The 72,089-nt window shown below is 36.9% G+C and overlaps 2 protein-coding genes across 12 annotated transcripts; one reads left to right on the forward strand and one right to left on the reverse strand.

The window, feature by feature from the left end:
• The first annotated feature begins 2,104 nt into the window (after positions 1–2,104).
• Positions 2,105–6,154, forward strand: LOC107814949 (E3 ubiquitin-protein ligase RZFP34-like). 11 transcript variants are annotated; one of them, XR_012706520.1, is made up of 13 exons: positions 2,106–2,274; positions 2,424–2,521; positions 2,608–2,695; positions 2,817–2,876; positions 4,063–4,095; positions 4,194–4,271; positions 4,355–4,398; positions 4,813–4,817; positions 4,952–5,034; positions 5,125–5,247; positions 5,325–5,398; positions 5,480–5,521; positions 5,608–6,154. XR_012706520.1 is itself a non-coding variant. In XM_075247254.1 (11 exons), exons 1-11 carry the CDS (start codon positions 2,197–2,199, stop codon positions 5,612–5,614), a joined length of 654 nt encoding a protein of 217 aa, XP_075103355.1. In that variant the 5' UTR covers positions 2,105–2,196; the 3' UTR covers positions 5,615–6,154. The 11 variants fall into 11 exon arrangements, 6 of the variants coding, with proteins under 6 accessions (XP_075103355.1, XP_075103352.1, XP_075103357.1 ...); XR_012706522.1 differs by having other exon boundaries at positions 5,625–5,720; XR_012706518.1 differs by having other exon boundaries at positions 5,325–5,521.
• A 217-nt stretch (positions 6,155–6,371) lies between these two features.
• On the reverse strand, positions 6,372–26,366 carry LOC107814994 (alpha carbonic anhydrase 7-like). Its single transcript, XM_016640503.2, has 7 exons — positions 26,167–26,366; positions 25,553–25,764; positions 9,243–9,349; positions 9,008–9,116; positions 7,940–8,107; positions 7,788–7,841; positions 6,372–6,654 (listed from the first exon to the last, which is right to left on the reverse strand). The coding sequence occupies exons 1-7, from the start codon at positions 26,252–26,254 to the stop codon at positions 6,574–6,576; spliced, it is 819 nt and encodes a 272-aa protein (XP_016495989.1). The 5' UTR covers positions 26,255–26,366; the 3' UTR covers positions 6,372–6,573.
• Between the last annotated feature and the right edge of the window lie 45,723 nt (positions 26,367–72,089).

The following is a 72,089-nucleotide window of genomic DNA, read 5'->3' on the forward strand; positions in this document are numbered from 1 at the left end:
ACTTGGGCCCGGGGCCGCAGTTTGTGCACATATATATATTGGGCCTGTGGCCACAGTTTATTTATTTAGATAAACATGTTGTCCATCATTCAGAAGAGGCAGTATTCATATCCTTACTTCCTTTGTTCAGTTATGAGTTATCAATTATCAATTCCGTTATGAGTTATCTATGCAGTTTCAATTTCAGCAATTATCATTCCAGTTAGTTATTTGTTCTTTATTATCAGCTCAATTTCAGTTTCAACATTTACAGTTCTTTCTTTCACTTGATTTACATACCAGTGCAATTCAAATGTACTGGTGTCCTTTTTTTGCCCGGGCTTGCATCTCACGATGCAGGTAATGATTTACAGGTTGACAATTCAGAGCGCTAGGATTCTCGTACCAGCTATTTGGTGATCCCAGTTCTTTCGGGGCATTATCATTACCTTACACACAGTCTTCAGTATTTTTAGACATTTAGTGTTTTCAGTACTTCATTAGAGGCTTCATAGACAGAGTCGCAGGCTTTTCATGTTAAGCTATGTTGGCTATAAATATGTTTTAGAATTGTATTAGTATTTCCGTACTTTGATATATATCATCTAGACTTTCAGTATATCAGCATGTGTTAGTTTATCTTCTGCATTCAGTATGTTATGATATCACATGTTGATTCAGTCATCCAGTTGATTCGCTCGGTCGCATGTAGTCAAGCACCGAGTGCCGTGTTATGTCCAGGCCCAAGTTTGGGGCGTGATATTATTAGGATAAAATATTATGTTTAAAGTTATATTGCTTTCAAATTTAGAAAGAAGTTATTCTTTTTTAAACGGACTAAAAAGAAAATAAATCTATTCTTTTTGAAATGGAGGGAATATAATTTATGATTACTAATACTCATTCCATCTTAGTTTATGTGAAATTTCATATCTAGTTGGTTCCAAATAAGAATGATCATTTTTATAGTTAAAAATAATTTATGTTACTGCTCATTTAAACCGTAATGACAGGTTTTCAAGCCATACAATTATTATAGCGTTCAAAAATTTTATTACTACACAACTATTATGGTATATTTAGTTAAGATCATAAATTTTTAAAAAAATCATTTTTATTTTTAAACTTCATATCCAAGTCAAATAGGATCACAGATGGATAAGAGAGTATTAAATTAATTGATTCTGTATGAACATCTAATGACTATTAATATTTTCCCTGAAAGTATTCTAGTGCCAACAAGAGATAGAGATGTTTAAGATCATAAGTGTTAAATATTTTTATTTCTTTTTAAACTTTGTATTCAACCAAATAAAATTTATTCAAAAGTCTGGCAACAATGATCATGAGAGAAAAAAGAGAAGTCTAATCAAAATTTGGCTTATTTGAAGAGTCAAATTATTTTTAACATAATTTTTTGTATTTCAAAACATATTAACGGTTTAAATTGTTATTTATATTATTCATTGTAGTTCTAATTAGGTAAATATCTACATTTATATCAAATTGGACGAATTATACTGGTGGTGAGTGCCAAATCAGAATTTATATTTTATGGGTTCATATTTTAAGGTTTTTATTTTTTTAGTATTGAACCTATTACATTTTTAATGTTATGAGTTCATATCTACTATCTTTATAATTTTAATAATTTGTTATATATTATTTTATATTCCGTATCAAAAATTATGAGTTTAATTAAACCTTTTATTAAATCACTAGATGCACCCTGCTAGTAATAGTAGTTTTTACTTTTGAAGGAATTTAGAGGAGATACTTTAACTAGAACTCTCGAGTTCAAATAAGGGCTAAACCGAAGAAATGCAAAAGTTTTTTTCCATTCTTGTTGTGTATTTACTACTCCATGTGTCTCATATTAACAGTTGTGATTATTAAAAATAGTTGTCTCAAATTATTTGTTATTTTAAAAGTTTAAGACAAAATTGATTGTTTATTTTCTTTTTTACTCTTAGTAATAATTGTTCTTGAAGATGGAGATAACATATAAATATAATAAATATTCAATAAAGAGAGAATATATCTTAAGATATAAATAAGGAAAGAATAATCTAATCTCTTTCCTAATTAATAGTAATTTTTACTAGTAAAAGAGAAATAAGACAGAGGGATTATTTTATTAGCATAGAGAAAAAGGAAAGATGGTTTGAGTAACTTTAGATCCGCCAAACTCTGGCGTGTCGCCTCGTCATCAGTACTATGGGGTTGGCCTTTGGGATTATCAAGGTTCTTGCAAGAAACCTTCATGTTATCAACCAAAAGCCACTCAATTTTAGCGTAATCTTTTACCCTTAATCGTTTAATCTGTTAAAGGTCTGATTTTGATCCATTTTCAAACTTTTCTTTTATGCCTATATTTGTATTTCTAACAAAGAGCTTATTTATATATATCTTTTCTTTTTAAATTATTTTGATTTTAATATTAGTTGGTGAAGAAAATGGAAACTGGTTCTCACGAACAAGGAATTTCACATTCATTGGCTGTTGATGAATCTATGACAGAAATGGCTTCTGGGAATTTCGGGTATTTTTTCATGCTTGATTATTTTAATATCTAAAATAAATTCGAGTTTATGTTTTATTATTTTTTAACTTCTCTTTTCTCTTTAGATGCTCGCATTATAGAAGGAGATGCAAAATTAGAGCACCTTGTTGTGATGAGATATTCGATTGCAGGCACTGCCACAATGATTCAAAGGTCTAAACTTTTTTCCTTTTCACCAAAAAAAGAAAAAGAAAAAAAGAGAGTTGGTTTTTATATCTTCTGTTGTAAATTGTAATCAGCTATAAGCTTTTTTTATCCTTTCAAATTTGAGCAGAATTCGTTGGAAGTTGATCCACTCAAACGGCACGATGTTCCTCGCCATGATATAAAAAGGGTTAGTAGTTTTTATGCCACCTTTTTCCTGCTCTATAAAGATTCAATTTGTATGAAGGTGAAGGTTCTGATCTTTGTAGTTACGTACTTAATGTGCAGCCCGGTGCACGAAGCATCTCGCGTTTATGGGTTGTGATCAACCTACCCTAATGCAAACATCGGTGGCTAATTTTACGGCACGAACTCATGACCTACATGGCATACGGAGACAACTTTACCGTTGCTCCCAGGCTCTCCTTCTAGTTTCATACTTGTGGAACTACTAATATTAGCCTGCTGAGTTTCTCGTATTTGTTATCTTTAGTTATATATGGATAATTGCTACTTTTTGACGTGGATACACTATTTAATTCGTCACCAGATGATTATTTTATGTAAATAGGGATGTTACTAACTATTTTCTTTATGTTTGTTTCATCTCTTTATTACATTTCCTATGAAAGCTATAGTGGCTGAACCTAATAAGATAGAAATTACAACCCAAGAAGTAATAAGTATTTGGTCATGTACTTGGAAACCCCCTATTGGCAAGTCGAAATTTCGCCAAATTGAGAATGCAGTAGGTGAAATAAGGAGTATGCGATCAATGCCTTGGATTTATTGAGCGATGGTTTTTCAGAACCATATTTAACTAATACCACCAGAGTAGTTGCGTTCTACTTCTAGTCAGCCATGAACTAGATCAGAATTATTGGTGTACGTACAAAGTTCTGCATTGGTAGCCAAAAAATTGGGAACCTACATGTACAGTGTAGGGATCTATTAATGGTGTGAGGCCTTTTGGGAAAACCGTGCGAGCTTGGCCCAAAGCGGACAATATCACACCATATTAAGAGTATCTTTGCGTTGGTTGAGCCCAACATGAATCTTTCTCAGCAAGTCCGCAAGAAGTGATCCCATTTTTTATCGGGTCTGAATAAAGACCAAAAGTCTTGAGTGACCGATCCTGCGAAACAACTAAAAAGATAAAAAAACATCATTAATTCATCATACTCGTTTCTAATAAACTAGAAAGAGTTGAATGAGGAACCATTCTGTTTCATCTGTGTCAGTTTAAGTTTCCTCTGCCATGTTAGTTAAATTTCTTTTGATGTGAGAATGAATGTGTGTTTGTTATATTTTCTTGTTTTTCATTCCTACTTTGTCGACTATTTCAACAATTAAGCTCCATATGATTTTTTTTCCAGGTCATTTGCTCATTATGTAACACAGAACAAGATGTGAGTTTTCTGGAAGTTAATAACTTATTCAGGTCATTATATATTTATGTTTGTTGCAGCATGGTTAAAACTGGTTTTTAACCCTGATTGCGCTTTAGGTTCAACAAATATGTGTTAATTGTGGGGTTTGTATGGGGAAGTACTATTGCTCAAAATGCAACTTCTTTGATGATGATGTAAGTTTCTGAAGATCATTCTACTCAAACGTTCTTGGTTCACTGTATGTCGTATTCTTAATCTTGCTAATTTCTATTTTTAGGTTTCCAAGGATCAATACCACTGTGATAAATGTGGAATCTGCAGGTTCATGTCTTACTAATATTGCTCTAAACTTTCAGTTCTTTGATACATTTTCCTAAACATTTCCGTTCATTTGAACACAAAGTCAACGATATCTGAGACATTGACCTAGTCATAAAACATTTTATCTGAAATCTCTCCTGCCGACCATTTTTAGTATGAAATGGAAAAACACTTGTTGGTTAATTCTCCATAAATGCTTCATCTCGTTCATTAGAATTTACTTGTGGGCTGTGGTTGATCATGGATAGTATTGGAGTGAAAATTAGGACATATTACTTAACATGCTCATCATCCATTTTACGTTTGAAGTGTGTTATATCGTGTCTAATATTTTCCTTTTTTTTTTTTTCATTTCCTGCTCAAAATGCTTAAATGCATAACTGGTGGCAACAATAATTTCTTTCACTGCAACAGATGCGGTGAGTGAGATGCTTTACTCTTATGGATGAAATACTATTCTGCAACAAAAGCTCCTACGACCATCAGTTTTTTGTTTAGTTGATTAGTTACAGAAACAGAAAATCTGTTAACCTTTCCTTTTTCCTGCTTTTAGAGTGCTGTTATTCAAATCTGATGAAGGAATCACATATTTGTGTAGAAAGAGCAATGCACCATAATTGCCCTGTTCGCTTTGAGGCAAGCGCTAAATTTGAGGAAAAACGAAATTTTAGAAGGTGTAATTGAAATGGCAATTTATTTATTTATTGCTGGTATCACTTTGTGCAGTATATTTTTGACACTACAAAGAACATTACTGTCTTGCCTTGTGGACACACAATGCATCTGGAATGTGTGATGCAAATGGAACAGCATTTCCAATAAGCTTTCAGTTATTGTTGTTCTTATGTTGTAAGTCTACTGAAAGATACTGATTCCTAAACCTGCCCCCCTTCAAATCCCGTCGTTTTAACAATGTGGGGACGCAGGTATATATTCTTGTTCTGTTTGCTTATGATCATATTATGATATGTCTCGTGTTTGGGAAAAACTAGACCAGGAGGTACGCATATGACAACTTGATTAAAATTATTTTCAAATATCTTCTTCACACTGATTAACTTCATCTATATTCTACTTCTAGGTTGCATCAACACCTATGCCTGAAATGTATCAAAATAAGATGGTGAGAGAAAGTCATATCTACCTTTGTGATTTTATTCAAGTATGATACTCTTATTTTACATTTGAATTTCTGTTTCAATTGTTCAGGTTTTGATTCTTTGCAGTGATTGTGGGAAAACATCAGAGGTTAACTTCCATATTGTCGCACGTAAGTGCCCTAACTGTAAGTCCAATAACACAAGGCAGACGAGAGGAGGCCCCGGTTCATGCTCATCTAGCATTGAAGAAATGGTTAGCTGAGGTTTAAGGTTCTTAAATTAAATGGAGACCTAAGAGTTGCATTCTGTTTCCTGTTGCTGTTGTCAAATGTCAACCACCGATCGTTGTATCAATGTTCAAGGCAAGTTTAAGGCAACATCATTTGGAGGTTGTTGATTTAGCTGTGGACTGTGGATCTTTTGGCTTTATCCTGTACAACAACAATAACTACGCTTAAATCCCAAATAAATTGGGAAACCGAAGTGTATTGAAAATTGGGATGGTTTGGTTCATTGGCCCAACAATACCCTGGGATTAGGTTCAATTCTAGTCTAGAATTAGAAAGAAGACCAAATAGTCTAAGGCTTGTTAGTGAGCTAGTCTAACCAAAAATCCTTCAGCCATTTTTAAATAATTAGATCTTTTCTTATTTTCATCCTAAATTGCAAATTTTATTGCTTTTGTGTTCCTTATGCTTTAGGGACACCACGTTTTTTTCCTTTTCTGATTGCCATTATCAGTAGATAGGGTTCACCAAAGATGTGCTTATTTAACTTTATCAAGCTTATTATTATTAAAATATCCGTCTGTTATAGCTTAGTGATGTATAAAGTGGAAGTAGAACCATGTAGTCTTAGATTCCAATCTCAATGTTGCCAAAAAGAAAAAGGAAAAGAATTTCTATTATGCATTTCTCTTGGGTTTCTTTCCAGCAAGCACTTTGCCTTGACAAAAGATTCAGAACAAATCATATGTAGCAAGTTTTTTGCTTTAGCCAAAATAAGAACAATAAAGAGAATTTAACGTTAACAGCCATCTTTGTTACTTCAAATACGAAATTAAAGAATAATGATCTCAAACAGTAGCTCCCGGTGCCATAAGATAGACCGGTCTCTTGTTTAGCGGTTGCATTGGCCTTGCGTTACTTGCAGCATACTGCAATCAAAAGTAGATTATAGTATCAAAAATCCAAGCGTACAAGCGAAAGACTCTACCTATCCAATATTAACAATGAAAGAAACTCAGTGCAGATAGGAAAATATAGAGGGTGAAATTAAAAAATAGCAAGATTTACAAATGGTAATTGAAAAATAGCCACAATTTAAAAATTAATCGAAATTTAGCTACTTTTCATGTAAAGATAAATTTGAACGAAAACACTGTTCAAAATCCGAAAAATATTCCAGTATAATATACTGGAGTTCCAACATAAAATGCTGGAGTACTAGTATAATATACTGGTCCAGCATAATATGCTGGAAGTTTATACACAAGTGTTCAAATATCTAGTATATTATATTGGAACTTTCCGTGTATTGGAGTTTCAGCATAATATGCTGGAAGTTCATACACAGGTTCACCAATATCCAGTATATTATGCTGTAACTTTCCATGTTGCAGCAAAATAGTGGTTACTTTTCAATGACTTTGCAAATGTTGGCTATTTTTCAATTACCAGTCCGAAAATTGGCTAGCCCGTGTTATTTCCACGAATATAGACACTTAGTGGCCCGCAAGGGTTGGCTGAGTTGGTTTGGGTGAGTAATTTCCCACATGGGAGACCTGAAATCAATCACCGACCGCCTCCTCAGTTAGAACCCGTCGCATCAGGTTTGCCTAGTGCGGTTTACATCTCATGTATGATTTGCAAGCCATTGCACAGTGATTATGTTACTCAGTACACACCCGAAAGGTAGGGGTTGGGGGTTTCCTGAGAATTTTTCAAAAACATATAAAATATAGACACTTGCGATGGTTGACGAAAGTCATTCTCTCGAAAAATATTTTCTACGAGGAAGTCGTTGGCATTTGGTTACCAGAGAAAGGGGAAATGGACTTCTAATCTCATGAATGGACGGACGTCATTTTCATTACAATTACCATAATGTTTAATTTCATGTGGCTTACTCAATCCATCAACCTTTAATACTCAAATATTTTATTGAAACACTATCTCATTTATTAATAGTCTTTAATTAATATATACTAGTAGAAAATTAATATTATTCATAGTAAATGACTTCCGTCATATACCTAACACAACTCTTTGTGGAGATAAGGAAACTTACATCATGAACGGCTTCTCTAAGCAATTTAACTTGATCTCTTGAAATAGTCCGTACCTAATTTTGATTCAAGTTGCAGTATATATCAAATAATTTATCTTGATCTGAATAATACGTTAGTAAATGAGGACTTAATTAGTGTGTCAAGTTGCTACCTTCTTTTTGATAGACCAAATGACTCCTTCAGTGCAAGGAGGAACTGTGAGTGAACCCACATATCTATAATATTTTCTGCTACCAATCTTGATTTCTCTGGGATTAATCATGCCCGCATTTTTCACTTCGTCCTTTTTGTCAATCATAGATGATATATTTCTTATCAACTGCCAACAAAATTAATGGTACCACTTGCGTTAGAAAATAGCACACTTTCAGCTTTCAAAAAGTGAGAAGTTAAATTGGGGTTAGGTTAAAAATTTTGATAACTGCATGCAAGAAAGAGTAGGTACGTTTATGTTAAATAATTTGATTAGTAGTTACGTGAAAGATTTGGTATGTTTAATCTACTCTTCCACTTGAGTAAAAATATCCAATGTTAACATTGACTAGTTTAGATATATTAACTATGCAAGAATCCAAGAACTGATTTCCTCTCTTAACTTCCTGAATAATTTGATTAGTGGTTACAAGAAAGAGTTAGTAAGTATAATTTATTCTTCCACTTGAAGTAAAACATATATCCAATGTCAACCATCGACAAGTATAGATATGTTAACCCTGCGAAAACTGCTTTCCTCCCTCCGTTTCTGCTTTCATTCAATAAGTTGTTTAAATATCATTTTCAACTAGTACTGATCAGTAATAGAGGGGCTCAATCAGAGGAGAAAATCTGTCTTTTACCAAAATCTAAAGAATTTCCTGTGATGAGTAAGCACAACAAGGAGAATCGGAATTTAAAACTGATAATGTTGAATATCTATGCATTCACTACATCTTTGTCACTTAAGAGTATGGACTTATACAAATTTATATCTTAAGACATACTCTGTGTTGCAATTTATTTGTCTTACCTTCTTTATTTTCAATCTGTTTCAAAAAAATATCATTTTTCTTCTAACATACTAGATGACAAGTTTAAGACCGTAAGATTCAAAACATTTTGGTTCACTATATATATCTTTAGTTTAAGACCATAGGGTAAACTTAGTGTTTTCAGTCAAACTAAAATATATGAAAACTAAAATGTGGAGTATTATAATATTATATATACAGAGGAGCTTTACCTTAGAGAGAAATTTGTCGGGTTTGCCAAACTTGTAGAGGACTCCAATCACAGCTATCTTATTTGTCGCATTTTCGTTTAAGTGAACCATATGCATTTCCATGGCATACCTGTCCCAAAATATATAACATTATATTAATAAAATAGGAATTAAACTTATCCAATTTTTATAAGGATGCTTAGCGTAAAGCTGACAAAGTAGAGGGACAGAAAAATAAAGGAATATATTCTCCTACTTTCTGCCATTAACAGTATGCTCTGAAGGAGAGTGCCAGTGAGCTTGCTGTAGAGGATACTCTGTTCCATTTATCAAAACAGATCCAGCGTCCCCATGCCATTGTAACTGCAACAATACCATTTATCATTGATTACATCTTTAGTTGAACTTAATTAATGCTTTGTTTTCTAAAATATTCTACATATATATGTCTTGTATCAACTCCGCCAAACTCACATTAACAGTCCTAAGCACAGATAAAGGAGGAGGGTTACCATACCCCATGTGATTATTAAAATAAAATTGAATTGGTAAGAGAGGAAAAATCAGTTTTTTTTTTCTTTTTCTTTTGTGAAACATTGTAACGTGAAGAAAGGCAGATTTTTCTATAACACCGAAAAAATACAATAAAGTAATCATTAATAAAGGAAAGAGAGATGTTAAAGTCGGTAAGCATCTTTAAGATTACAGAAGTGCGTGTAACATTCTCAAAATACAAAGAATAAAACATTAGACTCGTCTTGTAATTAGCAATTTTTTATTTGGGTCACCGACCAGCTGTCTCTAAACTTAGCTGTCAACAGCTTTTATAAGAAAACTATTTTTAAAAAAAACGAAAAAGGCATTTCTACCACACTAATTTCATACTTAGGAAAATCTAGGTATATCTTATAAATATGACTATTAACTAAATTTTTATTATATAAAAATATAATACATTTATACATCTTTTTTACACATTTTTACTAAATATTTGCATAAATCAGATTGGCCGCAGTTGATGAAATACTAAAAACTATATGAATATTTATTATGCGGAAATAGAAAATAGGTATACATGTTTTCCTTAGCTATTTTACTAGAATCTGCATTTCTTAATCGGAGGTATCTTTTCGTAACTGAATTTTTTATTAAAATCTTGAAAAGTCATCAAGCTATTCTTTTCATTTTTTTGTTGTATGCTAATATGAACATACTCGTTGGTTTTTCTTACAAAATAAAGGAATAACAAAAAACGCGACTGTAAATAAAAATCCTCTAGCTATAATATGACATGAAATATATAATAAACTATATGATTGTATTCTAATATTATGTGTTTAATAGTGAGAAAGTTTATTTCATTTCTAATAATTATCATGTCATACATGAGTATATTTGAAATTATTTTATCATAATTATATTTGTAAATTTTAACTAGAACTAATGTGAAAAAAATTGTCCATGATCTTCTAGCAAAAACAATAAGTTAAAGCAAAGGACGTAGTGGACAAAAGAAATAATACAATAAACGTAATTTTCTTTGATTCATCTCAAAATTTAACTTATTCCAAATAATATTTGAATTAACCACCTAACATAAATAACAACAACAACAACCCAGTAGAATCCCACTAATGGGGTCTGGGGAGGAGTAGTGTGTACGCAGACCTTACCCCTACCCCAAAGGAGTAGAGAGGCTGTTTCCGAAAGACCCTCGGCTCAAGAAGACACAAAGACAAAATGACAAGAGGAGACAACATTAGTATCACCACAACAATTATAGAAAAAATAGGAACACCATGAAATGCAAAAGAAAGATGCAAAGCAAAGATGATAGCTAGTAAATATGATATGCACTAAAAAGCGAAGTAGTAAAATACAACATTGTCACTAGCTACCCTAGACAAAAACCCTACGTGGCTAGTCCCACAATGGTACGAAGTAAGTCAAGACTCAACTACATCCTAACCTACAACTCTAATACTCGACCTCCACATCTTCCTATCAAGTGTCATGTCCTCAGAAATTTGGAGTCTCGCCATATCCTATCTCATAACCTCTCCCCAATACTTCTCAGGCCGCCCTCTACCTTTTCTCGTGCCCTCCACAACCAGCCGCTCACACCTCCGTACCGGAGCATCTGGGCTTCTCCTTTGAACATGTCTGAACCATCTAAGACTCGCTTCCCGCATCTTGTCATCAATGGGAGCCACGTGCACCTTCTCCCGAATAACATCATTCTTAATCTTATCTATCCTAGTGTGCTCGCACATCCACCTCAACATCCTTATTTCTGCTACTTTCATCTTCTGGATATGTGAGTTCTTAACGGGCCAACACTCAGCCCCACCGCTTTATAGAACTTACCTTTGAGTATTGGTGGCACTCTCTTGTCACACAGGACTCCAGATGCTAACCTCCACTTCATCCATCCTACCCCAATACCGTGTGTGACATCCTCGTCGATCTCCCCTACCCCCTGGATAACCGAACCAAGGTACTTGAAGCTGCCTCTACTCGAGATGACCTGTGATTCAAGCCTCACATCCACGCCCACTTCCCTTGGCTCAGCGCTAAATTTACACTTCAGGTATTCCGTCTTCGTCCTGCTCAACTTGAAACCCTTAGACTCAAGAGCCTGTCTCTAAACCTCTAGCCTCTCGTTAACACCGGCTCGCGACTCATCAATCAGAACTATGTCATCGGCAAATAGCATGCACCATGGCACTTCCCCTTGAATATGGTGTGTTAATGCGTCGATCACGAGGGCGAATAAGAACGGATTGAGCGCAGAACCTTGGTGTAACCCCATTACAACCGGAAACTGCTCAGAGTAGCCTCCTACTGTCCTAACCCGAGTCTTAGCCCCATCATACATGTCCTTAATTGCCATAATGTAGGGAACCGATACACCTTTTGCCTCCAGGCATCTCCAGAGAACTTCTCTAGGAATCTTGTCATACGCTTTCTCTAGATCAATAAAGACCATGTGCAGATCCTTCTTCCTCTCTCTGTATAGTTCCACCAACCTCCTAACAAGGTGTATAGCTTCTGTAGTAGAACGACCCGGCATGAACTCGAACTGGTTGTCGGATACAGACATTGTCATCCTTACCCTCACTTCAACCACCCTCTCCCACACTTTCATGGTATGACTCAGTAATTTGATACCTCTATAATTGTTATAACTCTGGATATCACTTTTGTTCTTATACAATGGGACCACCGTACTCCACCTCCACTCATCCGGCATCCTTTTCGCCTTAAAAATAACATTAAACAACCTACTCAACCACTCCAAACCTGCTCTCCCCACACACTTCCAAAATTCCACCGGAATCTCGTCTAGCCCGGTCGCTCTGCCCCTACTCATCTTACGCATAGCTCCCGCGACCTCATCAACCTCGATACGCCTGCAGTACCCAAAGTCACGGTGACTCTCGGAATGCTCCAATTCGCCTAGCACAATATCCTGATCCCCTTCTTCATTCAGAAGTTTATGAAAGTAAGTCTGCCATCTCCTCTTAATCTGGGCATCTTCCATTAATACTCTACCATCTTCGTCCTTGATACATCTCACTTGGTCCAAATCCCAAGCCTTCCTCTCTCTCCACTTGGCCAGCCGGAATAACTTCTTCTCCCCGCCTTTTTCCCCAGTTCCTCGTACATACGACCATATGCAGCAGTCTTAGCCTCTGTGACCGCCAGCTTAGCCTCATTCCTAGCTGTCTTATACCTCTCCATGCATGCTCGCCTCTCCTCCTCATCTATGTTCCCCACTAACTTCAGGTACGCCAACTTCTTAGCTTCCACTTTACCTTGAACCACTTTATTCCACCACCAGTCTCCTTTGTGCCTACCAGAGACGCCCGTCGAGACTCTTAACACCTCTCTCGCAACCTCCCTAATACAATCTGCTGTCGCTGACCACATAGTGCTCACGTCACCGCTGCTCCTCCAAGCTCCTATAGCCGACAACCGCCCTTCCAACTCTTGGGCTTTATCCTTAGTTAAGGTTCCCCACCTGATTCTTGGACTTCCTCGAGTAGACTTTTTCCTCCTCTTTAACATAATACCAATGTCCATCACCAAGAGCCTATGTTGCGTCGCGAGTATCTCACCCGGAATCACCTTGCAATCCTTGCACATTCCTCTGTCACCTCTCCTAAGGAGAAGATAGTCAATCTGAGTCTTCGTCACCGCATTTTGAAAAGTAACCAAATGCCTCTCCCTATTTGGAAAGCTAGAGTTCACAATCACCAACCCAAAAGCCTTAGCGAAGTCCAACAACGATGTACCTCTTCCGTTCCTCTCCCCAAAACTGAAGCCTCCATGCACCTCGCCATAACCACCTGCAGTCGACTCAATATGCCCATTGAAATCCCCTCCTATGAATAGCTTCTCAGTAGGCAGAACCTGACGCACAATCTTATCTAACCCCTCCCAGAAGCGTCGTTTAACCTCCTCATCTAGGCCCATATGCGGTGCATAGGCGCTAACGACATTTAGGGTGCACTCTCCAACCACCAACTTAATAATCATCAATCTATCATTCTCTCGTCTAACCTCGACCACAGACTCTCTAAGTTCCTTATCCACCAAGATGCCCACTCAATTCTTACCTTTCTGGACTCCTGGGTACCAAAGTTTATACCCGTCCGCGTCCTTCGCCCTCGACCCTACCCACCTAGTCTCTTGGACACACGCTATATTGACCCTCCTTTTCTGGAGGATCTTCACCAACTCAATAGACTTACCCGTCAATGTACCTACGTTCCATGACCCAATTCTCAACCTATAGACACCATTGTTCCCTTTACCTCCCTTGCCTTCTGCCCTACCTTCTAACCCCTGCCCTACCTCCCGCCCCACCCCCCGAGGACATGACCTCACTCGACCATCCCAGACCACATCCACTATAGTTACGGCAGAGTAAGGGGAATCACTATCACGCACAATATAACAGACCAAACCAGAAAAAGATAAGTTACAACTACATGCACACTAATACGATGAATAAACTAATACGAACTAAGTGGAAAACAATTTAACTAACACAACAAAGGTAAATTAGAAAACGGGAGGTACCAACTCACACGAGTCCAATATTAACAAATAGCAAATTTTAAGTAAGAACAATAGAACCTGAAGTCACAACGAGTGCTGAGAAAGGTGTTGTCCACAATAGCTATATTTTGAAAGTTTCTGCCTGCTTCGCCTGAGGCTCGCTGGAAAATAGTGTCTGCCACCGCCGCTAGGCTAGGTTAGTGCGCTAGAAAATAGGGGAACGAGGTGGAAGAGACGAGGTATAAGGGAGAGAAAGAAGGGAGAAAAAGGAAAGGGAAGAGGGAGGGGAGATCTGGGGAGCAAAAAGGGGGACAAGAAAACAAGAAAGAAAGGGAGGGGGAAAAGGGAAGTAACGGGAAGAAGGAGAAAGCATGAGAGAGAAAGAGAGGAAAAGAAGATAAGGGGTGGGGTGGGGCGGGGTGGGTCTTACCTGGTCCGCCGGAGGTCCGGTGATTTAGAGAGAAAGAGATGTGTGAATATATAATACATATTTTTATATGTATTACTCAGGCAATGGACCTTCATATGGTTGAAGGTACCGCAGGATAAAGAAAAATTACAATAAAATATATATTTTTATTTATATTATATTAAAATGATCGAGCTTGATATTTACACACACACACACACACACACACACACACACACACACACACACACACACACACACACACACACACACACACACACACACACACACACACACACACACACACACACACACACACACACACACACACACACACACACACACACACACACACACACACACACACACACACACACACACACACACACACACACACACACACACACACACACACACACACACACACACACACACACACACACACACACACACACACACACACACACACACACACACACACATTAATTAAAAAGTTATAATAGAAAAAAATAAAAAAATATAGAAAGACGTAGATTGAAATAACCTATGACTATTTTTACTTTGGGGTAAGTTAAAAAATAAAATAAAGTAAAAAATTACTTATGATATTAACAATTTGATGACTTTAAAAAATTAAAAATATACCAAACAACAAAATAAGATCTCTCATAAAATACACAATTTATTTATAAAGTAAGAAAATAATTATATTATAATAAAATCGTATTAATTTTGACAATCTATATTTACTCTTTTAGTTGAAAGTTGAAAATATTTAAAATTTAAATTTAAGTTTAAACTGAGAGATAAATTCAAGAGAGGCTGCAAGGCTTAGAGAGAAAATCAAGTTGATTGAACTAACGAACATAATATTATCGGTCTCTTCTCTATTTACCAAGAAAAAAAGTAAATGAATATACTTACAATATTAGTCTGATGAGTTTTAAAAAATTAATAAAATTTTGAGCTTGAGAAGAATAAGATCTTAAATAAAATACAAAAATATATATTTATAAAGTAAGACAAAAGTAAATCTATATATTATTAAAAGAATGACAATATGCAATATGGATAAGCTAAGTGGAAACTAAAACACATAGCAAGTTAAGATAATATCAACCAGTGAGAATAATATCCATATATTGCTCGATCATACCATGTTTTTAAGATGATTTTCATCTTACCAAACACCAAAGCATGGCTTGATCATGAAAAATATTAACTTGAAAATCATTTTTCCTCATATCAAACACACCTTAAAAAGAAAGCAATTTGCCACTAGTAATTAGCAAGAATATTAAGCCTAATGGTAAGCTAATAAAAGATATGATAATTTAATATATAAATAAATAATGTATAATTCAATAATAATAAACAAAAAACAACAAGAGGAAAACATATAAAATAAAAAAATTCAGGTGTAGGTAACATAGCAAAATAATGTTGATTTAAATTTAAAATGAGAAAATTATTTGAATTCTAAAAATAAAAGTCATAGTATTGTATATGGATACATCACATAAATAAAGCCAAAAAAATATTTAAAATATAAGAATTTCAAGCAGCAGATTAAAACTCTAAAAATATAATTAAACTTCATATATGTAATCTCAATAATTAAATTAAAACTTGATATATGTTGGGGGGAAATAAGGAAAACGTAATTGCTTATTACATATGGCAAATATATTAATTTTGAAATATATTAGTTTTAGAATAAAATATACATATTCATTTAAGTATAATATATTCTTATTTATTTATCTAGAAGGTTATTCAACAACCGATTACAAAAATGTATCCCTTCATCACTAATCAAGGCGCGTGGAGTCCCAAACTTCGAGAATATATTCCTCTTCACAAAAGTAGCTATCGCTTTGGAATCATTGGTTCGCAATGCAATCGCCTCTACCCATTTTGACACGTAGTTAACTGCTAGCAAAATATATTTGTTCCTCTGGACAATGGGAACTGTCCCATAAAGTCTATCCCCCACATATTAAAAATCTCTAACTCCGGGATGTTATTCAAAGGCATCTCATGCTTCTTAGTGATTGTCCCTGTTTCTTGACACTGGTCACACTTCTTCACAAATGCATGGGTATCCTTGAATAATATTGCCAAAAGAACCCAGATTGTAACACCTTTGTAGCTGTCCCATCGCCTTCATAAGGCGAGGCATGGCAATCATACAACACTAATGTTTAAATTCTCAGTCATTTCAAAAATATTATTATATCATCTGCTTTACTTTTCTTTTAAACCAGTAAGGCTCTAACCTGACCCTGTCACTACTCTACCGATTTTAGGCTTGACACTTATTGGGTACCGTTGTGGCGTACTCATACTACACTCTGCGCATCCTTTTATGCAGATCCAGGTTCTTTCCACCAGACTAGATGCCAGTGAGCCGGACCGTACGTGGAGACTTCTAGGTATGCAGACCTCGGAGTCCCTCTCTATCCTTACTATGTTGTATTACTTATCTTTCTTTAGACTCTGATGTATAGAGACACTTAGTATTTGCTCTTAGAAGCTTGTGACTTGTTTCCAACGGGTTTGGGAGTTGTAATTATTGAATGACATTTTTATATCTATATATCATGTGTTGAGATGGGAGTTCAGTTTATTACTCATTGATTCCGTAAATTGTTAGGATTACCTAGTGTTAGAAACTAGGTGCCATCACGACACCATACAGAGGGGAAAATGGGGTCGTGACACAGTCTCTCCAAAGGCGGAACCATAATTTGTATATTTGAGTTTTATCCAAAAATATTCGTAACTAGGATTTAATTCTTTTAACTTCATAGCGTTTTTCCAATTGAGTACCTTTCAATAAAAAATAAGATGATACATGTAAAAGTCGGATCATAATTTGACATGATTTTTATTCTTTCATATTCTTCGTGCATCGCGTGTGTTCTAATACTTGTTATATTAAAAGGAGGATAATGAAGTATAATATCCAGCCAAGTGATATATTGAGAAAAGTCACTTGATACTTTAAAGTCAAAATCTAATAAAATATAGGATAAAATCTAATAAGGACTATCAATACAAATTTTGAACTGATAATATATATATAAAGAAGAAAGTAGTTTTCAATGCAAATAATATCTCCAACATAATCTACTATTATGACCTGGCAGGTAGTTTTGAGTATTACAACTTCGTTTTCTCATTTACTGCTCAACTTATGCTTTACAGTTATTTTATGACTTACCGGGTTAATTGGTTCGGGTCTGGTGAGGTTTTGGAATGAATTGAAACACTTAGTTCCAAGGTTTAAAGTTTAAGTTAAAATAGTGATCGGATATTGACTTATGTGTAAACGACCCCGGAATGGAGTTTTGATGATTCCAATAGCTACATATGGTGATTTTGGACTTAGGAGCATGTCCGAAAAATTATTTGGAAGTCCGTAGTGGAATTTGGTTTGAAATGGCGAAAATTGATTTTTTCAAAAAGTTTGACGGGGGAATTGACTTTTTGGTATCGGGGTCGGAATCTAATTCTGAAATTTTTTATAACTCTGTTATGTCATTTATGACTTGTGTGCAAAATTTGAAATCATTCTGGATTGATTTGATGTGTTTCGGCACAAGATATAGAATTTGAAAGTTCAAAATTCATAGATTTTAATTTGAGGTGCGATTGGACGTTTTGATGTTGTTTGATGTGATTTGAGGCCTCGGGTAGGTTCGTGGTTATGTTATGGAACTTGTTGGTATATTTGAACGAGATCCCGAGTGGCTCGGTGAGTTTCGGGGTGAGTTTTGAGCGCTGTCCGGGCATTTCGGCACTCAAATGTTGTTATCAAACTTTTGAAAAAGTGTGAACCACATAATTTTAAGTGCTGACGCACTTCAGAGGAAAAGTGCGAACCACAGAGAACAAGTGCGGACCGCACAATTTTGTGTGCGGCCGCACTTCAGGGGTTCGGCAGGTTCGATGGTCCGACTTCGGAGGCTTATTTCGTTTAATCTACAACGAATTTGGAGATGATTCAAAAACGAAAGTTGAAGCCATTATGTGCATTTTAGTAAAGTCTGGTACTATAGAGTGTTGAAGTGCGGCCGCATAATTTGGTGTGCGACCGTAGGACCTGGAATGTGCGGACCGCACAAAACAATGAGGAATCAGATTTTTGTACTTAATAAACGAGAGTTAGAGTATTATTTCATATTTGGACTTTGGGAGCTCGGTTTGTGGCGATATTTCGTGGGATTTTCAAGAAATTCATCGGGGTAAGTGATTCTAACTCGGATTTGGTTAACATACATGAATATATCATTGTTTTCATCATTCAATTATTAGTTTGAGATGGAAATTTGGGAAAAATTATAGAAATTTCATAAAACAATTTTTTGAGATTTGAATACGGATTCGGAGTCGGATTTGAGTGAAACTAGTATGGTTGAACTCGTAATTGAATGAGTTATCGAATTTTGTGAGTTTCGTCGTATTCCGAGATGTGGGCTCCACTGGGCAATTTTTGGAGTGTAATTTCGGATTTTGTGAAAAATATTAGTATTTTGATATGGAATTAATTTCTATAATTATATGGACTAAACTAAATTAATTGTGGCTAGATTCGAGCCATTCAAAAGATGATACACGCTGAATGGAATCTCTGGAGCATTGTTTAGCTTGCTCGACATTGGATTCGTCTTGTTCGAGATAAGTAACTTTTCTAATCTTGGAGCTGAGGGTATAAACCCTGAATTACATGTGTTATGTGTTTGATGTTGAGGTGATGTACATGCTAGGTGATAGGCCTGTGGGCGTACACTGTGTGAACTGTGTAGTTACCTGAACTTATCTGAAATCATGGAAATCTCTACGTACTAGAGCTATTGAGATTCGCACATCAATGGGGGAAACTGCCTACCTACTGGTTTATGGTACTAAAGTTGTTATTCCCGCTAAAGTGGAAATTCCTTCTTTAAGAATCACTCATTCATGTTCATTCATTTCATATCATCTCTGAGTCTTTATTGCTATTTATTGATTCATCATATCATCATTTTTGGGCTGATTTTCATGACATTGTGAGCCCGAAAGACTGGAGAGATTGATGACTGAGTGAGGCCAAGGGCCTGATTGTGAGGATGATTACGGGATCAGGTTGCACGTCGTAGCATGCCATATTGGCTTTATATATATATATTATTATTATTTATGGGATCGGGTTGCACGCCGCAGCATGAGTGACTGATTTTTGCCATGATTGGCTTGTTATAGCACTTTGGCTGAAGGAACTTCTCCGGAGTCTACACATAACCCAAGTGAGCGCTAGTACCTACCGAGTGTGAGTGCCGAGTGACTTGGGATGATTGAGTGACTGTGAGGCATGAGTGACTGGGAGGACTAAATGACTGAGAGGATTGAGTGACTGGGAGGACTGAGTGAAATGATACTCTGAGAGTATGCATATGGTTTTATCACTGAGGTGCATCGCATTGACATGCACACTTGACATACATGCATAGAGATGCATTTTTCTCATATTATATGGTATCACGTTATTCATGACTTCTCACACATATTGGCATATGGGCATAGTGATGCATTTTTCATTGGCTATGTGAAAAGAAAATAAAATTTTTTATTTATTGTTGAAAGGAATTTTTGAAAAATCATAGTTTTCATACTTACTCATATTTTTGGTGATTTTCGGCAAAGGATTTGAGTTTTACTGTTATACTTGAAAAGAAAATGTTTATTTTTCGGAATTGTATACGAGTTGAGCATTCTATTATTGAGTTATTACTTGTGCTGCTTTAAATTGTATTGTTATGAGATGTTATTGGTTATTGGAGTGAACTCTGACCTTCGTGTAAGCTCGTCACTATATTCAACCTAAGATTAGGTTTGTTACTTATTGAGTACATGGGGTCGGTTGTACTCATATTACACTTCTACACCTTGCGTGCAGATGTTGGTTGTTGATGATGCTATGTTCGTTGGGAGCTGGATCTGAAGATGTACCTGCGTTCCGGTTGTAGCTGCCTTTTGTTCATGGTAGCCTTAGATTTATAAAGTAAATCTGTTTATGTACATTACAAACAGATGGTGTATTTATTTCATACCATCTTTGTAAATTCTAATCTTAGAAGCTCATGATTTGTACTATCAGTCCTTGGGGAGTTAATAGAGTTAGTTAAATATTATTTGAATCAGATATATGTAAATTGGCTTACCTAACGGGTTGGGTTAGGTGACATCACGACTAGTTGGATTTTGGGTCGTGATATGTACACATTTTTTAAAAGGAATTGAAACTGTGTGGTTTGGGTTGATGCTTTATTCGTTTAAATAAATCGATGTGAGAAGTATTTTAAGCTTAAGAGTTTATGTAATAAGTTACCTACTACTAAGCTGAGGCAATTGACCTTCTTTTCAATGATTGAAAGTACCGCATGCCAAAGAAAAAATACAGTAAAAATATTTATATTTATGTTATATTAAAATTAGGATAGTTAAGCTTGATATTAAGCTAAGTGGCGTATTGAGAAAAATCACTTGATACTTTTAGGATAAAGCCTATTTTTTTTTTTTGAAAAATCTAATAAGGATTAAGAAAATATGATCCAATTTATTAAGGATTAAGAAAAATTTAGACAAATTAATTATGATTGATTCCTATTTATATAGTAAATAGCTTCTGAAAGCTTCTACATAAAAGATTAGATTCTTATTTTAAAAGTTACCACTAACTACATGACCCGTTTTCTTTCATTTCATAACTTTATTTTCATTTTTGGAAACACTATATAGAAAAACAAAAAAATAGTAGGAGTTTTGTTGCAACATTATATATAATGTATTCAGAAAAATAAGAAAATAGTTTTTTATGATTAATATCTTAATTGGGAGTCGCTAGTTTAATTTTTTTTTTAGAAAAATCTAATAAGGATTAAGAAAATATGATCCAATTTATTAAGGATTAAGAAAAATTTAGACAAATTAATTATGATTGATTCCTATTTGTATAGTAAATAGCGTCTGAAAGCTTCTACGTAAAAGATTAGACTCTTATTTTAAAAGTTATCACTAACTACATGACCCGTTTTCTTTCATTTCATAATTTTATTTTCATTTTTGGAAACACTATATAGAAAAACAAAAAAAATAGTAGGAGTTTTGTTGCAACATTATATATAATGTGTTCAGAAAAATAAGAAAATAGTTTTTTATGATTAATATCTTAATTGGGAATCGCTAGTTTAAGTTTAAAAGTATAAAATAGTTTTTTTGAAAATGGGGTCCAATTTAAGAATAGAAGGATAAGACTGAATTTGAGATGATATTTTTCTCTTTTGAAATATAATAAGAAAAATCATATTTTGGATATGAGTAATAGAGTAAAAGTTATTATTAAAATAATTTTTAATTTTATTTGTAATATTAAAACGAGTATGGTAGAATAAATATTAAATTCAAACAAGTTAATGTTTCTTGCACCGCCAAAGTTTCTTAGTTTGAATTCATATTTAGCTTAAGGAGAAAAAAATGAAAGGTTTGTTTCGTTGTTGATGTGTTGGTTTGAATTCATATTGAATATAACGTATATTATATTTTTTTATTAAATAAAGCATATAATTTTTTAAAATTAAATAAACTGTATAATTTGTTATACACATAAAATACACAAAATATGTAGAGATTTTTCATCTTCATCCGTATGAAAATATGGATCAATTTTAGTTGCTTAATCTGTTTTGGGAATAGGAATAGGTTACTGCATTTATTAGAATGTTTTGGAGGGAAAAGTGTTGGGAAAATATCGCAAAATTCGAATAAGGTTATGATAGTCTTTTCATAGGTGGTCGTTTAGCAGCTCTAAAGAAGTTGCTTAATTTCTATATGTATTGGCCACCAACTGTGTAAAAAGTATGTACATACAGTTGGGTTGCTTATTAGGTTAATTACAACAACAACTAATCCAGTTTGATCCCAACAGGTGGGGTCTGGGGAGGGTTGTCTGTATGCAGACCTTACCCCTACCTAATGCAGGTAGAGATGCTGTTTCCAATAGACTCTCGACTTAGGAAGGGCAAGAAGAAGAAAAGGAAAGCAAGGAAGGAAGAAAGATGGAAGAGAAAAGAAAAAGGGAGAGATAAGGATAAGTAATACCCAATAATAGCAACAGGAAAATACAATACTTGAAGCGAACAAAACCACATAACGTAATAAAAATCTAAGAATATGAAGAGACATACATGCTACTAAGACTATCAGTGAACAACTATAAACTATCCATTAACCTTCTACCTTAATCCTTGACCTCCACACCCTCCTATCAAATGTTATGTCCTCAGTGAGCTGAAGCAGCGCCATATCCTGCCTAATCACCTCTCCCCAGTACTTCTTAGGCCTACCTCGATCTCTTCTCAAAGTCTCCATGGCCAACTTCTCACACCTCCTGACAGGGGCATCAATGCTTCTTCTCTTAACATGTCCGAACCATCTCAGCCTCGACTCTCGCATCTTGACTTCCACGGAGGCTACTCCCACTATGTCCCGGATAGCTTCATTCTTAATCCTATCTCTTCTGGTACACCCACACATCCATCTCAACATCCTCATCTCTGCTACTCTTATCTTCTGCACGTGAGAGTTCTTGACTGGCCAACACTAAGCCCCATACAACATAGCTGGTCGAACCATCACTCGATAAAACTTACCCTTAAGTTTTAGCGGCACATTCCTATCACACAAAATAGCAGAAGCGAGCCTCCATTTCATCCATCCCGCTCCGATGCGATGCGCGACATCTTCATCAATGTCCCCGTTATCCTGAATAATAGACCCGAGATACTTAAAACTTGCTCTCTTGGGGATAACTTGAGCATCAAGCTTAACCTCTACGTCTGCATCATGGGTCTCGTCACTGAATTTGCACTCCAAGTATTTTGTCTAGGTTCTACTCAGTTTGAAACCTTTAGACTCCAAGGTCTGTCTCCAAACCTCCAACCTCGCGTTAACTTCGTTACGCGTCTCGTCAATCAACACTATATCATCGACAAATAGCATGCACCAAGGCACCTCCCCTTGGATGTGACGCGACAGTACATCCATCACCAAGGCAAACAAAAATAGGCTAAGAGTCGATCCCTGATGCAACCCTATCACCATAGGGAAATGCTCCGAGTCACCACCCACAGTCCTCACCCGAGTCTTAGCATCACCATATATATCCTTAATCACCCTAATGTACGATACCCGAATACCGCTAACCTCTAAACACCTCCACACGACCTCCCTCATAACTTTATCGTATGCTTTCTCAAGGTCAATAAACACCATATGCAAATCCTTCTTCCTTTCCCTGTACTGCTCCACTAATCTCTTTACTAGATGAATCGCTTCCGTAGTCGAACTCCCCGCCATGAATCCAAACTGATTCTCGGAAATAGACACACACCTCCTCTCCTTGGCCTCTACCACCCTCTCACAAACCTTCATAGTGTGACTCAACAACTTGATACCCCTATAATTGTTGTAATTTTGGATATCACCCTTGTTCTTATAAAGCGGAACCATCGTACTCCACCTCCATTCTTCGGGCATCTTCTTTGTCTTAAAAATAACATTAAACAGCTCAGTGAGCGACTCCAAACCTACCCGCCCCGCGCTTTTCCAGAATTCCACCGGGATTTCGTCTGGCCCCGCCGCTCTGCCCCTGCACATCTTACGCAGAATTCCCTTCCACCTCCTCTATCGTAATCCGCCTACAATACCCAAAATCCCGCCGACTCTCGGAGTGCTCCAACTCACTCAGCACAATGCGTCTATCCCCCTCCTCATTTAACAGTTTATGGAAGTATGTCTGCCATCTTCTCCTAATGAGTGCCTCGTCCATCAACACTTTGTCATCCTCGTCCTTGATGCCCTTGACTTGGTCTAAGTCGCGGGCTTTCCTCTCCTTCACCTTGGCCAACCGGTACAACCTCTTGTTCCCGCCTTTGCCCTCGAGCTCCTCATACAAACGAGCAAACACCGCGTTCTTAGCTGTCGTAACTGCTAACTTCGCCTCTTTCTTTGCCTTTCTGTAACACTCCCGATAAATCCTTTTTTTCTCCTCGTTTGTACTCTCCACTAGCTTCAAATAAGCAGCTTTCTTAGCTTTCACTTTATCTTGAACCTCTCTATTCCACCACCAGTCCCCTATATGACCCCCAGGAGAGCCCTTCGTGACCCCTAAGATCTCTCTAGCAGCTACCTTTATGCAATCCGTAGTCGTGAACCACATACTAGATGCGTCCCCCCACTCATGCAGGCCCTCATAGCCAACAACTTCTCCCCTAACTCCTGAGCTTTATTGTCGATAAATATTTATTGTAAGTATTAAATGCTAATATACTTAAGTAAAATTAACTAATTTTAATAAATTAAATTGTATCAATCGCGTACAATTTTTTTAAAAAAATTATCAATGTACATGATAACTTAAGTTCTAGTGTATAAAATGGTCGCCACAAAGTATCCAATTATCAAGTTGTTTGTAGGGTTGGCTAGTTTGCAGCCTGTCCTGGATAGAAGGAAAGGGGTTGTTGCCTTGTTGGACAAAGAAACTATAAAGTCACGTATTGATTAATATAATAAATAATTGTACAAATAATAATAATAGATTATGATGGGATTGGAATAATTAGTCCAAGAAGTATCGACAAATATGTGACGAAAAAACATGTTTGTCGTCAATATTCTTGGAAAATTTTGGATTATTTTTGTTGTTGTTGAAAAATTTATACTCATTAATATAGATGGGTATCCAAAGACTTTTTTCAATCTATTTTTAAATATAAAACGTTTACTGTGACAGATTGAATTTTTCGTGATATGCGCCTAAGCTACAAGTGATGTCTGGAGCTCTTACCATTAAAGCAAAAGTTTGGGACAAGATAATCTTCATGATTGGACAGGTTTAAAATTTCTTGTCCCACAACACAAATTTCTGAACAAATATTTCATGAAATCCTTTCAATGGACAGGTTTAAAATGTTTTCTGATTAGTTTACAATGGTATTCATTTTCAAAAAACAAAAAGAAAGTTCACGAATTAACTTTGAAAAACTTACCGAAATGTCATGGCCTCTGTTCTTAACAGTAGCATTGCAGAGCTTGTAATTCCTTTTTTCTGGCTTTCGAATAATTCTAACTCTTTCATTCGACAAATCTATAGGAGACTGCATCTCCCCCTTATTGCAAGCATCCCATTCTTTCTTCAGTTTTCCCCACATTCTTGGACCTTTCTCACTTTTTACAGCATAATCAAACTCCCTCTCATCCTCTATATATCACAAACACCATAAACCAAATATCAATAAATCAAACAATTAAAAAAAAAAAAAGTAATACATGACAATTCAATAAGCTCCAGCTATATATACGATCAGAAAAGGACAAAGATCACTTTAAACTCGCGGTCGAAACTATTTACATTTAATAGCCGCAAAAATATATAATTTTTTTTACATTTTTTGTATATAACATACAAATATATATATATATATATACATAAAAAAAATTAAATTATTTTCGCTATTATTTTGAGAGCAACTATAGAATATCGTTATTTTCACAATCAGAAAATTAGGGCCAAACAACATTATTGTCTCATTTTTTCGATCCAATAACAAAAGATTAGTGCACTAGGCTATCAAACCCACAAAATAAATATGGTAGCACTTACCAACTTCTTGCGCTCTAATGGATGTTGCAAAGAAGAAGAGAACCAAATAAAACAAGACCAAGACTGACAAATATCTTTGTTGCCTCATTGCTAGGAGCTAGTGTTTTACTTATTGGAGAAGAAAAATGTTAGAATAAATTGTGATATTCAGAGGGTTTCACTTAGTGGCTTTATATAGATGAGATCTATGGAAATAAAAGTTCGTAATCTGTGTATTTTCCCTATGTGGCTGCCACATGAGACTTTCCTATCAGTTTCTTCTTTCAAATTTTATTGGACACTATTATAAAAGACCATATGGCGACAAATTAAAAAAGAAAAACAACATGTGGAAAAAGAAATGGAAATCAGTAGATTTACTGGTCGTCTTTGTTTTTTACTACCTAATTAATGAACTCCTTTGCAATTAATATGTCTTTCTTAAGCCAAGCTAGTAAGACCATATTTGAACAATCTAGAAGGCCTATCATTCAAGACTAGTCAACGTGCATTGAATGCTAATCAAAATCCAGTCTTTTGTATTGGGTTCTCCTTCTTTGGAGTCCATGGCTTCTTCTTCGGAATCTATGGTTGCTTCTCCTTCTTTGTTCGTCCGTTGACCTAGATTCCGTTCTCAAAACAAAGCCTTTTTCCATATAGTTTTGCTGCTCAAAATTCGGATATATTCGTTCCATACAAATGGATCCATGGCGCAATGAAAGATTTGATAAAATGTATTAAATTTACTCAAAACTAAACATATCTATGTAACATTTGAAAAGTCGGAGGCGCGACAGAAGATTTGAGGGCAGTTTTTTTGTTCGTCTTCATATTTAGTTTTAATACAATGTATATAATATTTTGCTTGGCCGGAAGACGCCATCTCCGACGAACTTTCTTCTCTTCTTTGCTATTGAGTCACATACAATGCTACAAATATATTGTATTGTGTACAAATACACTCAAATATATTATATTTCTGTACAAATACATTGTATTTTACTTGTATTTATGTATTCCGAAGGTTATTATTTGTGGCAGATCCCTATAGTTTTTGAAGTTTTATTGTTTGAATACAATCGAATTAAATACAATAAATTTAATAGAGTGTAAAAGCAGCTACGAATGAATATAGCGAATTGAATACAATCGAATATCACTGTTTTTGTGATTTTTTTGTTTGAATACAACTTTCTATTGAATACAACGAATTGAATACAATGTAAAAAAGTTAAGAATGAATATAGGTGAATTGAATACAATGTATACAACCGAATTGAATAGAGTGGTATACACCATATTTCTTGATTTTTTGTTGTTTGAATACAACTGAATTCAATATAGTGAAATTAAATATAATATAAAATATATAAGAACGAATACATCCGAATTAAATACAGTGTATACAATCGAATTGTTACATGATGATTTATTGCGCTTTCCATTATTAAAGAGTTGTAAACCCTAATTTAGGCGAATTATCTCACTGTATTTATAAATAGTGAATACATGGAATACAACACAGTAGCAACGAAATTGTAGCTACGGCCAGTAAATATAAATATTGTAGCTATAGTACTGTGATGACCCAAAATGTCATCTTTAAATTTAATAAGTAATTCTGTATTCTAAGACCTCGAAAAAGTACCATTTATCATTCCTCGACTTACGTGCGCAGTTCGTAAAATTTTCCAAAAAGTTTTTCATGTGAAAAATAGATTAAAATGGGAAATAGAGCTTTAAAACTCAACTAAGTTGACTTTGGTCAACATTTTTAGCAAACGGATCCGGATCAGTATTTTAAAAATTTTGGTGGGTCCGTATTGTGATTTGGGACTTGGACGTATGCCCGAAATTTAATTTGGAGGTCCCTAGTTCAAGTTATGACCATTTAACGGAATTAGTAATTTAAAGGTTAAATATTCCAAACTTGACCACGGGGTTGACTTTTTGATATCGGAGCCAGAATCCGATTTTGAAAATTTGAACAGCTCCGTTATATCATTTATGACTTGTGTGCCAAATTTGAAGTCATTCGGGATTCATTTAATATGTTTTGGCACGAGATTTACAAATTAAAAGTTTAAAACTCAAAGTTTGAATCGGGGTGTGAATTGTAATTTCAGTGTTGTTTGACGTGATTTTAGACCCCAAGTCAGTTCGTATTATGTTACGGGACTTTCTGGTATATTCGAGCGGGGTCCCGAGTACCCCGAGAGTGAAACGGATCGAAATCGGAACAAGAATTGGACTTTAGCAAAATCTGAAATTTTGAGTTCTAGTGTTATCGCACCTGCGGAATTTTGACCGAAGGTGCGAGCTTCGCAGGTGCGGCCCTTTTGCGCAGAAGCGGACGTCGCAGGTGCGACATTTTGTCCGCAGGTGCAGGACCTCGCCTAGCAGGCCTACTTCGTAAATGCGAGCTTTGTCTCGCAAATGCGAGACCGCAGGTGCGAAAATATAGCCCGCATATGCGAAAATGCTAGGCATAATACATAAAATCGGGTCTTAACTATTTTTACTTATTTTTGAGTTTTAAGTCTCGGATTTGGGCGATTTCAAGGAGGATTTTCACGACTTTGAACTAGGTAAGTGTTATTTATCATATAGTGATTGTATTTCACAAATCCATGTCTACATTCATCATTTATTTCGGATTTAGATAGAAGAAATTGAAATTTTTGTAAAACTTTCCAAAAATGAAAAATTAAGATTTGAAGGTCCATTTGATATCGGAATTGGACAAATTTATTATGGTTGAACTCGTATCGGAACGGGTGTTCGGATTTCGTGAGTTTTTTCGGGATTTGAGACATGGGTCCACTACCGAATATTTTAATGAATTTCGGATTTTTATCCGGAAAAATTATAAAATTCATATGGAATTAATTCCTATGATTAGTATTGAATATATTGAATTGTTTGTGAATAGATTTGAAACTTTCGGAGTCAAATTTATAAGGAAAAGTTGTGGTTGAATAATTGATTGGAATTTACAAAGCGAGATAAGTGTCGGGGTTAACCTTGACTTGAGAGAATAGAACTCTTAAATTATTTGTTATGTGAATTGCATGTGAACTAAGTATAGGCTAGGTGACGAGTGTCTATACGTCATCAAATTAATTATTTGCCTTACTTGAAAAATCATAAATTATTTTTAATCATAAATTAAATATTATAATAATTATTTCTCTCTTATTCTTTGTCAAATATTAATTCTTGAATTCCTGCATTAATTCTTACATGTTATTTGAATTATGTGCCTTAATTGATATTTGACATTTAGCATATTAAGTATTAAACTGCCTATTTGCTCCCTGATTTCCATAATAATTTGCTATTTGCCATTGTTTGCTTCATAATTATTATATGCTTGTTATCTTATGATTTTATATTAATTGTTGCATTTATTGGGGAATTTCTTCTATAAGAATGGATTGATAAATGAATATGTTGGAGGAGCGGGTTGCACGCCGCAACAGGATTAATTATAATGAATATATTGGAGGATCGGGTTGCACGCCGCAACAGACTTATTAAAAGTCAATATTGGAGAATCGGGTTGCACTCCGCAAACAGACTTATTAAAAAGTCCATATTGGAGGATTGGGTTGCACGCCGCAACAGACTTATTAAAAGTCAATATTGGAGGATCGGGTTGCACGCCGCAACAGACTTATTAAAAGTCAATAATGGAGGATCGGGTTGCACGCCGTAACAGACTTATTAAAAGTCAATATTGGAGGACCGGGTTACACGCCGCAACATACTTGATTAAAATGAATATATTGTGAGAGCGGGTTGCACGCTGCAACAGAATTGAATATGAATATATTGTGAGAGCGGGTTGCACGCTGCACTTGAATTGATGGAAATGATAATTGGTTATGACCGCTGAGTTGGCTTCGATTATTATAAATGAGTTATTTGATTTATTTCTATTGTTGTTGTTGTTTACTAATATTGCATACAGGTAATGTAGGTGACCCGCCTTAGCCTCGTCACTACTTCGTCGAGGTTAGGCTCATCACTTACCAGTACATGGGGTCGGCTGTACAGATACTACACTCTGCACTTCTTGTGCAGATTTTAGAGTTGGTCCCAGCAGCGTACCATAGTTTTGCTCGGATCTCAGTTATTCAGAGGAGACTTGAGGTATAACTGCATGGCGTCCGCAGTTCTGAAGTCCCCGTCTATTTTACTTTGGCTGTGTGTTTATTTCCAGACAGCTTTATTTTATTCAGACCTTTATTTGTATTATTCTTAAAGCTCGTGCACTTGTGACACCAAATTCTGGGATGGTATTTAGACACCGTTGTTTGATAGATTATTTTACTATATTTCAAACTTTGCTTCCGCATCTGTTTCCTTTTTAAAAATTGTTTTAAAATGGATAATATTATTCTAACGTTGGCTTGCCTAGCAAGTGAAATGTTAGGCGCCATCACGGTCCGAAGGTGGGAATTTCGGGTCATGACAGTTGGTATCAGAGCACTAGGTTATATAGGTCTCACGAGTCACGAGCAAGCTTAGTAGAGTATGGAGGATCGGTACGGAGACGTCTGTGCTTATCTTCCAGAGGCTATGAAGTTTAGGAACAAGTTTCACTTCTATTCTACCTGTCGTGCAATTTATTTCTATCATTGACGATTTAACTCTTCTATTCTTGTCCTCTCGCAAATGGCGAGAACACGTACTGCGTCTACAACTGGACAGGAGCCAGAACCCCCAGTGACAGCTACGATCAGGGGCAAAGGCCGAGGCCGAAGTCGCGCCAGAGGCCGATGTAGAAGCAGAGGTAGAGCTTAGTCCCGAGCTCGAGCATCCGCATCTGTTGTAGAACCTTAGGTGGATCTTCAGGAGGAGGTTGCAGTTCAAAATGTACCAATTTGACCAGTTCAGGTCCCCGAAGGTTGGGGTAGTTCAGCCAGTTGTTGCGGCACAGACCGGTGATAGGCCCGCCATGTCTTGGAGGCCTTATTGAGACTGGATAAGTTTACCAAGCTCTTTCCAGTTCACTTCAGTGGTACACCTTCCGAGGACCCACATAAGTATCTAGAACGCTGCCATGAGGTGCTGCGGAACATGTGTATAGTTGAGACCAATGGAGTTGATTTTGCTGTATTCCAGATGACGGGTTCCGCCAAGAGGTGGTGGAGAGATTACACATTGACCCGACCAGTCGGATCGCCTGCACTTACCTGGGAGCAGTTCTCTCAGCTATTTCTGGAGAAGTCCCTTCCTATCACACCGAGGGAGGATTACCGAAAGCAATTTAAGCGTCTACAGTAGGGCAGCATGACTGCTACTCAGTATGAGTCCCGTTTAGTGGATTTGACTCGTCATGCTCTCCTTTTACTACCTACTGAGGGAGAGATACTGAGGAGGTTTATGGAGGGACTCACTCATCCTATCAAACTTAAGATGGCCAAGGAGACCGGGAGTGAGATTTCTTTTCAGGCGACTGCTAATGTCGCAAGAAAGACCGAGATGGTTCTTGCACAGGAGAGAGGACAGAGGTCTGATAAGAGGCCTCGTCAGTTCGGTGGTGCCTCGTCTGGAGGAAGGAGTACTTATGCTAGGGGTCGGGTACCAAGAGGTGGAGGACAAGCAGATAGAAGGTATCCTAGAGGTGGAGACCCAACCGTTGTTATATTTGTTTTATGGTATGGCGGAGGTCATTACATCAGATGGTGTCGTTATGGGTACGACCTAAATTTAAAATATAGGAATAATTTCCTTAACTTGATTCGATTCTGAGTGTCAAGACGTGTCCTCCTATTGTGCTCCACGTATGTGAAAGCTTCGTAATTATATAATCTACTTATGTGTTTACTCCTGTTGGGAGATTCTATGGAGATAACTACGCCTATCATTCCATATTGGTCACTAATAAGAGTTGTGAGGCTAAATGTGGCTTTCTGTTACTCATTTCGGTAAGTTTTGATGTGATTTACGGATAATAAATTACAAATTATGAATTATATGCCATATCAGTGTGGGGTTCATTATTTGTTGTGATTTTGTGTAACCAAAATTATTTAAAAGGAGAAATATGAAATTTTTTGATTGGCACGATATGCATATTACTTGTGATTCAGAACTAAGGACAAGATCCTCCCTTTTTAAAAGAAAATAAATTGATATGTTTAAACCGGGATACGAGCTGCGGTGGAAGTTATATAAGGACGAGATCCTTGTGATGAAAATTCTTGTGTTTAAGCTCTCCCTTGTGAAATTAAATTTGTACTATAGTACTAATAGGGAGTCATGCTTGTTAGTTTTATTTGAGAATTCTTGTATGAAATTCTCTGTGCACATTTGCCAAAATTCGTGTTTGTAATTATTGAATTTTAACCTACGAAGTAGGTGCTCGCCCAGGTGGCGTTAAATAGTACTCATTAATTCGGGTAAGTAATTATGAGGTCTTCATGCCTCGCATCTTGTTATCAGTATTGTGAAGGTTTGCAACGAGATTTGTTTTAACATGAGGTTAATTTCCAGTTCGGTAATTGATCATGAACAACTATTAAGAACAAATATCGGTTGCCAAGAATTGATGACTTGTTTGATCAGCTTCAGGGTGCCAAGGTATTTTTGAAGATTGATTTGAGATCTGGTTACCATCAGTTTAAGATTAGGGCATCTGATGTCCCTAAGACAACCTTTCGGACTCGGTATGGTCATTACGAGTTCCTAGTGATGTCATTTGGGTTGACAAATGCTCCAGCAACATTTATGGATTTGATGAATCGGGTGTTCAAGCCTTATTTGGATTATTTTGTGGTTATATTCATTAATGATATCTTGATTTACTCCAGCAGTCGAGAGGAGCATGAGCAGCATCTTCGAAGTGTGCTCCACACCTTGAAGAATAATCAATTATATGCCAAATTTTCAAAATGCGAGTTTTGGTTAGACTTAGTTGCCTTTTTGGGGCATGTTGTATCGACAGAAGGCATAAAGGTGGATCCTAAGAAGACTGAGGCTATTCAGAATTGGCCTAGACCAACTTCAGTTACAAAGATCCGGAGTTTCCTGGGTTTGGCAGGTTATTATCGTCGGTTCGTGGAAGGATTTTCATCTATAGCAAGCCCATTGATTAGATTGACCCAGAAAGGTGTCCCATTCAGATGGTTAGACGAGTGTGAGTTTAGCTTTCAGAAGCTCAAGATCTCTTTGACTACGACGCCAATATTGGTATTATCCAAAGGTTCAGGATCATATACGGTATATTATGACGCATCTCACATTAGGCTTGGTGCAGTATTAATGCAAGATGGAAGGTAATTGCATATGCGTCGCGACAGTTTAAAGTTCAAGAGAAGAATTATCTCGTTCATGACTTAGAATTGGCAGCCATTGTTCATGCGCTGAAGATTTGGAGGCATTACCTCTACGGTGTCTTGTGTGAGGTTATTTACTGATCATCGTAGCCTTCAGTATCTGTTCAAACAAAAGGATCTTAATTTGAGGCAGAGAAGATGGATGGAGTTGTTGAAAGACTATGATATCACCATTTTGTATCACCACGGGAAAGGCCAATGTGGTGGCCGATGCCTTGAGTAGAAAGGCTGTGAGTATGGGTAGTCTTGCGTATATTCCGGTTGGTGAGAGACCATTAGCTGCAGATGTTCAGACTTTGGCTAATCAGTTCGTGAGGTTAGATGTTTCAGAACCCAACCAAGTTCTAGCTTGCACAGTCGCTCGGTCTTCTTTATATGAGCGCATCAGAGAGATGTAGTATGATGATCCTCACTTACTTGTCCTTTAGGACACGATGCGACACAGTGATGCTAAACAGGTTGCTGTGGGGGAAGATGGAGTTTTGCGAATGCAGGGCCGTATTTGTGTGCCTAATGTGGATGGGCTTCATGAATTAATTCTTGAAGAGGCACACAGTTCCAGGTATTCTATTCATCCAGGTACCGCAAAAATGTATCAAGATTTGCGGCAACATTATTGGTGGAGGAGAATGAAAAAGGATATAGTTGCACATCTAGCTCGGTGTCTGAATTGTGAGCAAGTTCAGTATGAGCATCAGAGACCTGGTGGTTTGTTTCAGAAGTTATAAATTCCTGAGTAGAGGTGGGAGCGTATCACAATGGATTTTGTTGTTGGGCTCCCACGGACTCAGAGAAAATTTGACGCAGTTTGGGTCATTGTGGACAGGTTGACCAAGTCAGCCCATTTCATTCTAGTGGCAGTTACCTATTCTTCAGAGAGGCACGCGGGTGGAGTTGAGTACAACATTTCATCCACAGATAGACGGACAGTCAGAGCGCACTATTCAGATATTGGAAGATATGCTTTGCGCTTGTGTTATAGACTTTGGAGGTTCTTGGGATCATTTCTTGCCACTTGCGGAGTTTGCTTATAATAATAGCTACCAGTCGAGAATTCAGATGGCTCCATATGAGGCAATATGCGGAAGGCAATGCCGATCGCCAGTTGGTTGGTTTGAACCGGGAGAGGCTCGGTTGTTGGGTACCGATTTAGTACAGGATGCCTTGGATAGGGTCAGGATTATTCAGGATCGACTTCGCACAGCTCAGTCTAGGAAAAAGAGTTATGTCGACCGTAAAGTTCATGATATTGCATTCATGGTTGGAGAACGAATATTGCTCCGGGTTTCATATATGAAAGGTGTAATGAGGTTCGGAAAGAAGGGCAAGTTGAGCCCTAGGTATATCGGACCCTTTGAAATTCTTGAAAGGGTGGGTGAAGTAGCCTACAGGCTTGCATTACCACCTAGTTTATCAGCGGTTCATCCGGTGTTCCATGTGTCTATGCTCTGAAAATATCATGGTGATCCCTCCTATGTGTTAGATTTCAACTCAGTCCAATTGGACAAAGATTTGACTTACGAGGAGGAGCCGGTGGCTATTCTAGCCTGGCAGGTCCGATAGTTGAGGTCAAAGAGTTATCTTTCAGTTCGGGTGCAATGGAGAGGTCAGCCGGTAGAGGCATCTACCTGGGAGTCCGAGTCGGACATACGGAGTAAATATCCACACCTTTTCTCCAGCTCGGGTACTTTTTCTAACTCCGTTCGAGGACGAATGTTTGTTTTAGAGGTGGAGAATGTGATAACCCAAAATGTCATCTTTAAATTTAATAAGTAATTCTGTGTCCTAAGACCTTGAAAAAGCACCATTTATAATTTCTCGACTTGCGTGTGCAGTCTGTAAAATTTTCCGGAAAGTTTTCATGTGAAAAATAGATTAAAATGGGAAATAAAGCTTTAAAACTCAACTAAGTTGACTTTGATCAACATTTTGAGCAAACAGATCCGGATTAGTATTTTGAAAATTCCGGTAGGTCCGTATCGTGATTTGGGACTTGGGCGTATGCCCGAAATTTAATTTGGAGGTCCCTAGCTCAAGTTATGACCATTTAACGAAATTAGCAATTTAAAGGCTAAATATTCCAAGTTTGACCACGGGGTTGCCTTTTTGATTACAGAGCCGGAATCCGATTCTGGAATTTGAACAGCTCTGTTATGTCATTTATGACTTGTGTGCAAAATTTGAAGTCATTCCGGATTTATTTAATATGTTTTGGTACGAGATTTGGAAATTAAAAGTTTAAAACTCAAAGTTCGAATCGGGGTGTGAATTGTAATTTCAGTGTTGTTTGACATGATTTTAGACCGCGAGTCAGTTCGTATTATGTTACGGGACTTGTTGGTATATTCGAGCGGGGTCCCGAGTACCCTGAGAGTGAAACGGATCGAAATCGGAAAAAGAATTGGACTTTAGCAAAATCTTAAATTTTGAGTTCTCGTGTAATCACACCTGCAGAATTTTGACCGTAGGTGCGAGCTCGCAGAAGCGAGACTTCCATCGCATATGCGGTCTTCGCAGGTGCGGCCCTTTTGCGCAGAAGCGGATGTCGCAGGTGCGACATTTTGTCCGCAAGTGCGGGACCTCGCCTAGCAGCCCTACTTCGCAAATGCGAGCTTTGTCTCGCAAATGCGAGACCGCATGTGCGAAAATATAGCCCGCAAATGCAAAAATGCTGGGCAGAATACATAAAATCGGGCCTTAGCCATTTTTACTCATTTTTGAGTTTTAAATCTCGGATTTGGGCGAGTTTAAGGGGGATCTTCATGACTTTGAACTAGGTAAGTGTTCTTTATCATATAGTGATTGTATTTCATAAATCCATGTCTACATTCATCATTTATTTCAGATTTAGATGGAAGAAATTAAAATTTTTGTAAAACTTTCCAAAAACGAAAAATTAAGATATGAAGGTCCATTTGATATCGGAATTGGACAAATTTGGTATGGTTGAACTCGTATCAGAATGGGTTTTCGGATTTCGTGAGTTTTTTCAGGATTTGAGACGTGGGTCCCACTGTCGAATATTTTAATAAATTTCAGATTTTTATCCGAAAAAATTATAAATTCATATGGAATTAATTAATATGATTAGTATTGAATATATTGAATTGTTTGTGAATAGATTTGAAGCTTTCGGAGGTAAATTTAAAAGGAAAAGCTGTGGTTGAATAATTGATTGGAATTCGCAAAGCGAGGTAAGTGTGTGGGTTAACCTTGATTTGAGGGAATAGAACCCTTAAATTATTTGTTATGTGAATTGCATGTGAACGACGTATAGGCTAGGTGACGAGTGTCTATACGTCGTCAAATTAATTGTTTGCCTGCTTACTTGAAAAATCATAAATTATTTTTAATCATAAATTAAATATTATAATAATTGTTTCTCTCTTATTCTTTGTCAAATATTAATTCTTGAATTCCTTCATTAAATCTTACATGTTATTTGAATTATGTGCCTTAATTGATATTTGACATTTAGCATATTAAATATTAAACTGCCTATTTGCTCCTTGATTTTCATAATAATTTGTTATTTGCCATTGTTTGCTTCATAATTAAATCATAATTATTGTATGCTTGTTGTCTTATAATTTTATATTAATTGTTGCGCTTATTGGGGAATTTCTTCTATAAGAATGGATTGGTAAATGAATATATTGGAGAAGCGGGTTGTACACCGCAACATGACTGATTATAATGAATATATTGGAGGATCGGGTTGAACGCCGCAACATGACTGATTATAATGAGTATATTGGAGGATCGGGTTGCACGCCGCAACAGACTTATTAAAAGTCAATATTGGAGGATCGGGTTGCACGCCGCAACAGACTTATTAAAAGTCAATATTGGAGGATCGGATTGCACGCCGCAACAGACTTGATTAAAATGAATATATTGTGAGAGCGGGTTGCACACTGCAACAGAATTGAATGTGAATATATTGTGAGAGCGGGTTGCACGCTGCAACTGAATTGGTGAAAATGATAATTGGTTATTACTGCTGAGTTAGCTTCGATTATTATAAATGAGTTATTTGATTTATTTCTATTATTGTTGTTGTTTCTAATATTGCATACAGGTAATGTAAGTGACCCGCCTTAGTCTCGTCACTACTTCGTCGAAGTTAGGCTCAGCACTTACAAGTACATGGGGTCGGTTGTACTGATACTATACTCTGCACTTCTTGTGCAGATTTTGGAGTTGGTCCCAGCGGTGTACCATAGTTTTGCTTGGATCTCAGTTATTTAGAGGAGACTTGAGGTATAACTGCATGACGCCCGCAGTTCTGAAGTCTCCGTCTATTTTACTTTGGCTGTGTGTTTATTTTCAGACAACTTTATTTTATTCAGACCTTTATTTGTATTTATTCTAGAAGCTCGTGCACTTGTGACACCAATTCTGGGATGGTATTTAGACACCGTTATTTGATAGATTATTTCACTATATTTCATACTTTGCTTCCGCATTTGTTTCCTTGTTATTAATAAATTTAAAATTATTTTAAAAATGGATAATATTATTCTAACGTTGGCTTGCCTAGCAAGTGAAATGTTAGACGCCATCACGGTACGAAGGTAAAAATTTCGGGTCGTGACAAGTACGTTAGTAGCCACTTAACTATAGTTGTTTATGAAAATTCCTCCCTTTTTTTCCTTTCTTTTAGCTTCCATAAATTCAAACATTTCTTTCCTTTCTTTAATGGGTGAATGACATAGTTAACCACAAAAATAAAACTATTTATCCTTACCTACCCATTTATTTTTCTACCTATTAAACTAATTACATTTCATACCCATAGTAGTTTTTGTGGGGAATTTTCTCTTTTTTTCTCCAATTCTTTATTATTTCTATGCTTCTTTTCTTTTTTCCTTTTTTTCTTTCTTTTCTATTTTTTTTCTCGTTTTCTTCTTATTTTTTCTTTTTTCTCTTTTTCTATTCATTTATTTTTGCCCAAAATGTATTATTGTTATTTTTATCATAACTTATTTCACACTCAATTTTGACTCCTCCTTTATTTTTTTCTTTTTATTTTTTTTCTTTATTTCTTGTTCATTTTCTAATTCTATTTAACTACTTTTTTCTTTTATTTTCTTTATTTCTTGTTCCTTTTCTAATTTCATTTAAATTTTTTATATTCTTTTTCTCTTCACAATCTAATTTCATTTAATGTTTTCACTATTTTTTATTATTCTTATTTTAATACAATAAGAAAAATAACTGATATAGTAAATATTTGTTCACCCTTTTTTAAAAATATAACTAGTATAATATACCTTTTATCTTTTTTCTTATTTTTTTAATTCAATTATTAAACTGAAATAATACCAGTTGTTACTTGATCTAATTCATTGAATATCACACTGACTGTTGCTGAGCACCATAAATTACATAATCAAATTCTAAGAATCAACACGTGATTGCCATGCAGACCTTGGTCTCCTTCCCTACAAATATCAGTACACACTCTATCATTAGCTGTAACACAACCAGTTATGGAGCAAGAAAACATAATCTACGGCCACCAAATCTCTATATATACTAGTTAGAATAGAAATGATAATAAAATATTGGAAAATGCAATAAAAGTATAAGTAGCAAAAAAGACTTGTAGTACCATATGATACCAATATGGTATAGATGTATACCAACAGAGTATATGATTGATCTAAAATATTGCTACAACTATCTGCGACTATACTACTGTACCAAAACATTAAAGAATGCAATAAAAGTATGAAAAAATTACATGCTCGCATTGCAAGCCAAATATTCGCAAAACAACTTGCTCATTCCATATACTAAAAGGTATATAATTGTATGGGTCGTTCCAACAACTACATATAACTATAAAAATTATTACATAATACACAAAATTTATGTCTATAGGTACACGAAAATCCAACACAGCAAAACATGATTATATAAATTATTTGAATAAAATTCACTTAAAAATGTAGCTAAACAACCAAAAAAATATTCAAACTACCATATGATACCAATATGGTATATAACTATACCAACATGGTATACAGTTTTATTAGTTAATTTCCTGCAACTATATGACTATGCTACTATTACATAAACACATGCATAAAGAGAAAAATAAAAAAATAGTGTACCACATATTAATATAATAAGTATTTCAAGATATTGTACTATATTACTATTATTAAAAAAATCAAATAGTATACCAATTAAATGCAACTAATACAACCATAACATGATTCAACTAGCATATGCTACCAATATAATATATAGCTATACTAATAGGGTATATAGTTGTAAGGGTCGTTCCAACAACTGCATATAACTATAAAAACTATTACATAATACACAAAATCTATGTCCATAGATACAAGAAAATCCAACACAACAAAACATGATCATATAAATTATTTCAGAATAGAATTCACTTAAAAATACAGCTAAAACAATCAAAAAAATATTCAAACTACCATATGATACCAATACGGCATATTATTATACCAACATGGTATACAATTTTACTTGTTAATTCTCGGCAACTATATGACTATACTACTATTACATAACACACATGCATAAAGAGAAAAATAAAAAAACTAGTGTACCACATATTAATATAATAAAGTATTTCAAGATATTGTACTATATTATTATTATTAAAAAAATCAAATAGTAAACCAATTAAATGCAACTAATACAACCATAACATGATTCAACTAGCATATGCTACCAATATAATATATAGCTATACTAATAGGGTATATAGTTGTAAGGGTCGTTCCAACAACTGCATATAACTATAAAAACTATTACATAATACACAAAATCTATGTCCATAGATACAAGAAAATCCAACACAGCAAAACATGATCATATAAATCATTTCATAATAGAATTCACTTAAAAAATGCAGCTAAAAAAGCTAAAAAATATTTCAACTACCATATGATACCAATATGACATATAATTATACTAATAGGGTATATAGTTCTACAATATAACAAAATAATATCTTGTGTTCTTCATTCAACATTATACTATTATATTATACTATATACTATAACATTATATTAGAGTATAATGTTATAAATAAACCCATGCAAAATTGGATCAAAACAACTACAATATCAACAAACCCAATTTATGAGTTTCAACCTTCAAGGTCCTTCAATTGTGAATTTGCCCCTTTCATGAACAAATATGTGAAAACCAGTATAAACACTATAATTCAAATGTCAAAGAACAATACCAAATGAATTTCAATAATAAAACATTTCAAACATACACCAAAAATTTAGATCTAAAAATTTGAACTCATACACATAAAGTTCCAATTCTTTTCTTCAGACCTGAAATTGGATCCACTACTTTGTAGTATTGCTCTATTGAATAATGGATAGAGACTCACCGAAAACCTTTTCCTCCTTAATTTTCGTGCCAATGATATATGGAAGAGAGAATTTAATAATAAAATGAATTGCTATTGTTGGAAGAATATTAAGAAAAATGAATTGATGTCGTAAAAGGAAGAAAGATAATGGGGAGAAAAATAGGGGAACATATTGTAACGACCCGACTTGTCATTTTAAGAATTTACGCCCCATTCATTGACTTAAGATCTCGAGCAACTTCGCAATATGTATTATGACCCGCGGGTGTGGTCGAGTTTGATTTACTGAAGATTCTGAATTAAATTAAAAGAACAATCCTTATTTAGAAGCTTAAATGGAAAAAGTTGACTGGAGAGTTGACTTTTGAGTTAACGACTCCAGAATGGAATTTTGATGATGTCAATAGCTTTGTATGGTGATTTTGGACTTAGGATCATGTCCGGAAAATTATTTGGAGGTCCGTAGTGGAAGTAAGCTTGAAATGGCGAAAAAATTGAATTTTGGGAAGTTTGACCGGGGGGTTGACTTTTTGATATCGGGGTCGAAATATTATTCTGAAAATTTGAATAGCTTTGTTATGTCATTTATGACTTTTGTGCAAATTTGAAGTCATTCTGGATTGATTTGATATGTTTCGGCACAAGATATAGAATTTGAAAGTTCAAAGTTCATATATTTTGATTTGAGGTGCGATTCGTTGTTTTGATGTTGTTTGTTATGATTTGAGGCCTCAAGTATGTCCGTGTTATGTTGTGGAACTTGTTGGTATGTTCGGACAAGGTCCCGAAGGCCTCAGGTGAGTTTTGGATGCTTAACGGATCGAATTTGGATTTGGAGGAGGAGCTGAAGCAGCTGGGCTGCAGGTGTGATCACACCTGCACACCGCAGGTGCGAGCTCGTGGATGCGAGGAATGATTCGCAGAAGCGAAAATGCATGGGCTGTCCAGGCACTGCGGGTGCAAAAACAATCACCGCAGATGCGATGACCGCAGGTGCGAAAAAAGTCATCGCAGGTGCGAAGACCGCGAGTGCGAAAACACTCATCGCGGGTGCGAAGACCGTAGGTTCGAAGAAATCACCGCGGATGCGAAGACCGCAGGTGCGAAGAAATCACCGCGGATGTGAAGAAATCACCGCGGATGCGAAGACCGAAGGTGCGAAGAAATCACGGCGGATGCGAAAATCCTGGACAAAATGTTAAAAACAGAGGAGGTTCCGAGTTTTGCCATTTTTGGACCTTCAAGCACGGTTTTGGGGCGATTTTGAGAGAGAATTTAAGGGAAACTTGAGTTAAGTCACTTGTGATCATTTATACTCCAAAATATTGAATTATCATCGACTAATCCAACTAGATTACAAGTTTTTGAGGTATAAATCAGGGGTTTGAACATAGGGATTTGAAAATAAGATTTGAGGATTTGGAGGTCGAGTTGAGGTCGAATTTTGGTAAAAATGGTATAGTTAGACTCGTGGTTGAATGGGCTTTTGGATTTTGTAACTTTTGTCGGGTTCTGAGATGTGGCCCCACGGTCGATTTTTGAGATAAGTTCGGATTTATTTGTTGGAAAATTAGTATTTTCTTATGGAATTAATTCCAATAAATTTTATTGACTGAATCGAATTATTTGTGGCTAGATTCGAGGTATTTGGAGGTCAAATTCAATCAAGAAGGAGATTATGGAATATTGGCATAACTTCAAAAAGGTAAGTATCTTGTCTAACCTTGAGTGGGGGAATTATCCCTTAGGCATTGAGTCTCATGTGAAAATTGTGTAATTGAAAACCATGTACACGAGGTGACGAGTACGTACTTGGTTTATATGTGTAAATTATATTGGTTGAAATTCGTAGACGCCCTTAAGTATTAAGTTGGAAAATTATTGTAACTTATTAAATCCCTTATTTGTTATGCCTCATTCTTTGTTTGCCGATGCTGTTTTTATATGATAAATTGGTGTGATTGCCACTTGACTTTTATGTGAACTCTGTGTTTGTTTGAGTTGCCATTTTTTTTAATGAAAAACACTTTCGTCATTGATTTTACCTACAAATAATTAAAATGGAAAATTTAGTTAATAAGATGAATTACGTTTCAATTTAGGTTGTGGAAAATTTGGTATTGAATTAGAAAGGCCATGAATCATATTGAGGCAAAGTGCCAAATTGTGAAATATTATTCGGTTGAGTTGTTCACTCCCGAACATTTTGTTAAGATGTTGTGCACATTTTGATCGAGTCATGGCTCCTTATTGTGAAAAAATAATGTGTTGTTGATTTCTGTGGCAAGTTATAATATTTGAGCACTTGATGTGCAATTTGTGATATGTTGTAATATTTGAGCACTTGATGTGCAATTTGTGATATGTTGTAAGATTTGAGCACTTGATGTGCAATTTTTGATATGTTGTAATATTTGAGCATTTGATGTGCAATTTGTGATATGTTGTAATATTTGGGCACTTGAGGTGCAAGTTGTATTATGCTGTGATATTTGGGCACTTGAGGTGCGATTTGTGAAATATTGTGATATTGATACGCATACGGTGAGATAAGGGTGACTTGAAACGCATGGCTAGTAGGGGAACTACTAGAAGCTATGCGGTATGATAAGGATGGCTAAAAAGATGGATGCCATTTCGGGAAAAAATGATTTCTTTTAAAATTAAATGTGAAGGCTCCCACGGTGATATAATAAAAATGAGATATTGTGAATTTATTTATGATTTAGGACTACGAGGCGGTACCTCGGGAGTGCCCTGTTGATATTTCTTTATTTATGTTCCTGTCTTGGTGATTTTGTTTCATTGAATATGTAAATTCTTGTCTTCTTCCGTGATGTACTAGTTGACTTTATTATCATGTGTTTTGTGTTCCTAGTTATATTGTGTTGGCTTTGAGTTTTTAGCACGTGACTCTGAAGAAGTATATTTCTGGGTTTTCTTACTGATTTTCAATGATTGAGTTAATTTAAATAAAAAGGAAATTTTATTTTAATTTAAATTAAATAATTTTACAACCAAATCAGTAGTTTATCTGATGCCTTAATTTTAAGTGAAATGTTACTTTTTTCACCCAAATGAATTCTAAAAATAAATTCAATTCTTTGTTGATTTCTTACTTGATTTAAAAATTTTAAACTCACTTTAGTGGAAATAGATTGATCATGTGGATCTTATATACGTTGAGAATATTTGGCACGTGAGTTGTTCATGTAGTTGAGATATGAATTGAGGGCACGAGGTGCCGGGAAAATATAATGATTTAATTATGGGGCACGAGGTGCCGTGGAAATATGAAAATGGGCTGAGATCCATGTTTACGAAAAATATGAAAATGGACTGAGACCCGTAGTTTTATGATTATGAAATGAGGTGTCACATGGTGACTTTTTAATTGAAAGAATTATATTCAAAATATTTATTTGGAAGGATTTTTATTCAAAAAGACATTTATTTGAAGGACTTGATTTAATTGGTTGTAATTGTGTTTATTAATTGTTTAGGGTTATTAGTGGTATTCTTTTTGTTTATTGTGCATATCACTGGTTGTTTTATCCTGCCCTTATTGTTATTGTTTCCTAGTATTTTGTATATTATATTGCACAGGTTATTAGACTAGTGAGTGTCTTGACTTTACCTCGTCTCTGCTCCATTGAGGTTAGTCTTGATACTTACTGGGCACCGCTGTGGTGTACTCACTCTACACTTCTGCACATTTTTGTGAAGAGCCAGGCATTGGAGGTATCGGACTTGAGCAGAGTTAAAGCGCGATCATAAAGATTCAAGGTAGATCTGCTTGGCCGTCGCAGTCCCTTGGAGTCTTTTCATTTTATTGTACGATTAGTTTGTAATCAAACAGTATTGTATATTCGGTCCTCGTGATCATTCCATTTATTCAGTTAGAGTTTGTGACTCAGTACTACCAGTCTTGGGAGGTTGTATATTGTAATTATATCCGCTGTTAGTTTTGATTATTTATTTAATTTAAAAAAAAATGGCTTAAAAAATGCAATGGAAATAGTCTTAGAGACTAGGTGCCATCACGACTCCTGTGGTGGGATTTTGGGTCGTGATAAGTTGGTATCAGAGCTCTAGGTTCATAGGTTCTACGATTCACGAATGAGTCTAGTAGAGTCTTGCGGATCGGTACGGAGACGTCTCTACTTATCTTCGAGAGGCTACAGAACAATTAGGAAATTTCCATTTCTTTCATTCTTGTCATGCGGAATTTGTTGAATTTGGAATTTGAATCTTTGTATCTCCATTCTCTCACAGATGGTGAGGACACGTGCTACTAGGTTAGTTGAGCAGGCATCCGCATATAATGCTAGGGTTGTAAGAGGCCGGGACCGAGTTAGAGGCTGAGGTAGAGGCCGAGGAAGGGCACGTGCTACGACTAGAGCACCTGTCAGAACAACAGTTGAGGAGCCACCAATACCTCCAGTTGGGGGACAGGTACCAGAAGCACCTGTTGTTACCCCTGGACTTCAGGAGACTTTTGCACAGTTCCTGAGTATGTTTGGTACATTAACTCAGGCAGGATTGATCTCTGTTGCACCAAACATTTCGCAGATTGGGGGAGCAGTTCAAACTCCTACCACAACTCCAGAGCAACAGGTTCACGTTGGTCAGGTTCCTGGTGTAGTACCGGCATAATCTGCTATTCCGGTTCAGCGTGAGGTCAGGCCCGAGGCATCAGAAGAAGAACAAAAGAGACTTGAAAGGTTTAAGAAATATGATCCACCAACTTTCAGTGGCACAACTACAGAGGATGCCCAAGAATTTCTAAAAAATTGTCACTGTATTCTCCGCACCATGGGTATTGTGGAGGTGAGCGGAGTTGCCTTTACTACATTTTAACTATTAGGCGCAACGTATCGGTGGTGGCAAATCTATGAAGAAGGTAGACTAGTCGATGCCACACCACCAACTTGGGCTCAATTTTTGAAAATGTTCTTAAAAGAGTTTGTTCCCCAGACTCTCAGAGATGCGTGGCGCACATAGTTTGAACGGTTACATCAGGGCACTATGACAGTGTCAGAATATGCTAACAGGTTCAGTGAGTTAACCCGTCATGCACCAATCTTAGTTTCTACAATCAGAGAACAAGTTTGCAGATTTATTGTGTGGCTCGATTATGATATTAAAATATGCATGGCTCGAGAGTTGAAAACTGATGATCCATTTCAATAAGTAGTACAGATTGCAAGGAATATTGAGGGTGTTTTAGGCGAGGAAAGGGAGTCTAAGAAGGGCAAAAGGTCTCGAAGATCTGGAGGGTTTAGTGGATTTTACTCTTCAGCTAGAACCCATTATAGCGAAGGCTCGAGCAGTCAGTTAGCTCAGTCCGCACATCAGATTACTCGGGGTGCTCCATTTTATAGTGCACCACCTACACGAGATTCTTACAGTGGTTATTCCAGTTATCCGGCACAGACTCAATATGAGCAGCCGCGACCTCAGAGGGGTTGTTATGAGTGTGGTGATACTAGACATATCATGAGAGATTGTCCCAGACTTGGGAGGGGTGAATTTCATCAGAACACTCCAGCTACAAGCTTTATTCCAGTTGATACTCCATATGCACAGTCAGCTTGAGGTGGAGGACAGGCGGGTAGTGGGCACCTAAGAGGTGGAACCAGACCCGTTGATTTAATCACTATAATTTAGCTGAGACCAATACACCAGATGGTGTCATTGCAGGTACGATCCTGATTTTTATTATAAAAGAATATTTTCCTTAATTTGACTCGGTTATGAATAATGAGGTAAGTCCTCCTATTATGCTCCACTTGTGGTGAGCTTCATAAATTTGTGACCCACTTATATGTTTATCCCTATTGGGAGATTTAAAGATGTGAGTTCGTGTCTGTTATTTTATTTCTGTACACCATTGAGGGCTATAAGTTCAAAAATAGTTTTTATAATTCATTACAGTGGGTTTAATGTGTTTCAGAATAATTGATTCCAATTTTTATGAATTATACGCCCTACCGGTATGAGGGTTCATTATATGTTGTGAAAATTATTTATGAAATGTATTGAAAAGAAGAAATAAAGGAAATTGGAAATTTTAGTTGGCACAATGTGCAACATAATTGTGATTCGGATTTGAGGACGAGATCCTCGCATTTTTACATGATGTGAAATATTTAAATCGGGCTTCAAGCCGCGATGGAAGTTATATAAGGACGAGGTCCTTGTGGTGAAATGTTTATGAGTTTAAAATTCTTCCTTGTGAAATTTAATTTGTGCAATAATATTAATAAGGAGTCATGCCGGTTAGGCTTATTTGATAATGCTTGTATATTTTATGTTCATATTCAGCCTTTTTCGTGCTGTAAATATTGAGTTTTAGCCTATGAGGTGAGTGCCCAGGTGGCGTTAAATGTGACTCATTAATCCGAGTAAGTAATCATGAGGTCTTCATGCCTCACGTTCTATTGTCAGTTTTGTGAAAATTTGAAACGAGGTGATGGTTAATATGAGATTAATTGATGATGCTGGAATTAAATATGAACAGCTTTTAAGACCAGAGATGTGGTGATAAGCATACATATGATGTGCTTTATGTCCTGACATCATTATGATAAGGCAATGCTAAGATTAATGTTATTGATATATACCCTGTGGTATTTTGTTGGGTTGTGGATATATTGTTGGGAGTTGTTTGGCTGTTACTATGGCAGGTGGATAGGCCCAATTATATGGGAGACTCTGCCGAAATTTTCTGAAAAATTTGGGGGATTGAGATGTGCGAAAGAAGAGATAAGTTATGTTGTGTGTTTGAGGGCAAATGATCCTAAGCGGGGAAGAATGAAATACCCCAAAAAAAAATATAATATATTTTTTTGAAGTACTTCAACACTATCAAGAAAGTTGATGAGTGAATAGGCATAAGTTGTTATAGCCAGTTGAGACTAATACTGTGTGTCGAAGTAAAAATCAGGTATTTTAGAAATGAATGGAGAGTTAGAGATTTTTGCTCTAAAGCTTATAAGAATGGAGAAAAGAAATAATCTCAATTGAGATGGTGTTGTCAGACCCACGTTAAATTGCGGGAATGTAGAATCACCCATAAGTATGTGTACAAGAATATACTCAGTAATTTAAAGTCCTCAGAAAGATTCTTAGCACATTCGAGGACGAACGTTTGTTTAAGAGGTGAAGAATGTAATGACCCGACTTGTGGTTTTAAGAATTTACGCCCCGTTCAGTGACTTAAAATTTCGAGCAGCTTCGCAATATGTATTATGACCCGTGGGTGTAGTCAAGTTTGATTTACTGAAGATTCGGAATTAAATTAAAAGAACAATCCTTATTTAGAAGCTTAAATGAAAAGAGCTGACTGGAGAGTTGACTTTTGAGTAAACGACTCCGGAATGGAATTTTGATGATGTTAATAGTTTCGTATGGTGATTTTGGGCTTAGGAGCGTGTCCGAAAAATTATTTGGAGGTCCGTAGTGGAAGTAAGCTTGAAATGGCGAAAAAATTAAATTTTGGGAAGTTTGAGCGGGGGATTGACTTTTTGATATCGGGGTCGAAATATTATTCTGAAAATTTGAATAGTTTCGTTATGTCATTTATGACTTGTGTGCAAAATTTGAAGTTATTCCGGATTGATTTGATATGTTTCGGCCTAATATATAGAATTTGAAAGTTTAAAGTTCATAGATTTTGATTTGAGGTGCGATTCGTCGTTTTGATGTTGTTTGATATGATTTGAGGCCTCGAGTAGGTCCGTGTTATGTTATGAAACTTGTTGGTATGTTCGGACAGGGTCCCAAGGGCCTCGGGTGAGTTTCAGATGCTTAACAGATCGAATTTGGATTTGGAGGAGGAGCTGAAGCAGCTGGGCTGCTGGTGTGATCGCACCAGCGCGAAAAAGGGCCGCAGGTGCGAGCTCGCGGATGCGAGGAATGATTGGCAGAAGCGAAAATGCATGGGCTGTTCAGGCAGCGCGGGTGCGAAAATATCACCGCGGGTGCGAAGACCACGGGTGCGAAAACAGTCATCGCGGGTGCGAAGACCGCGAGTGAGAAAATAATCATCGCGGGTGCGAAGAAATCACCGCAGATGCGAATACCGCAGTTGCGAAGAAATCACCGTGGATGCAAATACCGCAGGTGCGAAGAAATCACCGCGGATGCGAAGACTGCAGGTGCGAAGAAATCACCACGGATGTGAAAATCCTGGACAGAATGTTAAAAACAGAGGGGGTTATGAGTTTTGCCATTTTTGGACCTTCAAGCACGGTTTTGGGGCGATTTTGAGAGAGAATTATAGGGAAATTTGAGTTAAGTCATTTGTGATAATTTCTACTCCATAATATTGAATTATCATCGACTAATCCAACTAGATTACATGTTTTTGAGGTGTAAATCGGGGGTTTGAACTTAGGGATTTGAAAATAAAATTTGAAGATTTGGAGGCCGAGTTGAGGTCGGATTTTGGTAAAACTGGTATGGTTAGATTCGTGGTTGAACGAGCTTTCAGATTTTGTAACTTTTTCAGGTTCCAAGATGTGGCCCCACGGTCAATGTTTGAGCTAATTTCGGATTTTTTTGTTGGAAAATTAGTATTTTCTTAAGAAATTAATTCTAATAAATTTTATTGACTGAATCGAATTATTTGTGGATAGATTCGAGGTGCTTGGAGGTCAAATTCAAGCAAGAAGGCGATTATGGAATATTGACATAACTTCAAAAAGGTAAGTATCTTGCCTAACCTCGAATGGGGGAATTATCCCTTAGGCATTGAGTCTCATGTGGAAATTGTGTAATTGAAAACCATGTACGCGAGGTGACGAGTACGTACTTGGTTTATATGTGCAAATTATATCGGTTGAAATTCGTAGACACCTTGTAACGACCCGACTTGTCGTTTTAAGAATTTACACCCCGTTTAGTGACTTAAGGTCTCGAGAAGCTTCGCAATATGTATTATGACCAGCGGGTGTGGTCGAGTTTGATTTACTAAAGATTCGGAATAAAATTAAAAGAACAATCCTTAATTATAGCTTAAATGGAAAGAGTTGACTTCTGAGCAAACGACTCCAGAATAAAATTTTGATGATGTCAATAGCTCCGTATGGTGATTTTTAACTTAGGAGTATGTCCGAAAAATTATTTGGAGGTCCGTAGTGGAATTAAGCTTGAAATGCCGAAAATTGATTTTTTGGGAAGTTTGACCGGTGGGGTTGACTTTTTGATATCGAGGTCAAAATCTGATTCTGGAAATTTGAATTGGTCCGTTATGTCATTTATGACTTGTGTGCAAAATTTGAAGTTATTCCGGATTGATTTGATGTGTTTCGGCACAAGTTATAGAATATCGAAGTTCAAAGTTCATGGATTTTTGATTTGAAGTGTGATTCATTGTTTTGATATTGTTCGATGTGATTTGCGACCTAGAACAAGTTCGTAATGTGTTATGGGACTGGTTGGTATGATTGGTTGAGGTCCCGGGGGTCTCGGGTGTGTTTCGGGGTGGTTTTAGATCATTTTGAGTTGTTTTGGAACTGGTGATTCTGGTGTCTGGTTTCCTTCTTTGCGAAAGCGAAGAAAGTCCCGCATTCGCGAAGAAGAAATTTTGGGGGTGCTGGATTTGACCTTCGCGAACGCGAACGAAAATGCGAACGCGGACACGAGGCAAAGTCTGGTCAAGCTTACGCGAACAGGGCGCAGTGGTCGCGAACGCGAAGAAGGAAGGGGAGCCGGGTCCTTGAGCCATTAACCCTTCGCGAACGCGACGCATGGACTGTGAACGCAAATAAGGAGGGCAGTTGGCTACCGCGAATGCGAGAGCTCGAATGCGAACGCGAACGCGATGCTAGGCATGGTCAGGCCTTCGCGAATGCGACACTGGTCACACGAACGCGAATAAGAAAAGTCTGGGCAGTGAGTTTAAGTTCAGAAAATGGGACTTCGTCCCAATTTCTATTTTTGACGGATTGGAGCTCGGGATGAGGCAATTTTTATGAGATTTTTATAGGAAATAACGGGGTAAGTGTTCTTGACTTAATATTAGTTAAATTATCCGAATCCATCGTTGTTTTTAATATTTAATCGATGAATTAAGTTGGAAATATTATGAAAACCCTCTTGATTCAATTTAAGATTTGGAGGTCGAGTTGTTATCGAAATTGAATAAAATTGGTATGGTTGAACTCGTATCGGAATGGGCATTCATATTTTGTAACTTTTGTCGGGTTCCGAGACACGGGCCCCACGGGCAATTTTTGGGTTAAATTTCGGATTTTTGTAGAAAATTTGTATTTTCATATGGAATTTATTCCTACAATTTGTATTGATTGAATCTACTTAATTATGACTAGATTCGAGCTGATTGGAATCAGAAAAATCGAGGAAAGGGCATACTACTTGACTGATTGAGCGCAGTTTAAGGTAAGTATCTTGCCTAACCTTGTGTGGGGGATTTTCCTCTTAGGATTTGAGTTATCTATGCTGAATGTAGTCTGTGTAAGTGAGGTGGCGAGTGCGTGCTCAGACTTATTTGTTGAAAATTGGCCTTTTAAGGTTCTTATGTTCTTATATTCACCGTGTATGATGTTGTTCTTGATACGCTTAAATTCCTATTTGCTAGTTTCACCTTTACATGCTTTGATTAGACATAATTGCTTTAGGATTTACTCTTACTGCCTATTTGACCCTTATTCGATGTAACCAAAGATTTTACCTCTTCTATCGTCGTGCTATATTTTTTCATAACTGCTTATCTTTAATTGAAATCATTATTTTCTCTTCCTATAATTGTTTAGTCTTAATTGGAGTTATGATTATCTTCCGTTGCTTATCCTTACTTGAATTGTTGAGTATTCCTCGTAATTGCTCAACCTCAAAAGGAGTTTAGATAACCTATATCTTAGTTGACTTGCCATTATTTGGAACTATTTGACTCGTGTTGGCTTCTCATCGTTGACTTGAATATTGTGGAATCGTTGCTATATTTTGTTTTGTTTTCCCTTGTTAAGTTGTTCTCCTTGTGCCTAGCATTCTTAACTGTGGTTATTCCTTATGAATGAGTTCTACCGTTCATGTGATTTAACTTTTTGAGTTGATTTGCTCGCTGTACCTTGCATCTTTGTCATTGTTGCTTTTGCATTTGTTGTGGTGATGTACGAGGTTTTTGTCGTGTTATAGTTGTTATCTATGTTGTTTGCACTGCATATTTAAATTGGGACTACAGACGTATTTTGGGAGATCCCCCAGCACTGCAATTTAAATTGGAACTACGGACGTATTCCGGGAGATCCCTCTGTCTTGCATATTTACTTTGGGATTACGGACGTATTCCGAGAGATTCCCCAGCACTGCATAATTAAATTGGGACTACGGACGTATTGCGGAAGATCCCCGTGTTTTGCATATTTACTTTGGGACTACGGACGTATTCCAGGAGATCCCCTAGCACTGCATATTTAAATTGGGACTACAGTCGTATTTCGGGAGATCCCCCTCGTACTGCATAATTAATTCGGGACTATGGGACGGTATCCCGGTAGATTCCCCTGTGGTTATATCTGTGTTCGAAGCTGCTAATCTTCCATGCTTAAGTGTCACAGGGTGACTTATACTCGAAAGATATTACTAGAAAAGTTTATATTTGAAAGGTTTTTTTAATCTTGAAAGAACTATATTTGAAGGAAGAATATTTCAAAAATAAAATAAAATAAATTTCTTATTTGAAAGGATTATATTCTAAATATCTCAATTTAAAAATTTACGGGTGAAAGTTTACACTTGAAGGATTTGACTAATTTATTGGGGTTTGTTGGTTGAGTCCTAATGTGAAAACTATTGCAGTTGCTGAGTTACTACTTGCCTTTACTGTATTGTGATTTTCGGATTTGGGTTGTGCTTTCGTTCATTCTTATGTGTCTTATTCTGGTGTTCCGCTGTTACTTGCTGTCTTTCCTTCCTTATTGCAGTTGATATGTCGTTAGCCATATCGTGGGGGGTCCTCAGATAGATGTCATGTTCTGTCATCCCTATACTTATAATTGTTCAGTTTATTAGACCAGTGGGTGTCTTGACTAGTCCTCATCACTACTTCACCGAGGTTAGTCTTGATACTTACTGGGCACCACTGTGGTGTACTCATGCTACTCTTCTGCATATTTTTGTGCAGATCCAGGTATCGATCGTTAGTAGCTGTGCGGATCCTTGCTGAGGAGACTCAAGGTAAACCTGCCGCTACGTTCGCAGGCTTCGGAGTCACCTTCCTATTTTGTATTTACACTGTTTTTACTTACTTCCGAACAGTTGTATTTTGAAGTGATAGCAAACTCTGTAGAGCTTATGACTTGTACTACCGGTTTTGGAAAATCGTAAATTTTGTAAAGATTTCTATATCGAGACTGTTAGATTTTCTTTGTTATTGTTATTACTCAGTAAATGTTAGACTTACCTAGTCCCTAAGACTAGGTGCCATCATGATACCCAACAGAGGGGAAAATTGGGCCGTGACACTCCCTTAAGTATTAAGTTTGAAAATTATTGTAACTTATTAAATCCCTTATTTGTCATGCCTCATTCTTTGGTTTTCGAGGTTGTTTTTATAGGATAAATTGGTGTGATTGTCAATTGACTTTTATGTGAACTCTGTGTTTGTTTGAGTTGCTATTTTACTTTATGGAAAAAACTTTCGTTATTGATTTTACCTACAAATAATTAAAATGAAAAATTGAGTTAATAAGATGAATTACTTTTCAGTTCGCGTTGTGAAAAATTTGGTATTGAATTATTAAGGCCATGAATCATTTTGAGGCAAAGTGCTAAATTGTGAAATATTATTCGGTTGAGTTGTTCACTCCTGAACATTTTGTTAAGATGTTGTGCACATTATGATCGAGTCATGGCTCCTTATTGTTAAAAAATAATGTGTTGTTGATTTCTGTGGCAAGTTGTAATATTTGAGCACTTGATGTGCAATTTGTGATATGTTGTAATATTTGAGCACTTGATATGCAATTTGTGATATGTTGTAATATTTGAGCACTTGATGTGCAATTTGTGATATGTTGTAATATTTGAGCACTTGATGTGCAATTTGTGATATGTTGTAATATTTGGGCATTTGAGGTCCAAGTTGTATTATGCTGTGATATTTGGGTACTTGAGGTGCAATTTGTGAAATATTATGATATTGATACGCATACGGCGAGATAAGGGTGGCTTGAAATGTATGGCTAGTAGAGGAATTACTAGAAGTCATGCGGTGATATAAGGTCAGGGTGTTGAAACGCATGTGGTGAGATAAGGGTGGCTTGAAATACGTGTCTAGTAGGAGAACTACTAGAAGCTATGCGGTGTGATAAGGATGGCTAAAATGTGGGATGCCATTTCGGAAAAAATAATTTCTTTTAAAATTAAATGTGAAGGCTCCCACGGTGATATAAGAAAAATGAAATATTGTAAATTTATTTATGATTTAGGACTACAAGGCGGTACCTCGGGAGTGCCCTGTTGATATTTCTTTATTTATGTTCCTGTCTTAGTGATTTTGTTTCATTGAATATGTAAATTCTTGTCTTCTTCCGTGATGTACTAGTTGACTTTATTATCATGTGTTTTGTGTTCCTAGTTATATTGTGTTGGTTTTGGATTTTTAGCATGTGATTCTGAAGAAGTATATTTCTGGGTTTTCTTACTGATTTTCGATGATTGAGTTGATTTAAATAAATAAAAATTATTATTTTATTTTAAATTAAATAGTTTTACAACCAAACCAGTAGTTTATCTGATGCCTTAATTTAAGTGAAATGTTACTTTCTTCACCCAAATAAATTCTAAAAATAAATTCAATTCTTTGTTGATTTCTTACTTGATTTAAAAATTTTAAACTCACTTTAGTGGAAATAGATTGATCATGTGGATCTTATATACATTATATTTGGCATGTGAGTTATTTGTGCAGATGAAATATGAATTTAGGGCACGAGGTGCCGGGAAAACATGATGATTTAATTATGGGGCACGAGGTGCCGTGGAAATATGAAAATGAGCTGAGATCCGTGTTTACGAAAAAATATGAAAATGGGTTGAGACCCGTATTTTTATGATTATGAAATGAGGTGTCACATGGTGACTTTTTAATTGAAAGAATTATATTCAAAATATTTATTTGGAAGGATTTTTATTCAAAAAGATATTTATTTGAAGGACTTGATTTAATTGAGTGTAATTGTGTTTATTAATTGTTGAGGGATATTCGTGGTATTCTTGTTGTCTATTGTGCATATCACTGGTTGTTTTATCCTACCTTTATTGTTATTGTTTCCTAGTATTTTGTATATTATATTGCACAGGTTATTTGACTAGTGAGTGTCTTGACTGTACCCGTCTCTACTCCATTGAGGTTAGTCTTGATACTTACTGGGCACCGCTGTGGTGTGCTCACTCTACACTTCTGCACATTTTTGTGCAGAGCGAGGCATTAGAGGTATCAGACTTGAGCAGAGTTAAAGCGCGATCATAAAGATTCAAGGTAGAGCTGCTTGACCGTCGCAGTCCCTTGGAGACTTTTCATTTCATTGTACTGTTAATTTGTAATCAAACAATATTGTATATTCGGTCCTCGTGATCATTCCATTTATTCAAATAGAGTTCGTGACTCAGTACTACCAGTCTTGGGAGGTTGTATATTGTAATTATTTCCGATGTTAGTTTTGATTATTTATTTAATTAAAAAAAATAGCTTCAAAAATGCAATAGAAATCGGGTTACCTATTCTTAGAAACTAGGTGCCATCACGACTCCCGTGGTGGAATTTTGGGTCGTGACACATATGAGTCAGCTTTAACTTTAAAATTATAGAGGAAAAATGATAGGTATGTCGGGTAATTAATATGGGTGGGGTAGGTGGATATTGTAACTATTTTCAAAATGGATAAAAGCGGGTAAATATTTTGGTTTTCTTGGGTATATAGTGTAGTTTCCTTTCTTTAATTATAGGTTAAGCTAAGTTGAGGTAAGCCCATTTCATTACCTCTTTAAAAGTCTTAAGCCCAATCGATTAATTTGCTTAGTATTAATAATTAGATTTGACTGACGAAACAGTGAATATTGATGAGGTTATCAAAAAAGTTACTGAGCTTCCTAATACGTAAGAAAGCACTGAGGTAAGGAAATCATAACGAACAAATGACACTAAACCAGATAATTACAAGTGCCTCCTCTTTATTATGCCACCACAAAATCCTTGTAAACAAAATTCCCACCTTCTCTTTCTAGATTTTTCTCTCTTTTCCCTGTGAAGTTTCCATCCTCCGGTCCTGGAAGCATAGACCTTATATAGTTAATATAAAAGCACTAAAAAAGAGGGAACATAATTAAGTTTGGATTTAAGTTGGTCGTTTTCTTAAAATTTACACCAATTTTCATTTGAAATCTTCACTATAGGTTGAACCTCAACTAATGCGTGCAATACACATGAACGGATATAGTCTTTCGGCAAGTTCAATCTAAAATCTACTAACTTTCGATAAGGAGCATGAATTGTTTATGTAAAAGTATACGTTTGTTTAAAAACAATTGACACTATTTCTAGTCCGTGTAAAAATTGGCACCTATCAATATTTCCTTCGTAAAAAAATAAATTAATAGCAACACAAGTGATATGACATGTTTCAGATCACAAGTTTCAAAAGTTTTACAACCACACAAATACTATGACTTATTTAAGACTACATATCTGAAAAGTCTTTTCTTTTTTATTAAAGTTTGTGCCAAGTCAAATCAAGATTAATCTTTTTGAAACGGATGAACTAAAATTTCAACAAGTATTAGATTTGATCTCATCTTTTTAACAATACAATAAGTGCAATGCTAAAAAATTTAAAAGTTAAACCCGTTAAATTTAAATTATGAATCCGCATCAAACAATACAACCTCAACTAATGCTTGCAATTCATGTATGTTTACCCCAAAAATCGGATAATAATTGAATTTATACGTGGTTTTAAGAATACGTGACATAATTTGATACAAAGCGAGAAATCAGATTTAATATGGAAGAATAAGTAGAAAAATAAATACAAACCATACAGATTGAATAACTTAAGTCTCGTAGGATTAACTTCCTTCGAACTTAGGAGAGATATTTCCGGAATATTATTGAAGCCAAAACAATATGAACAAAGCAAAAAAGATAGTATGTTCTTCTTTTAAGTATGTTACAATGTGTCCAAAGACTTACTCCATTACCTTTATATATACAGGGAGATGAAACCTTTAAGACATTATTTTATAGGAAATTATGTAGACCGTTGGCTCCCCTTTTGACTTAATCCTGTAATTTCCGCCATAATGATTGGTCAAAGGCGAGAATTACGGATACTTGTCGTGTGAGTGGGTAAAGCTTTTCTTTGAGGCGGTTAGAAGCGGGGTCGGTCGTGCCCCGATAAGCTCAAGGGCAAATCCGATGGTCTTGTTCGAACTTCGACCCTCGATATCGAGCTCAGTTATATCGGTACCTTCGATCTCTTATGCCGAGCCTTGATCCATTGTTTCAGATGCCTCGATCGAACATTGAGCTCGATTTTACCCGTATACAATGTCCAAAAGCGAAATTAAAATTAGACAAACACAAAATGGAACATCTCATCCTGTCAAAGTTCAAAAGCACTTTTTACTGTTTCAATTAGATAAATATATATTCTGGAAACTTCGTCATACTAAGTATCTTTCAACAACTTCATTGATGATAAATTGCAAAGTGGGTTTTCATTATCATTGCGAGGTGTCTTTGTACTATTTGCTAACAGGATTATTTATGGGTAACCCATAAATGGAGCACTGGATCTAGCAATCACAGGTGGAAAGCCCACATTCAGATATTTCTAAAGCTCCTTTGTCATGATATTTATCTACCCTTTCCTTACCGGCAAATTCCTCCTATAAATATAGTTGTGTAACCTTAATTAATCGCCAACATACAGCATTTGATGAAGCAAATATTCTGGACTAAATGGCTACGAAAATCATACTATTATCTCTGCTTTTTCTATTTTTGGCAATAGACCCGGTAATTGCTATAAATAGAAAGATGGCTATAGTGGTGGCAACGAAGTCGGTTGCCGGTGTAGTTAGAGGCAAATCTAGGACGCGTTCTGTTGAGGTGGCAGAAAGAAAAGAGAAGTTATTTGGAAAAGAAATGAATGAGGATTTCCAGGCTGATATAAATAACCATCATAGCATTCCAAGGGAGTCTTGGGGTAGTAGCCAAGATCCAACTTCTCCTTCTACCAATATTCAAACTATAAAAGGATGATACTATACGATAAGATATGATGATTTCATGCTACATCTAAATTATCGGCAAGTGTACTGTTAATTAGTGTAGTAAAGTTTAAGAACTACAACATAGATTAGCATAGAAAATTTGTAGCTGTATATATATAAGGTATGGTCTTGTTATTATCCAAATACATTGATAATGTTATATTTAAGCTTTGTTTAGGTTTTATTTAAGAATTTATATTCTATACATTGACTGCCTATATAAATTTTGATAACTTAGAATAAGCAATAAGTAACCTATGGTAACATATGCAAAATGCCACTAACGATGTAACATTAAATTCTTCGGACCTTCATTTCATATAACTTAAATTCTTTATTTAATCTCCGACTGTAGCATATAGAGGCTATTTTGCATGCATGGTGCAGGGTATTGAGGCTCATAAAGAAGGGATTTGGCTCACCTCCCGTATAGAATCTCTCCATTTCCATCGATGCGCATTTAATTTAGTGACACTTGTCCTCTTTCAGATCTAAGCGCCAAGGTTTATTTAGAGTAAATCTTTGTTAAACTAAATATTCTTTTGCTGGGTTAGACTTAAATTGGAAAGAGAAGATAGTAATCCGAAAATTTTGCCAGAAAATTTCGTTCTGACTGGGCAGACAAAATTAGTTAGTCAGAGAGAAAAAATATTTTCTTACCAAGATTAAAACTAAAAAATCCTATATTTTTTCATTTGTCCTCTTTCAGAGTTTTAATCTTGGTAAGAAAATATATTTCCAATTAGAATGATAAGAAATATTTTTCTGAACCTGAACATAGCATTTGTGGTGGTACTCGATCTGCAGCCCGAGACACCCATAACATTGAGGAAAATGGCGTCAGCTTGCGTATGATTTTTGAAATGTTGCAAGCCCAACATGTAGCGATAGCTCAGTTGCAGAGCCAAACCCAGCTACCGAGTAGGCCAGAGCCTAGTCCACCTCGAGAAGTTGCCCATAGAATAGAGCCATCCATAGTGAGGTCAAATGAGTAAAAATCGGGGACTACTCCCGAAATTGCTAAAATACTCGAAGAGCTCACAAAGTGAGTCGAAGCCAACGATAAAAAAGTAGAAACATATAACTCCAGGGTCGATCAAATCTTGGGGTCTCCACTAATGATAAAAGGGTTAGATTCCAAAAAATTCGTGCAAAAGCCTTTTCCCTCGAGCGCAACCCCAAAACTAATCCCCAAAAACTTTCGTATGCCCGAAATTCCCAAATATAATGGAACGACCGACCCCAACGAACATGTCATCTCTTACACGTGTGCCATTAAGGGTAACGATTTAGAAGACGATGAAATCGAATATGTGTTGTTAAAACAATTCGGAGAGACCCTCTCGAAGGGAGCAATGATTTGGTATCACAATCTACCACCGAATTCTATCGACTCATTTGCCATGTTAGGAGACTCTTTTATAAAGGCACACGCCGGTGCCATACAAGTCGCAACAAGGAAATCAGACCATTTCAAAGTAAAACAAAGGGATAATGAAATGCTGAGGGAGTTCGTGTCCCGATTTCAAATGGAACACATGGAATTGCCACCGGTCACAGACGATTGGGCCGTTCAAGTTTTCACCCAAGGGTTGAATGAGCGAAGTTCGATAGCATCACGTCGGTTGAAACAAAATTTGATCGAGTATCTAGCAATAACTTGGGCAGATGTACGCAATCGATACCAATCAAAAATCAGGGTTGAAGACGACCAATTAGGAGTTAATCCCGCATTAGTACATCCAAACAGGTCGTCTATGTCGGCTATTAAAAACCAAAGAGACATTGACAGAGAGCTAAGGTCGAACAGAGACCAATATCAACCATACATTGCAGATCGAAGGAACAATGGTTCGGGGAGCAATTCTGTACGGAACAATCGAAGAAGTGATCGAGGGCAGAATTCTCGGGGACTTATGAACAAGAGTGGGTTTGACAAATATGCCGATCCTATAGGGGCACCTCGGTTATCGGAATATAACTTCAGCGTCGATGCATCGGGCATTGTATTGGCAATCGGAAGAATCAAAGACACTAGGTGGCCCAGACCCATGCAAACCAATCCTTCCTAGAGAAACCCAAATTCGATGTGCAATTATCATGGTACGCATGGTCACAAGACCGAGGATTACAAAAAATTAAGGGGAGAGGTAGCCCGTCTATTCAACGAGGGCCACCTTCGAGAGTTCCTCAGCGATCGAGCCAAGAATCACTTCAGAGAAAGGGATACCAACAGAAAAAATTAATAAGAGGAACCTCAACATATCATTCATATGATTATCGGTGGGGTCGACACTCCACAGGGACCCGTACTCAAACGCAATAAGGTACCAATCACTAGGGTAAAACGAACTCGAGATTATGTGCCCGAAGGCACTTAATCATTCGACAACGAAGAAGCATAAGGCATTTCTTAGCCCTACAATGACGCTCTAGTAATTTCTATCTTATTAAATAAAGTTCAAATTAAGCGTGTTTTAGTGGATCCAGGTAGCTCTGCGAACATCATCCGATCGAGGGTCGTGGAGCAGCTCGGTCTGCAAAATCAAGTCGTGCCTGCAACTCGGGTCTGAAACGACTTCAATATGGCTAGTGAAATGACTAAATGAGAGATTATTCTACCAGTGAACGTGGCTAGGACCATCCAAAGTACCAAGTTGCACGTAATCAAAGGCGATATGAGGTACAATGCCCTACTTGGAAGGCCTTGGATCCACAATATGAGAGCAGTACCCTCGACTCTCCATCAAGTAATGAAATTCCCGACGTCAGACGACGTGAAAATAGTATACAGAGAGCAACATGCTGCAAAGGAAATGTTTGAAGTCGATGAAGTAACACCGATATCAACACTCTCAACCTCGAAAAGATCGAGCATTAACGGTAAGCGAGAAGTCAAATAGAAATCATAGCCGCCAGTCTCAACCGAATCAGGGAAGCAGGAAATGGAAGAAGCGGATGAGGATTTTCTGAGCCCTAGAACTTTTTTCACCCCCGAAGATTCTGACGCCACCAAAACAACGATCGAGGAACTGGAACAGGTTATATTGATCGAGCATCTGCATGAGAAAAAGGTATACATGGGAACGGATTTGACCCCCGAACTCAGGAAAAAACTTATTCAATTTCTTTTTAATAATATATATTATTTTGCTTGGTCCCATTTAGACATGGCAGGAATCCTACCGTCACTAACAACACACCGGATGAGCTTGGACCCTAGGTTCAAACCGGTGAAGCAAAAAATAAGACCTCAGTCCGAGATAAAGCACACATTTGTAAAGGACGAGGTAACTAAACTTCTCAAAATAAGGTTGATTCGGTAAGTAAAATATCCCGAATGGTTACCAAATGTAGTTGTAGTCCCTAAAAAAGGGAAAAGATTCTTTTCCACTACCTAACATCAATCGCATGATCGATGCCATAACTGACCACGAGATCCTTCCTTTTCTCGATGCCTATTCTGGGTACAATCAAATTCAAATGAACCCGGAGGATCGAGAAAAGACCTCATTTATCACCAAATACAAAACATATTTTTATAATGTGATGCCCTTCGGGCTAAAAAAATACAAACGCCTAGTGAATAAAGTGTTCGAAGAACAAATAGGTAAGTCAATGAAAGTTTATATTGATGACATGCTAGTTAAGTCCCTACGTGCAGAGTACCATTTGACTCATTTGTAGGAGACGTTCGAGATTTTAAGGAAATACAACATGAAGCTCAACCCCGAGAAATGTGCTTTTGGGGTTGGTTCGGGAAAGTTCCTTGGCTTTATGGTATCGAATCGAGGAATCGAGATCAACCACGATAAAATCAAGGCCATCGAAGACATTACCATCATAGACAGTGTGAAAGCAGTGCAAAATCTAACCGGACGGATAACTGCCTTAGGCCGGTTCATTTCAAGGTCGTGGGATCGAAGCCACATATTCTTCTCTCTACTAAAAAAGTAGAACGATTTCGCCTGGACTCCAGAATGCCAACATGCATTAGAACAATTAAAACGATACCTGTCGAGTCCACAACTGCTTCACACTCCGAAGGTTGATGAGAAACTTTACTTATACTCGGCAGTGTCAAAAATCACTGTAAGTTGCGTCCTAGTTCGAGAAGAGCAAGGTACGCAATCTCCTGTTTATTATGTAAGTCGGACCTTAGGAGAAGCAGAAACTAGATATCCTCACTTAGAGAAATTGACACTTGCACTAATAAGCGCCTCTAGGAAGTTAAGACCATACTTTCCATGTCACCCCATATGCATTTTTACTACTTACCCACTTCATAATATTTTGCACAAGCCCGAACTATCGGGCCGATTGGCCAAGTGGGCCGTCGAACTCAGTGGGTACGATATCGAATATCAACCCCGTACAGTCATCAAGTCTCAAATTTTAGCAGACTCCGTGACCGATTTCACGCTAACCCTCGTACCTAAAGTTAGAAAAAGAACTCTTGTCAAAATCGGGTACAATATCGGAGGTTTGGACCCTCTTCACAGATGGTGCTTCGAATGCGAAGGGGTCCGAACTTGGCATCGTGTTGAAAGCCCCCACGGGTGGCAATATTCAGCAATCTATCAAAACTTCTAGGTTGTTTAACAATGAGGCCGAGTACGAGGCCATGATTGCAGGACTCGAGCTAGCTAAAAGCTTGGGAGTAGAAGTCTTTGAAGCCAAATGTGACTCTTTGCTAGTGGTAAACCAAATAAACAAAACCTTCGAAGTTCGAGAAGATAGAATGGAAGGTATTTAGGACAAATTATAGGTAATTTTGCACCGTTTCAAGGAATGGACTTTACAACTTGTGCCTCGAGAACAAAACGGTGAGGACGATGCACTTGCAAATTTGGGGTCATCAGTCGAGGAAGACGAGATCGACTCGGGGACTGTTTTTCAACTCTCGGGATCCATAATTGAGGAGGGGCAAGTCGAAATAAATTCTACAAGCTTAACCTGGGATTGGAGGAACAAGTATATTGAATACTTGAAGAACGGAAAACTCCCATCGAACCCTAAAGAATCAAGGCCCCTACGAACCAACGCTACTCAATTCACGTTGGCTTAATATGGAACACTATATAGAAGGATGTTCGATGGACCATTGGCAGTATGCTTAGGACCAGGATACACCAATTATGTTTTACGAGAGGTCCATGAAGGTACTTTTGGAAACCACTCCGGCGCCGAATCACTCATTCACAAATCATCAGGGCAGGATACTACTGGAATAGTATGGAAAAAGACAATAAGGAGTTTGTTCGAAAATGTGATAAATGTCAAAGGTTTGCACTGATGATCCATCAACCCGGAGAGCAACTTCATTCAGTACTATCCCCATGGCCATTCATGAAATGGGGGATGGATATCGTCATCCCCCTACCATCGGCCCCAGGTAAAGCTAAGTTCATTTTATTTATGACTGACTATTTCTCTAAATGGGTTAAAGCACAAGCATTCAAGAAAGTGAGAGATAAAGAGGTTATAGACTTCATCTGGGATCACATCGTGTGTCGATTTGGGATACCCCCAGAAATAACATGCGATAATGGTAAGCAATTTATATGCAGTAAAGTAACGAAATTTGGCGAAGACCATAAAATAAAAAGGATATTGTCAACACCGTACCATCCTAGTAGGAACGGACAGGCCGAATCAACAAATAAGACTATCATCCAAAATTTAAAGAAAAGGTTGAATAAAGCTAAAGGGAAATGGAGAGAAATTCTGCCCGAGGTCCTTTGGGCATATCAAACAACATCGAAGTCCAGTATGGGGGAAACTCCGTTTTCCTTAGTGTATGGCTCCGAGTCCTTAATTCTAGTCGGAGAACCCAGCCTAAGGTTTCGACATACATCAGAGGAATCAAACCACGAGTCTATGAATACTAGCCTCGAATTATTGGTTGAAAAACGAGAAGCGACACTTGTTCGAATGGCTGCACAAAAGCAACGAATCGAAAGGTACTACAATAGAAGAACCAACCTCTGCCACTTCAAGGTAGGATACTTAGTCCTAAGAAGGGTCACCATCAACACCCGAGATCCTACTGAAGAAAAGCTCGACCCGAATTGGGAAGGACCCTATCAAGTCCTCGATATAGCCGGAAAATGGTCTTATAAACTCGGAAAGATGGATGACAAACCATTACCAAACAGCTGGAACATATCACTTCTCAAACGATATTATTGTTAAGGTATGATTTTCTCCCTCCTTTCGTCTATATATGTTTGACGTTAATACATTGCAGGAGTTTGACCAAAGACATCGAGACCTCAGGTTGTAAAGTACGTGTTACACTCTTTTTCCTTAGATCAGTTTTTATCCCAACTGGTTTTTCCGATGAGGTTTTTAACGAGACAAAAACTATGTGCTACCTGAGGATAATTCGACAATATCCAAGGCCTCTGTACAGTCAACCTCGAATACTGTGAGGCTTTACCATCAAATAAATCAAGTTCGATACAAGAAAATTATTTCATATCAAATTCATGTCAGACAGGGTCTCGATAGAGAAAAGTGTAAGGGCCAAATGATCAAAACGAACCATGGCCGCATAGTTTTGCTCGAGCCTGACGCAAAATACAAATACATGTATAATGACTTGTAAAGCCTACGAGCTGCAATACTTCGAGTTCGAGTTCAAGCAAACACTCACTCGACTATTAAGCCTTAGATCTATCTTACTTCGAGTTCGAGCAATCACTCACTTGATCATAAAGCCTTCGGGCTGCAATACTTCGAGTTCGAGCAATCACTCACTCGACTATTAAGCCTAAGGGCTATCTTACTTCGAGTTTGAGCAATCACTCACTCGACCATAAAGCTTACGAGCTGAAATACTTCGAGTTTGAGTTCAAGCAATCACTCACTCGACTATTAAGTCTAAGGGTTATCTTACTTCGAGTTCGAGCAATCACTCACTCGACTATTAAGCTTAAGGGCTATCTCACTTCGAGTTTGAGCAATCACTCACTCGACCATAAAGCTTACGGGCTAAAATACTTCGAGTTTGAGTTCAAGCAATCACTCACTCGACTATTAAGTCCAAGATCTATCTTACTTCGAGTTCGAGCAATCACTCACTCGACCATAAAGCCTACGGGCTGCAATACTTTGAGTTCGAGCAATCACTCACTCGACTATTAAGCCTAAGGGCTATCTTACTTCGAGTTCGAGCAATCACTCACTTGACCATAAAGCCTACGGGCTGCAATACTTCGAGTTCGAGCAATCACTCACTCGACTATTAAGCCTAAGGGTTATCTTACTTCGAGTTTGAGCAATCACTCACTCGACCATAAAGCTTACGGGCTGAAATACTTCGAGTTTGAGTTCAATCAATCACTCACTTGACTATTAAGTCTAAGGGTTATCTTACTTCGAGTTCGAGCAATCACTCACTCGACTATTAAGCCTAAGGGCTATCTCACTTCGAGTTTGAGCAATCACTCACTCGACCATAAAGCTTACGGGCTGAAATACTTCGAGTTTGAGTTCAAGCAATCACTCACTCGACTATTAAGTTCAAGATCTATCTTACTTCGAGTTCGAGCAATCACTCACTCGACCATAAAGCCTACGGGCTGCAATACTTTGAGTTCGAGCAATCACTCACTCGACTATTAAGCCTAAGGGCTATCTTACTTCGAGTTCGAGCAATCACTGACTCGACCATAAAGCCTACGGGCTGCAATACTTCGAGTTCGAGCAATCACTCACTCGACTATTAAGCCTAAGGGATATCTTACTTCGAGTTTGAGCAATCACTCACTCGACCTTAAAGCTTACGAGCTGAAATACTTCGAGTTTGAGTTCAAGCAATCACTCACTCGACTATTAAGTCTAAGGGCTATCTTACTTCGAGTTCGAGAAATCACTCACTCGACTATTAAGCCTAAGGGCTATCTCACTTCGAGTTTGAGCAATCACTCACTCGACCATAAAGCTTACGGGTTGAAATACTTCGAGTTTGAGTTCAAGCAATCACTCACTCGACTATTAAGTCCAAGATCTATCTTACTTCGAGTTCGAGCAATCACTCACTCGACCATAAAGCCTACGGGCTGCAATACTTTGAGTTCGAGCAATCACTCACTCGACTATTAAGCCTAAGGGCTATCTTACTTCGAGTTCGAGCAATCACTCACTCGACCATAAAGCCTACGGGCTGCAATGCTTCAAGTTCGAGCAATCACTCACTCGACTATTAAGCCTAAGGGTTATCTTACTTCGAGTTTGAGCAATCACTCACTCGACCATAAAGCTTACGGGCTGAAATACTTCGAGTTTGAGTTCAAGCAATCACTCACTCGACTATTAAGTTCAAGATCTATCTTACTTCGAGTTCGAGCAATCACTCACTCAACCATAAAGCCTACGGGATGCAATACTTCGAGTTCGAGTTCAAGTAAACACTCACTCGACTATTAAGCCTAAAGGCTATCTTACTTCGAGTTCGAGCAATGACTCACTCGACCATTAAGCCTACAAGCTGCAATACTTCGAGTTCGAGCAATCACTCACTCAACTATTCAGCCTAAGGGCTATATTACTTCAAGTTCGAGCAATCACTCACTCGACTATTAAGCCTAAGGGATACTTTACTAAAAGTTCGAGCAAACACTTACTCAACTAAATCGTCAAACTTATGAACATTTTCATAAGACACAGAGACAAGTTGGGAAAAGAAAAGACCTTTATATATATATATATATATGTTTACAAAACGTCCGATCAGGACTTTACACGAAAAGATCAAAATAAGAAAAACCCTAATTATCTATGGGAGCAGTCTTTTCCTCCATCGGGATCCTCCCCACTCTAAGACCCTCTCTTACTCCCATCACCATCATCATCATCGTCATTATCATCATCGGAGGCCAAGGCCCCCGCACCGACTTCAAGCTCTTTTGCCTTTATTATCTCTTTAGTAAGATCGAAGCCTCAAACATGGTTCTCCTCGAGGGTTTCCCTCCTAGATTGGCATTTGGAAAATTCGGCAATCCAATATTCTCGAGTTCGAGCGGTCTCGACTACTTCTCTCTCATGCGACTGAGCGGTCTCAGCATCGGCCCGATAAATAGCCACAAATGCGTCTGCATCGGCCTTTGTCTTTTTAGCCTTGGCAAGTTCAGAAGCCAATCGAGCCTCGAGCTCATCTGTTTTCCTTGCTTGAACCAAGCTTTTCTCCTTCAGACACTGAAGTTGATTTTCGGCCGATGATAATTGGGCTTGAGCAGCCTCTTTCTCTGCAGCAAAGCGGTACATATTTCCTTTCCATTTTAAGGACTCCTCCTTTATCACATCGATCTCCTCACGGAGCTTCCCGATCATCTCAAGCTTCTGCTGGAGCTGCAAGACCGAAAGATTAGCCATCGTTCCAGTATCAAGTCCATAGGCTTTTAATAGTGTCATTACCTACTCGGACAGATCGGTATGATCTTGGTGACCTTTGGCCAACTCAGCTCCGTAGTCCTTGATTTTTTTTACCCTTTACCCATTGGAGATCGTCCTCGTATCGACGCAGCTCAGCTAGGGATCGAGAACATACTTCTAGATGAGCTACTACAGCCTACGAAGAAAAAAAAAGCAAAGTAAGAAAAGAAAAACAGACATAAGAGATAATACCAACAAAATAATTTAAGGCTTACCTAATTCAAAACCTGCTGCACTCCGTGAAAAATATCTGATAAATCACTAGTGCCGGTAGCGTCCTCGACACCGATAAATAGGTCACAAAAAGGATCCTTTCCCTCATGAGGCCTGTCAAGTTCGAGGGCCCCCAAAGCTTGGGCTTCCCGAATCGCCCCTTCAGAAAAAACAGGGAAGGTGGGAGAGTCTTCGATTTCTACTATCCCAAGTGAGTCACTTGGGATATTCTCTTCGGTTCGAAGAGTTTCGGGGAGAGCCCCTTTAGACATATCCCCCATACGCTGGCTTCGATGGGAAGCATCCTCGATATCTAACAACTCGGGGACTCTTCTCGAATTGTTCTCCGATGTATCCTCAGTTCGAGGCAGAGCATTATAAACCACCATCGATCCAGCTGCATGTGGAACGTCGGTGGTCTTCTTCGATCGGGCCACCAGTACAGACCTGTCGTCTTCCTCTTCCTTATCTTCAAAGCTTGGATGCTGAATCGATTCTAAGGTCAAAGGGATGGTATTCTTCCTCAACTTACGAGTCGACATTGCATTCGATTTTGGATTTTCGGAAGTAGAGGCCATTCTTCTCTTATTTCCTTCCGCCGGTTTAGAAATCGGGTCCGAGGCTTCTTCCTCGCCGGGCAGGGGCCTCAAAACCACATCTCTGCCCATGCCTGCACACAATAAAATCGGTTGAATATGTGGAAAATATTTCGTTCGAACTCTCAAAACATGAGAAATAGGCTTACCATGATTTTTGGCCTCCCATCGTCCCTTTGCCAAATCATGCCATGAACGTTCGGCGTATGTAGAGGTCGAAGCCAGGGCCCGTACCCAGCTCTTAATATCGAGAATGACATCGGGCATCCAAGGAACCGTTGTATCACAAAAGAGATAACAACAAGAAAGAAACAAAGAGACAAGGCGATAGGGAATAAGCAGCAGAATTACACTTACGCTTCATATTCCATTCTTCGGGGAATGGCATCTTTTCGGCTGGGATTAGGTCCGAAGTCTTCACTCGAACAAACCTGCCCATTCAACCTCGATCCTTGTCCTCATCTATGCTCGAGAACAGTAGCTTGGTAGCCCGGCATTGAAGTTTTATTAATCCACCTCGAAAAAGGCAGGGACTATACAATCTAATAAAATGATTGAGGGTGAAAGGCATCCCATCGATCTTGTTTGCAAAGAAACGGATCAGGATAACGATCCGCCAAAAGGAAGGATGAATCTGACCTAGAGTTATTCGATAGTGATGACTAAAATCTATAATAACATGGTCGAGATGTCCTAACGTAAACGAGTAAGTATACATACTAAGGAACCCTTCCACGTGGGTGGTAATATCTTCATCGGGAGCCAAAATTACCACTTCCTTGTTATCCTAGTTGCAATCTGTCTTTAACTGAGCAAGTTGATTTTTGGTTATCGAGCACAAATACCTCGATACCGGCTCACACCGAATGGGAACCAACGAGCCCTTATCGACTTTAAAATCAGAGGTGAGAAGACATATTCCGAGAACAAACTCCTCAGGTCGTGGCTCCACCGGTGTTTTATCGGCGGAGGACTGTGAAGAAGAAGCATCTTCTTTTTGAGGGAGGAGTTTTGATGTTTTCACCATTTTTTTAATTTGGAAGAAAGAAATAAAGAAGATGTGGTGTTTCAAAGAAAGATTTTGCAGTAAAAACCACAGAAAGAAAATTCCGCACTTAATTCAGAAGGTATGAGAAAATGCTTAGGAAATTTTGAGATTAGAAGATGTAAAAGTGATTAATGGTGAAAGAAGGGGATATTTATAGGCTGAGTAGTGGCAGTCCAATATCGGTAATGGCCGACCACCGTCTGACATGCATTAAATGCCTCGGTAAACTGAACCGAAGGGACAACTATCGAGTATGTCATGATCGGATTCTATGCACACGTCAGTATATATCTAATCGTACCGTTAGAAAATCATATCGTTTCTCGTTACATTCTTCCCGAGAAATGCGGGGACTATATGTATATGGTCAAAACCGATTAGTTCGTCATACAGACTGGTTGGTATGATAATACTTTGATCAAAGGGTTGCTTCGTAATACCAGGTCGAGTTTAGAAGTCAGGTCATCAAGCTTCGAGTTCTAGGACCGATCAATGACAAGCTCAGTATCATTATCGAGCTCGTATCCAAATCGAACTACGGGGCGATGTAAAATTATCAAGTCTAAGATGCATAGATCGACCGACACCAAACCCGAATCAATACCATACTCCGAGTCAGAATCGAGCTCAAGTCAAGATCGAGAGCTCGAGTCAATATCGAGATCACAGACAAGAGCCGTTGCAAGCACACTAGGAGAGAGAATCCTGACAGGAATTAGGGAAAAACTAGTTCCTCATGGGTTCCCCACTATGTATTTTTTTATTATATCTAAATTAGGATCTCTCCACTATAAAGGGGATGCTTGTTGTTTCTATGAAGACATATTTACACATTGTAACAAAAGATTATTCCTTATATTGAAAGATCAATCCTTTGAGCTCTCTTACTTCATTTATTTCCTCTTTTCAACAGTTTTTATCTTTAGTTCTTATAGTCAAGATTGGATATTTCTATTTCTCTTTACGATTTGTATCAAGCTATACCACATATCCTTAGAACTACATACAAATTCAACTCTATCTGATTTTTCGGGTAAACTCTCTTAATGAGTATTTTAATTATAGCAACACAAATATAACGTCATAATATATTTATTATAAATTTAAAAAATTTTCTTTCTTTCTTAACCAATGTGTGATCATATTGTGCGATTTAAAATTATAAAAGGGGTATCATTTTCCTCTAAGGGAAGAAAAGAAATCTAATATAAGTAATCATCTGTCTATATTATTATAAAAACATGAATACAATGTCGGTTTACCAAAATAACCTTATAATATTAAGCATAATAACTCATAATAAAAGGACATAACCGTAATTCTAGATATTAGCCTTATAATCATATTAGTTTTAGGACATAATACTATACGCTAGAAATCCTACATGATTACCTTTAGGAATCCTATTAGTATAATTAATTTTGGGCTGTGTAATTCATATAAAATTGAACAAGTAAATATCTTTAGTCATGTAATCCTATTACTTTTAGGATATACATCTTAAAAATTCCTATTACTAATTTAATTTGAAAACGTATTATAATGTCCTATTACTAATTTAATTTGAGAATGCATTATATTGTACAAATCCATTTAGAAAAATAAGAACATGTATTATTATAAAATCATAAATACAATATTAATAGATAAAAATAGCCCTAAAATATTAAACGGAAGAACTTATAGGGAAAGGACATAACTACAATAACTTATTTTTTGGACTACAATATCTTATATGCTAATTTTTAATATTTAATATTTTAAAATTAATAAAATTTTGTCTATTAAATTCTTATTAAAAATATGTAGGAAGGTTTAATAAAATTAATTTCATAAGAATCCTCTGTATTGGCAATTCATTACCATTAGATAATGTTTAATACGAAGAAAAAATAAAAGTAATATTAAATGGATTGTACAAAGAGTTGAAATTGAGAAAATAAATACTCCCACGATAATATATTTTTATATTATTTGTCACGACCCAATTTCACTTATAGGTCATGATGGCGCCCAACACTATAGCTAGGCAAGCCAACTAATAAATTAAACATATATCGATAAAATTTAAATCCAAGAAAAATAATAAGATACCAAATTCTACCAATGTGTGTGCAAAGACCTAATGTCACAAGTGTATGAGCATCAATTAGGTTATACAAAGATTCAAATACTGTCTGAAATGAAAATAGACAGAATTAAAAATACAAGAAGAGGCACTGGTAGCTGCAGGACGACTCGGAAAGGCAGCTTACCACTACGCCCGAGGATAACGAGGATGTGCTATGATAGGTCCTCCACTAGTATCTATCTCATATCTTACACAAAAAGTGCAGCAAGTGTAGCATGAGTACGTAAACAATGTGTACCTAGTAAGTATCAAGCCTAATCTCGGAGTGGTAGAGACGAGATGACCGACATTGACATTCACTAAGGGTCAACAATAATAAATGGAATAAATTATAACTATTCAAATCAGCATGATTCACAGAGTTAACAATAATTTTATTCATTTAGCAGAAATAATAAAAATCCTTCAAATGCAACAATTTCCAATCTATTAATTAAATCCTTCAATTTCAAAAAAAAAATCCAATTTATCAAATAGCTATACAAGCTTC

This window comes from Nicotiana tabacum, chromosome 24, assembly GCF_000715075.1.
Source record: "Nicotiana tabacum cultivar K326 chromosome 24, ASM71507v2, whole genome shotgun sequence".
NCBI lineage: Eukaryota > Viridiplantae > Streptophyta > Magnoliopsida > Solanales > Solanaceae > Nicotiana > Nicotiana tabacum.

Excerpts from the sequence above, each read along its gene's own strand:
- LOC107814949 (XM_075247251.1), top strand. The coding sequence starts at position 2,197 with ATGGGGTTGGCCTTTGGGATTATCAAGGTTCTTGCAAGAAACCTTCAT. Across the intron at positions 2,522-2,607 it reads ATGGCTTCTGGGAATTTCGG|ATGCTCGCATTATAGAAGGA; the intron begins GTATTTTTTCAT and ends TTTTCTCTTTAG. Across the intron at positions 4,272-4,354 it reads GCAACTTCTTTGATGATGAT|GTTTCCAAGGATCAATACCA; the intron begins GTAAGTTTCTGA and ends TTCTATTTTTAG.
- LOC107814994 (XM_016640503.2), bottom strand. The coding sequence starts at position 26,254 with ATGAGGCAACAAAGATATTTGTCAGTCTTGGTCTTGTTTTATTTGGTT. Across the intron at positions 25,765-26,166 it reads CATTAGAGCGCAAGAAGTTG|AGGATGAGAGGGAGTTTGAT; the intron begins GTAAGTGCTACC and ends TGTGATATATAG. Across the intron at positions 8,108-9,007 it reads CCGACAAATTTCTCTCTAAG|TTGATAAGAAATATATCATC; the intron begins GTAAAGCTCCTC and ends TTTTGTTGGCAG.